A 72,089-nucleotide genomic window follows, 5' to 3' on the forward strand; every position below is an offset into this window, starting at 1 on the left:
GTCCTTTTTGACAACGTGACCAAGCCCATTGACATTCCACAAAACTAGTTTGAGATCTTTGCCCCCGAGCTGAGTTTTACCCTGGGACCCAAGCATATGTAGACAGGAGATAAATAGTTACAAATAAGCACAACCCTGTACAGCGGAGTGGAGCGACTGGTAGCAGTAGAAAGGCACAAAAAAACACCAAAATAAAAACCAAAACAATACAAACCTGGCTGAGCTATGAATAAGAATTATATACAAACCCCTCCACCCCCCTCATGTCCCCCTGAACCTGACATGCAATGTCCCATTCTATCTAAAGAGGAGCTGCCGGGCAGGCAACTAACTAGGTGTTACCACTCACAAACAAACCCCCATCTCTGCGGATACAAGAACACAGGTTGAATGGCACCGTTAAACATGTGTTAATTGGGGCCAGAGGAAGTCAGATAAGTCAGATAGTGCCTGCACCTGAGACTGGGCAATCAGGACAGTGACTTAAATTTAGCCATAATAAGACAAAAAGCAGCAGTTGACAATGGAAGGGCTAATGGCCTTTCTTCAATGAATATTTATGTAGTATGCAGTCCTGCCAGGTAAGTAGGCTTTTTACACCTGGCCTGACCCCTACCTACCTCTAAGACAAAGCCTTTCCGCAAAACAATACTCAGTAAGCCATTTAGAAGACAGAAACAAAGACATTTTTTGATTCAGTAATTTATTGAATGCATTTAATTTTGAACGAGCTGGTAAGACTGTATGGCAATTACAAAATGCCATGTTGTTTACGTCAGCCCTTTAAATTCAGTGAATCAAAAAACTTCTCATTGCAACTGTATGACACTAACTATAGGCAGTAAGAGCAGTCATCTGGGTTGCCGGTTCGATCCCCCGCCCGGGCTGTGTCGAAGTGTCCTTGAGCAAGACACCTAACCCCCAAATGCTCCTGACGAGCTGGTCGGTGCCTTGTATGGCAGCCAATCGCCATCGGTGTGTGAGTGTGTGTATGAATGGGTGCTATATAAATGCCAGCCATTTACCATTTACATAAACATATGGTGAATTGTTTTGTTTAATCATAAAACTGTGTCATGATGCTGCAAGCCGTGTTCGCAAGCCATGTTCGCTATATCCTGAAGAATTTGTGAAGAGGTAGCTTGCTAGCAGATCACTGTAGCTAGCTTGCTAGCTAGCTTACAAGAAAACAACAATTTTAGATTTGCATAACCAAGTAATGTTATATTTACTGGCAATTCGTAAATGCTTGTTGTAGAGTTATGTGACTTAGATATCGAACTACGCCTATTGATGAAACAATATCCCTTTTACATACAATGGAAAGTTAGCCAGCTGAAACACCTTTGCTGTTTTGCAATTGGCAAGTCGCCATCTTGTTTGGCATTTTAAATTCAGCGAATAATGAAATGCTCATTGCAACTGTATGACTGGGGAGAGAGTGTTTATTGTTGCCTCAGTAGTTTGTTGGCATCCATGGTCAGGGTTGGTATAATAGTGTGTATAATATTTTTCTCCTGAGGGCACTTTGGGGTAAATGATTTGTGAATAAATTGACTTTCTCCCTTTTCTTTCCTCAGCAATTGCATGCTTGCAGGCTCTCCTTTGTGCTCTGTCGCCCTTTCCTCTGCCATCCATGAGTGAGGGAATTCCTCCATGCCAGCCCAGTGCTGCAGGTTCTTCTCTGAAGAGGCCGTGCAGACAGGATGGCGGTAAAGGGTCTCTCCCACAGTGATCTGGTGCTCAGGTGGCAGCACAGCGAGGAAGGGGCCATACCAGGCTGTACCAGGGTGCAGAGACGAGGAGACTGGTGCCCCTCCAGCTCGTCATTCAGCTTATCCCCTCCACCCAGAGGTGACACAAGCCCACCTGTGCAACGGGGGAGGTGGATGGATGGCAGGGAGCAGGATCAGCAGCCATTAGTCCACCTGTTCTCTCCGGCCGAGACACCTGGGGCTCAGCTGGACTTTAACCAGGAGTACTCACCCTTGAAGCTATTCCAGTTGACCTTCTCACTGCACATACTTCGCAGTAACGCCAATAAGAAGCTTCAACAGAGAATAGACCAGGGAATGAAAACTCCTTGGATCCCTCTGGAACCAGTTGAGCTGTACCGCTACATTGGGGTGCTGATTAGCATGGGCCTTGTGAGGTGCCCTGAGACTCTATTGATACAAACATTTTACCAGAGGTGGTCTGCATATTCAGGAATAGAATACAATCAACAATGGCTTTTGTATGTCATAAGGGAAAAAAAATAAAATAATCGAATGAAGGTATTAGTTTTTATTATTTTTATTTTTTTTACATTTCCTATATAACTTCATAACTTGCTACAATTAATGGTGCAGGTCTTAGCTTTAATGAAAGTCCTGAACCATCATTATTTGACACTATAAATTGGCCAATTTTGCCCCCGACGGGAAGAGGTTAATATGGCCATGGTTCCTCCTGTTGCACTACTGTATATCCTACCCTCCTCTTTCCTGTGAGGGGATCGATGAAACCATCCACAAAATAATTGTGGTCCGGAGCAATCAGTGGTTCATGTTGTAAATCTTCTCTAGCCCTTCTGCCAGTTTCTCACATTAATGTGGTTGGCCTTCCTTGTCATCAAAAGCTTTACAGTGCACGATGGTCAAACTTGGTTATGTGAGCAAGATTTCATATCCCAATAATCTCCGGTGTGTTAGAGATGATTCCCCTCAATCGAGTAGTGCATGTGATAGATATAGGCGGGTCATTGACGGATAAGACTTTTGAATAGGCCAATTTTAAAATACTAAAAATAAGGATATATTTGGCCATTGTTCAAACATTTGGAATGTAGTGTACACATGCATTTATGCAAAACCCCCAAATTAAGAGATTTTAGTGTTTTTAAAGTTTAATTAATAGGACACGGCCTTAAAAAAAGTCATTTGGGGCGACCGTAATTTCTCTCAAAATTAATATATTTCCTTAACATTATTAATATTTGAACAAGTATCAGTAATTAAATAAACAGTTTAAGAAAGACAGGCTTGTGTGCCCTTTCATTTTTTGTAAACCATGATTTTATAAGTTTATCCTATAATGGCAGTGTCTCCCTCGTAATGCAGTTACAATACCCATTTTTGCTCTAAAACTGATTTAAAATGTGTACAGATAGTATCCACTTAAGCATAGTATACCATTGATTAATAGTTGAGCCAAAACTGATGGATATTCTCTTTTGAATTTAGTACAGTTATTGCCAATCGTTGGTTACCCCACATGACAGATGGTCGCCCCAAATGATAAGAAAACCGCAGGTAGTTAAAAGTCTATTTAAAATGTACACAATACAGTTCAGACGAAAGAAAACTGAACAAAGTTTTTATTACAATCTTTTCAAGTGGTCAAGTCAAAAATATTCTTCAATTCATTCAAATATCACAAAAGTAAAAAATGTTAAAACGTGAAACGCACGGTAGGTTACAAGCTTTGTCAGGAACATTCAAATATCACAAATGTTAGAAACATAAAACATTTAAAAAGTTAAAGTGCAATGCACATTACATGCTTCAGGAACTTGTTCAAGAACAAACATTTCACAAATGTCCATTTTCATGTCCTTGTCATATCATCATTGGTTTTGTCAATGTATGAGAGAGAGAAGGAGGGTTAAGTAGCATCACTTTTGTGGACCCTGGTAGTCACATTGGACAGGGATTAACAATTTCAGTCAATAAAAAGTAAACAGAGTTGTATGTATGGAATAAAAACGAAACACCAACACAGTTCTATAGAGTCAATAAACAATAAACACCAACATAGTTGCATGGATGAAATCAACGCTAAACAACTACAACACAGTCGTATCAGTTCCCTGTATATGAAACTTGCAAACTTAAAACAATGTTTAGGAACATCAGCAATTAACAAACTAGGCTATTTCCATTTCATTGTTACTGTAATTTCATTGTCTTTGCTATTGTCATTTCATTCTCATTTGTCACTTGTTATTTCAGTTCCATTTTCTTTTTGTTCCTTTTCTTCCCCATTTTATTGCCATTTAATTTTCCTTACTCATTGCATTGTGACCAATGACCATCTAATCATTGTGACCAGGCACATGGTAAACTGCAGACATTTTTTTAACCCCAGGTATTTCGGAACTTTACCCAGTCTTGGCAAGTCAGCTTCGAGTAGCGTGAGGTTGCTGGCTCAGGCTCTGAGATGACAGCGTGAACATCTTTCCTGAAGTAGAAAATGATATCTGGAGTTTGTGGCCACATGAACAAGTTCTTGTAACCAGACTGCCGCATACAGCTGACCTGCACTTCCTCTCCCACAGCCTTGAGGACCTGGCCTACATATGGAAGCTCATCGTAGGTTACAATCACAAATTTGCCACACAGATCTAGAACACTTTCTTGTTCCCTAGGTGGCTCAGGAGGAGAGCTTGGGGGATTCTCAGTGTGGCGCATGGTGTTTCTCAGGTCTACTGTTACTGGCTTGTAACAAGGGCATGGACTCATCTCTAAGCGCTTGCAGAAGCATGACACCTCCCTGTGAGTGATCTGTGCAGGCTGTGAAGACAAAACCTGGTGTATCTGGTGTATGTGCCCTTCACAGCCTCCAAGCTGCCAGGAATCAGCTTGTCGCAGTTTTCGATGCTCTCTCTGCTTACCCAATAGTGAGTGATACTTGAGCCTAATCTTTTGTTCAGCATCTCATACAGATCCTGTGGCGTCTGAAGCTCACCTCCTCTGTGAACGTAGAGATCCGCTTCTCTCTTTATTGCCCCACCAATCCCATCTGGGGCCCCTTTTCCATGGGATTTTTCTGAGGAATTCCAGGTCACATTTGTGAATCCAGAGAGGAAAGGCACAGTACTGAGGAGGTAAAAGTTGTTTTTGTTACGGTACTGTGTAACCGGCCCATCACTCAGAATGTGGAGAGTTGTGATCTGTGGGAAGGTTTCCCGAAGCTCTCTCAAGATGGGTTCTAGATGCGCCCACACTGCCCGTTCGTCGTGGCGGAGGCTGTCAGACAGTGTCGCGTAGGATTTGATTCCACGGACAGTGTACAGGACTGCTGTGTGGATAGTAGCCTGCTGTCTACTGCCTCCAAAGTGAAATGCCTGGATCTCTGTGCTCAGCTTGCAGGCATAGTTCTCTGAGAAGTCAATGTGCAGAACAGCTTCGCACTCTGTGATGTTTTGTTTGAGAAGGCGGAACTGCTCTGCCTGGTGCAGCCAGTTGAACTGGTGTATTGCCAAGGCTTCTAGCTTCTGGGAGAAAAGCTCTATCAAGTCCTTGATGGTTCCGGTCTGGGTCTGTTTGATGACGTTAGCAAACCTTTTCTCTCCATTTGTGGATGTGACCCTCTTCCACTGCTCCCAGGTGACTTCTGTGCTGCTCTCTGTCTCAGGGAACTGTACTTCCTCAAAGCAGCACTTGGCACAAACACGATCCATACAGGCTTTATTTTTTGGGTCACACACTATCATGCCCAGCAGCTCAGAGATGCTCTTTGTTTTCAACAGCCCTCGGCTGTAGAGCTTGTTGGCCAGCAAGTGCACATTTTCGTGTTCCATGCATGCACATGTGTCCCGATCCTTGGTCTTTTGCTCAGTGACATAGAAGGGGCGTCTTCTGGCAAACTGCCTGTAAGATAGGCAGAGACTCTTCTTCATCTCACTGTTGTACAGCGCATGGAGCTCTGTGAGCGGCTTTGTTAGAACTTCGTTGTTTTTCTACTTTGTTTTTTGTGATGGTGTCTTTCTTTCCCGGTAAAAGTCGACTGTTCTCGTCTCTAGTCAGAAAACTAACAGCAGCTAGCTTTCTCTCTGTTGCCAGTTTCTTACCCCCTTTTGGCTTGAACTTTTCACTCAGGCCTACCCTTTCTTTTGCCCTCGTCTCACTTTTTCTGGCTCTTTCCTTTTCTTTTCTCATCTCTGCTAGTTTTTTCTTCAGATTTATGTTCTGCTTTCTTAGTTCACGCTTCTCAGCCTGCAGTCTTTTACAACGTTTCTCTGCTGATGTATTCTCTCTCTGTTCTCTCTCTGGTGTGGAGGACACCGGCGGATTAAAATCCTCATTTAGAGGTAGGGGATCCACCACAGCTTGCCCTGGATTCTCCTGCTGCTCTTCGACTACTTCTACACCAGCCAGAACTGGTGGAGTGTTCTCCATGGATGGTGGTGTCAGGTCCAGCATCGCCTTTTCCATCTTTTTCCTTTCCCTGTAACCTCTGGATGCAGCCTTCCACTTGTCTCTCTGTTTTCTTTTCTCCCTCTCTGATAGCTCATCTGACTTCACATATGAAATCTTGCCCTGTTGTTTTCTTCTCTGGTAGCTGAAACAATAGTGTATAATGTGATACTGATTCTGGTGGCCTAAATTACATACAAACTTAAGTTCAAGATATTACAGAAAAGGTCATTCCTAATCCTACTAACATGACAGTTTGAAATACACCAAAGACATATCGTTTTTTACGTTTCTTTTTTCCTGGCAAGAGAGTCGGCTCTTGCTGCAGGGTCTGCGTTGACCCGCTGCCTGTAGCGAGCAGTCTTCTGTTTGCTTGTTTGTGGTGCCATCTAGAAAATAGGTTAAACTAGTTAAACATGACTAATACATGTACAATTACCTAAATGGAATGTCATGCTATACAGTTTTTACATTTCTCTCATAAGATTGTACAATAATCAAAAAGAAACGTTCATTCCTAAATAGGAATGGAAAATGACTGAAATTTCGAAAAATATATGTTAAAGTATACAAAGAGTTATGCTAAAACAAAGAACTTTATGTATATAAATCATGAATAAAATATAAATATACAGAAACTACAAATACAGGACATATATCTATCATGTAAAACACTCAGCAGTGGTCGCCCCACATGATACTCGGTCACCCCAGATGATGTTTTCAAGTTCAGTCAAATATTACAGGCTAACAGTTAGCTACAGAAACCAAACTAGCTACTTCTTACCACATGTCACTATCAAATTTATCATCAAAATATAGATTTGCAGATAAAACTTATTATTCACAGTTTTGGGGCGGTCGTTATTTGCAAATGTGAGAGAGACTTACTAACCTGCTAGTTGTTTCTCTGGGTCCTGGACAAGTGGCTGGCTGATGCAACACCTGTGCTTGAGGTGGTTTCAAAATAAAAGTCCCACAATTGTGTTTTCTTGATGGTCGTCCCTGACAATATTTCATAAAATGAACATATTCGGACAACATTCGTTTGTATATTATGATGGAAATATATGTGCAAATGCTTCATAATTTTGTCAATGAATGCAAAACATGTTTGAAATTATGCCAAATAGGGCAAGGGATATATTTAAATAGATTTAAAGTGATTTTAAACAGGTTGTCCAAATAGAAGTCAAGGCTGGACGGTCGCCCGACATGATGTTTTGACACTTAAGATAGCAGAAAAATGATCAATAACTAAAATGTTTGGAGAAGTTAGAGTGGGCATGTATTAGACATACATGTTATCTTTTTATGTATTTTGATGTTTTTTTGTAAAAAATTCAGTTGGACAGAAAAAGTATGCGTCACGTCATTGACCCAGGCCCACCCAGGGACACCATGACCGTTTTAATTTGCTCTGCTTTTATTTCCTTGCGTGAGGGTGTGGCTCAGGTACTAAACCTGCTCTCGACTGTTACTTGGACTTGTTTACCTTATCACCTTTTAGTGCCATTTCCTGCAGCAGCTGTTTGCCGTCCTCCAAGCAGGCGGTCTTGCTTGGCTGCATAGCATAAGGTCGTCCACATACTAGATGTGGGTACGCCACCCTTTTGGTGCAAAGTCCACTAGGTCATTTCTGACCATTTGGTTTAATAAACTTGGTGACTCCACATACCCCTGAGGCAGTCTTTGATAGGTGTGCTGTTGCCCTCAATATGTGGAAGCAGACAAATACTGTGAATCTAGATGCAGGGGGGTTGAGAAAAATGCTGAGCATGAATATATAACTGTATAGTGAGTTGTGTTACTTTGAATGTTGGTCAAGATGGTCGAGGGGTCGCGTACAACCAGACCGTCTGCAATTACTTGGTCATTGAGTGGTCTAAGATCTTGTACCATCCTCTACTTTCCCTCCGTCTTCTTAACAGGTAGGATTGGTGTATTGCATGGGCTGGTCAGTATATCACCCCAGCTTTTAGAAGATCTTGTATTGTACTGCTGTTCTGGCTCCACGGTGGTGGAACGAACTCCCCGTTGAGGTCAGAACTGTAGAATCTCTCCCCACCTTCAAGCGCAAGCTGAAGACACACCTCTTCAAGCAGCACCTCTCCCCATCCCTCCCTACCTCCCTGTGAACCTGAATTGTTGTCTCTGTGACTTGCTTTGTGTATCGGTATTTTTAGTTGGCTAGGTAAGCAGTGTTTGGATAGTTAATTTTGGTCACTTTTGCTCTGTTTCTTTGTTTCTTTGTTCTCAAAAAAAAAAAAAAAAAAAATCTTTGTTGTACAGGTAGCAGTTGAAATTGTACTTCCCTCGAGGGTCTTTCAGCGAACTTATCCCTGGTTATGGGTATGCACTTTGTTGTACGTTGCTCTGGATAAGAGCGTCTGCCAAATGCCAATAATGTAATGTAATGTACTGCTGATTCCTTCTTCTGTGTCTTTGTTCAGGGTATTGACGGACTCAGGCTCCCATCATTCTTGATGTCAGTTATATCTTCATCTGCCCAGCAGAACGCATGAGGCCTATATCATAGCCCCCTTCCATCCGGAGTTCTTTCGGGACATCTTGCAGTTAACTTTCTTGTTCCTCCATGAGCTTCATCATTGCTCTGTAACTCCCTTCAGGACCAGCAGGTCCACTATTTCTCTGACCTGGGGTCCAACACATCTTCATAGGAGCTGCTTGATATCTCCCATGCATAGGGTGAGAGGTTTTCATCTCCAGCTTTGCTATCCACAGACCTGTGCCCTCTGTTCAAATCCTTTATCATGTTTTCCAGGTCTAATGATGGCCATGGGGTGTATTTGGTGAGTGTTGGCTGTTGTCTCCCTGGTTGGGGTATCACTTGCAGTGGGGCTGGATATCTTTGTTGAGGTCATAGACTAGCCTCAACACTTGTTCTGCTTTCTTCACTTCCCTTCCATCTTCCTCCATCACTCCCCTTGCCAGTCTTCTCCTTCGGCCTGGGCTTTCATAGCTAGAGCATGAATCTTCTTTGGAGTGGGCTCACTTTCCCTTGGATTTCATATTCCCCTTTCCTTGTGCCCTCCTCTGCTCTCCTTGGCTCTTTCTTCCACAGTTCAGCACCTTCCTCTGCTTCTTCCACTGCCCCTTGATATCCAGCAGCACAGTCTTGCTTGAAACCGTCTGAAGCAGAGGATATTCTCCCCATTTTGTTGTTTTCCCCAGTCTTTCCTCGGCTTTGAGGTGATGAGGTGTTGTAGGGTCCTTGCACAGGCCGCCAAATAATGTAGGTCTTTTACACTTTATGAAATAGTGAGGATGATTATTTGAAACATATATGTCTCAGTCCTCACATGGGGCATACAAATTGTAAGGGATATGGCCCTACACGCCATGTGTAGATTGCAAGGATTTATACATACAAGGTTTCGTGCTAATAACATTCATTGACCCCAAACATGAGGATTATGTAGCAGCATAACTGCAAAAAGTAATCAGTCTCATAAAATGACTATAATCTGAAATATCTAAACACAAATTTAGTATTTTAATTAATAATTAAAATAGCCAATATTAATAATTAAACATACAGATAATCTGAAAGTTGGAAGTTCTTCGAAAGACTGATTTGACTCAGCTGTCATGTCTATGTGACACCGAGTTTAATAAAATAAATTTATTAAACAAACGTACAAACACAGAACATAAATGGGGTGATGAGCCAACTGGAAGTTAGTGTAAGGTAGGTGTGTGTGTGCATGTGCGCACAAGCGCACATAAGCACACATGTCCCTTGAACAAGGGAAAGGTAAAAGTAGCTAGCTTGAGTTCTGGGTGGGAGTGTTAAGAGCGTTAGCTGTGAGAAAAGAGAGACTACTTCCATAGTTTAACACTATACATACGTGAAAAATGGCAAATCTATTCAAGTAAACAACTAACAGTCAGAATGCATTATCAGTTAAGACTAAGCTAAACACTGGCTATGCCTGGAATGTTTGTTCCAAAAGGAGGTGCTGTGAATCGATGTGGGGATGGCGCTGTGAATCGATGTCCTGGGGAAATACGCAAAGCTGGGGTATTCCGTGGGCTGCATGATGTTGTCCGGTCCGTTTGGTCACTAAAAGATGTCCGCTGGTCCGTTTTTTGTGTGGGAAAACAGTATATGTTGGCTGCAGTTTCTAGTGGTAAGCTGATGTAGCGAGTTGTGTACATCAGTTTCCACTCACTATAGGCGACTTTAAGTTACTGTGAGGTAAGGTAGGTGTGTCTGTGAGGCCTAGTGACACACTGTGTAGAACTCGGCCTCTATCTGAGTGTCGGCAGCAGGGCAAGGCAGTTGCAGGAGCTGGAAGCAAGAGACGAGAGGGTGAACTGGTAAAAAGGGCAAAGAGAGGTAAAAGAGGGTAAAGAGCAAAGAGAAGGCTGGACAATGCGATTATCCTAGCTCTTAAACTGAAAGTTTATTGTTCCTGGCGTTACAGTATTGGTTTAACAGTAACTGGACATCATGCTGGGGTGTTGTTGCAGAAAGGTCTTGTGGTAATTACGTGGTCCCTACAGCGTGCTGAATGGTGGATATAGTATGTTTGGGGAGCTTACCCCACTTCCTCTGTTCACACTCTGGGCTGGTATGCCTCAGGCTCTTCTTCTTTGGGCTGTGCTGCCAGCTGGGGTCTTATTAGAGTTGTTTCCAACCTGTTCCTAACACTCACCAATTCTGGTTTAGTTCTTATCATCCCTTCTGGGGCCCTTGGCTCTTGACGGAGATCCTCATGTCTCATGAGGTATTCCACTGCAGGATACAGGCAGCATTAATGTTGTTCTCTGCTGGTTGCTGTTCATCTAGGCTTCACTCACTTCCCTATAGTATGAGTATAGTCCATCTGAAACATTTCATTCATGTAGGAAAAGGGAGTCCCATACCTTTGGTGGTCCCATACCTTTTGTTCATTCCTTTTTTCTTACTGCCAATTCCCACTTTGAAGTCTTCCACTTTACCTCTGTCCAACCCTGCTCAGTGACTCATGCAGCTCCTCACGCTGAATATCTCAAAACTGATAATTTCCATTATATCCTCAGTTCTTACTCCCCTCACTGGAATACACTTCAGCTGTCAGCCAAATGGCTTGGCATGCCGACCCTTATCTAGACCCACAGAATCTTTGCCCACATTAAATTTAATACATTTTTTAGAGGGGTACCATACAGGTACAACTATCAAAGACTATCAAAATGAGATGGTAATCTTTACAACATTTCATGCAACATTATCTGCAGCAGCAAAAATGAGTTTACCGCATAAGTTTCCTATTATTTTCCCATCTCCTCAATATCTTTGTCATACCTCCAACGTTTTCCCCAATTTTTTAAAATGCTTTGTCTGTGTGTACATCTCCCAGTTTTCTGCAAATAACCCATATATTTTCTTACACCTTTCCCCTTTTTTCCCCACTTTCTTTTTTCTTTTTTCTAAGAGTAATAATAATCAACAGTTGCATTATGTGACTGAATATATGTGGTTTAATTGCAGAAGGATCTGCCGTAGAAGCTAACCAGCCCAAACTTATTTCCACAAAAAATGCCAACAAACCAAACAACATAAATGGATACAATGAAATGTAAAAAGAAAAATAGTAAGTCAAATTTATCTCGCCCAGAGTGTACAGTAAATGCCAGCAGTGGATACCAAATAAATAAAAAAATTCTCACAACACTGTCCTTGTGTAATATAGCTGTGGCACTATCTTTCTGAAACAGATCATCTTCTCACTAATCATGGCATTGTCTTCCTGCTATAGATCAATAGCTCACTATAGTCATGACGGTATTCCTCTGCTACAGATTAAGTGCTCACTCTATTCCCGACTGTAGAGGTCAGTTTGAAGGGAAAGGTGTCCCTTTGCCCCTTTGCACTACAGCCTGGGTATTGTCATATTTCAGTGATTTTGAATAGCTAACTTGGTGGCTTATTGCCCTGCTACAGTGTTGTTGACCTGGTCCCCAAAAATAGACTTTACAGACGTCACACTTTACTTCACAGTTCTGCAAATTTAACATTCTCTTCATCTCAACAGAGTCTTGAACAACCATTTATTGACCATGAGCTCACGGAAAGTCCGTTCAACTACGCAGAGGATTTAAAAGTTCCCAGCACAAAGACAGACAAACATGTATATAGTTTCTTATCTTCTCCTCCTCCTTACTAAAGAAACAATAAGCCACAGCGACACCATTCTACTTATGCCTACTTATGGTCATTGAACAATTCTGGCAAAATTAAGCTTGCTTCATAGTCCGTTCCTATCAGATATGCTAGGGGGCTTGTTTGTGAACTTTCCCTTCCATATTGTGAACTTGTTTGTGAACTTTCCCTTCCATATTCTGCTAACCTCTGAATGACCATGTCCTGTTGTTAATTTTCCCAGCTTCTCCTGGGTCGTTATGACCGGCTCCCAGCCTATGTGATGGGAACGTCCTTTAACTCGGCCTGGGAAGCTATCCTCCCTTAACTACGCATATATTTGCAGCCTATCAGTATCACACAGCTGCAGTTTTCCCACACATGGGTTTGTCCTGATAACTGTCCTTATTATCTCCTGAGAAACCTGATGGGAAAATAATTGGGGTTAAGTTGGGAGGAAGTGCAACATCTCGATCATCTCTTTGTCTAGCACCAGTATACATAACTCATAACTAACCTGCTTTTACCCTACAAGGTCACTCAGTTCTGAAGACGTAGGTGACCTGGTTGTCCCAAAAATATCTAAAAAATAGAAAAAAAGAAAAAAACGGATGGGTGGTAGAGCTTTCTCCTACAGAACCTCACTACTGTGGAACACCCTTCCAAAATGTAAAGGTGTGTTTTTAATCTAGATTTATACAATCAGACTTATAATCAGTTTTGGGGGCTTGGGCTCTGGGCTGATATTTCCCCCTTTATGCTCTGTAAAGCGACTTTGGGACAGTCTTCTGTGAAAAGCGTTATACAAATAAAATTCAATTGAATGGAATTGAAATCCTGTCCTAGACTTATTTTCTAGTTTGCCTTTTTTTTTCCTTTTTGTGACCTGATTCCCGTGTGTGAGAAGGGAATGTTTTTCGTTTGTCCTGGACACTAAAGAAGTGCCCTGAAGGCACCAGCACTGAAAAAAAATAAAAATAAAAATAAATAAATAAAAATTCTAATAAATTCATTTTTTTCCACCAATTCTACTCTCTCTCTCTCTCTACCAGCGGGTTACCACACTATATATGGTGTGAAGTTTACCAGATACTGCTGTGAAAACAGTTTAATAATATTCTTATATCAGGTACTGTTTACTTAAGTTCACTACAAAGCCAAGGCACTGGACAGTGGAGTGGTGAAACTTTTCAGCTTTACAAACAGATGCTGCAGGACTTGACGGACGTGGCAGACATGTTCTTCGAGGGATGTAGAGAATATGAAGATGTTGTTCAGGTAGATGAAAACAAACCCTGAGATCATGTTACCACGTCGTTAATCAGATTCTGGAAGACTGCCGGAGCGTTAATAATGCCGAAAGGCATGACCAGGTACTGATAGTGGGGGTGTTGAAGGCCATCTTCTACTCGTCGCCCTCGTGAATCAAAACCAGGTGATCTGCATTTTGAAAGTCTAGCTTGGTGAAATACTGGCAATCTTGAAGGGAGGGGAAGGCAGAGGAGATCAGCAGAGTGGGGTAGCGGTTCTTTACTCTGATGTAGCGTTGAGCAGGGTAGACCGGGAGGTAGAGAGGGTTGGGTCAATGGAAGCACCCGTCAGGATCCCCTCATGCACGGAAGGGCGTCTCCCTTTAACCAAGCAGTGAATGACCCGATTACCAGGTTGAGAACAGTAGTGGCAGAGTTGTTCAAGAATATGCCTCTTCCTCTCTCGTGGTGACAGCCTCGTTCGGCCTACTTGCATGGGTTTGGTCTTCTCTCGGGAGCTGACAACTGGAATGGGAAACTGGTGGCACGTTTCATGGCTCGTCCTTCCCGCTACCGCAGGTCCACGGGGATGGCCAAGTCGATAAGTGCATACAGGGACGTAGATAGCATGTCATGAATCTAGTCAGACAGGCCGTTGCAGAAGGCTCAGTGAAGCACAATGTGGCCCCACCCTGCCGAAGCAGCCAGCCTCTGGAGGTGGATGCGGAAGAGTTGACGCGATGTGGCAAGAGAAGACGGTAAAACTGCTGCACTCAGGGGTGCCCAAATCCAAAAAACGCTGTTCCCCACTCTCCCAGCAAGCAGGATGATGATGCAAGTACCCTGGGGTGCTCGGTCGGGAAGGTGGATGGCTGCAGCTTGAAAATCAGTGAACACTGGGACAGGAAGGATCTGCAGGCGTCAGGTTCTCTGGCGTAGCACTCAGGTGGGGGCAGACGAGGTTCCATTACATTACATTACATGGCATTTAGCAGACGCTCTTATCCAGAGCGACGTACAACGAAGTGCCGATCAAACACAAATATAAGTGCGAAGAGGACCTGAGAGGACAGTACAGTTCCGAGTCCTAGTGTAAACACAGATAATCAGAACCCTTGAAGAATACAAGCAACTTCCAAACTAGCATACCACAGTTGGCAGCTAGAATACCGAGTACAATACAATAGCTAATACAAAAAAAAGAAAAAAAGAAACCAATATCTATACATAAGTCATGAGTGCCATTACAGTCTACAGGCTCATCATGGTGGTGAGTTAGGGAGGGAAAGGTGTAGCTTGAAGAGATGAGTCTTCAGTCTGCGCTTGAAGGAGGTCAGAGACTCTGCTGTTCTGACATCCACCGGGAGGTCATTCCACCACCGTGGGACCAGGACAGACAGCAGTCATGAGCGTGAAGTGCAGGTGTGGTGAGTGGGAGGCGCCAGACGGCACGAAGTAGCAGAACGGAGGGGTCTTGTTGGTGTATAGGTCTTGATAAGTGATTGAATATATACAGGGGCTGATCCCTTAACTGCCTGGTATGCGAGCACCAAAGTTTTAAATTTGATGCGAGCCATAACAGGCAGCCAGTGGAGGTTGCTGAGCAGGGGGGTGACATGTGAATGTCTGGGAACATTGAATACCAGACGGGCTGCAGCATTCTGGATCAGTTGTAGGGGGCTGATGGCAGACCCCTGCCCTAGTGAGATGGAAAAATCGGAGAAGGGAGAGGTTAGAGCAGGGATGAAGATTACCTCCGTTTTACCTGGGTTGAGCTTTAGATGGTGGTTGCCCATCCAGCTCTGGATGTCTCTCAGGCAGGTGGAGATACGGGTAGAGACCTGTGTGTCTGATGGGGGAAAGGAGAGAAAGAGTTGGGTGTCATCGGCATAACAATGATATGAGATGCCATGAGCAGAGATAATGGGGCCAAGGGATCTTGTGTAAATGGAGAAGAGGAGGGGTCCGAGGACTGAGCCCTGGGGGACTGAGCCCTGGGGCGAGGGGTTGACACTCTTCCAGCCCCAGGACACCTGGGAGGACCGGCCAGAGAGATAAGATTTAATCCACTCTAAGGCTGTGCCACAGATCCCTGTAGATGCCAGGGAGGCTAAGAGGATGGAGTGGTTGACTGTGTTGAACGCCGCAGAGAGGTCAAGAAGGATCAGGACAGAGGAGAGGGAGATTGCTCGTGCAGCCTGAAGGGACTCATTGACGGAGAGGAGTGTGGTCTCCGTTGAGTGGCCAGGTCTGAAGCGGAACTGGTGGGGGTCCAGCAGGTTATTCTGTGAGAGGAAGGAAGAGAGTTGGTTGGAGGCAGCTCGTTCAATGGATTTGGATAGAAAAGGAAGGAGTAGTTTTGAATGCAGGAGGGGTCTAGAGTGGGTTTCTTTAGGAGTGGGGTGATGTAGGCCCTCTTGAATGATGAGGGAAAGCAGCCAGAGGACAGAGAGGAGTTAACAAGGGAGGTGACAAATGGAAGGATGTCAGGCATGATTGCCTGAAGGAGGTTTGAGGGGATGGGGTCCAGGGCACAAGTAGTAGGGCGGTGGGAGAGCAGGAGGTGAGACACATCAGCATCTGTAAGGAGACAGAAAGAGCAGAAACAGGGGGCAGACACAGAAAGGGAGGCAGGCACAGAGGTGGTGGTGGTCGCGAAGGTGCTGCGGATATCTGTACCTTATCGTCAAAAAATACTGCGAAGTCATCAGCAGTGAGGGAGGACTGAGATGGTGGGGGAGGTGTGCTGAGGAGAGAGGAGAAAATGGAGAACAGTTGACGGGGGTTAGAAATGGAATTCTGGATTTTTGTTTGGAAGTAATTTATTTTGGCAGTGGTGATAGTGGAGGAGAATTCAGCCAGGAGAGACTGGTAGGAAGACAGGTCCGATGGGTCTTTTCATTTCCTCCACTTCCTGTCAGCTGCGTGTAGGCTGGGCCTGGAGGAACATAGAAGGTCAGAAACCCATGGGCTGGGAGGGGAGGATCGAGCAGGCCGGGAGACAAGAGAACAGAGAGAGTCAAGGGCTGAGGAGAGAGGAAAGCAGGGCGGAAGATGCAGAGTCAGTGGGTAGTTCAGGGAAGGGTTCAAGAGGAGGGAGAGAAGCGGTGACTCTGGGGGCAAGGGAGGAGGGTGATAGAGAGCGGAGGTTACATCGGACAGAAACAGTGGGGGTGAGAGAAGGGGAGGGAGGTTGAGGAGCTAGGGCGATGCAGAAGGAAATGAAGTGGTGATCGGACATGTGTAAAGGGGTAACAGTGTGGTTAGAAGAGGAGCAGTTCCTCATAAAGATCAGGTCGAGAAGGTTTCCAGCCTTGTGAGTTGGGGGAGTGTGCTGCAGAGAGAGGTCAAAGGAGTGAAGTAGTGGTAAGAAGGCAGCAGACTGCGAGGCTTCCAGGTGGATGTTGAAATCTCCCAGGAGGATAAGTGGGGTGCCATCCTCGGGGAACGAGCTGAGTAGAGTGTCAAGCTCATCAAGGAAACTTCCCAGGGCACCTGGAGGACGATAAACGATGATAATATAAAGTTTAACAGGGTGAGTAATTGAGACAGTGTGGCATTCAAAGGTGGATAGGGATAGGTCAGTGAGGGAAAACGCAGAGAATTTCCAGGAAGGGGAGATCAGCAAGCTAGTGCCACCTCCACGGCCAGAGGACCGGGGGGTGTGTGAGAAGGAGAAGGAGGATGAGAGGGCAGCGGGGTGGCGGTGTTCTCTGGTGTAATCCAGGTCTCGGTGAGGGCAAGGAACTGTAGGGACAGGAGGGAGGCATAACCAGTAATGAAGTCAGCCTTCCGTGTGGCAGATTGGCAGTTCCATAGCCCCCCTGCAACTGTGAAGTTGTCACAGGGGGGTCAGTGAGGGGTAGCAGAGGTTGGTGGGGTTCCGTCGCCGTGGAGGGCCACGTCGCTAGAAGCGTGTTCTAAAGGGGAGAGAGCAGACTGTAATGGGGTACTGACACACCATACCATTCCAAATGGGAGGGAGTGTCGCTCTGAGCACGCCTATATAAACTGCTAATTACCAATGCAAACTAGCGATCTTATAATTATCCTAACAATTGCAGTGTCCAAAGTATCTAACTGATTCTGGTCACCTAATCAGAATAACAGAAACTAGCGAAACTGCCAGCAGCTGGTGAAAAACACACTAGATTCGCTAACTAATAACAAAATGCGACACACCTGGTCTAACTAACATGGCAATTTGACGAACAAATCTACAACAGCTGATAAACTAACAAGGTTTCTTTAATACCTAATGCTCACAGGCAAAAAACAGACACACTACTTAAGCTCTCTGGAGGTCTTCAACTACACGCGCCTAGTGGAAAAAATGCACTTCTCTACTGAATTACAAACAGTTCCATTGTTATATAGCGTTGCTCTGAGCACGCCTATATAGACTGCTAATTACCAATGCAAACTAGCGATCTAATAATTATCCTAACAATTGCAGCGTCCAAAGTATCTAACTGATTCTGATCACCTAATCAGAATAACAGAAACGAGCAAAACTGCCGGCGCTGGTGAAAAACACACTAGATTTGCTAACTAATGAAAAAAATACACACCTGGTCTAACTAACATGGCAATTTGACGAACAAATCTACAACAGCTGATAAACTAACAAGGTTTCCTTAATACCTAATGCTCACACGCAAAAAACAGAAACAATACTTAAGCTCTCTGGAGGTCTTCAACTATAGTGGAAAAAAATGCACTTCTCATTCCAGGTGGGCATGGACAGGCTCAGGAGCAGGAATAGACGGGGAGAGAATAGATTGGGCATATGCCAGTGAATCAGCCAGGGTAGCCATCTGGTAGTGTAGATTCGCCACATCCTGGTTCAGGGACCAGAGCTGGGTCTCGTGCATGCCCAGCTTATGCCCCAGGAGTTGCAGGGCATCTCGGGTCGGGGTTGGGTTCCATGGTTCCATACTTGGCTAGATTGTTCGGCCAGGTTTTAGAACAATAGTACCAGTAGCATACTCTTAAGTTTTTCCAATAAGAGTCTTTATTGGTAAATGGCAGGATAAACAGGCGAGGATCAGAAGCTGGCAAACGGGGACGTTGAAGAGAACACAGTTCATAATCGAAAGTCCAGGCAAGAATTTGGTAACGATGCAGACGGGTACAACCAAGGAAGTCTGAAATGTAATCGTGGTCACAGGCGGAAGGTCAATAACAATAAGGCAGTCTAAACATGCAGATAAACGGAATTGAAATCCAAAAACACAAACCAGTAAAGCTGTGTTGAAAAGTGTTTTTCAAAACAGTCCAAACACAGCTGGTCAATACCGAAGAGAAAGGTAATCCAGGAAACAGAAGTCTAAAACAAAACGGGTCGACAATCTGGCAACGGACTAACAAAACAAACTTAAATATACAGGTAATGAGGGGAAAATAATAATCAGGTGTGCACAATAACCAGGAAGTTGAAAAAAAAAGGTGAAACAAATGAATGGGGAGACGGAGAGGCTACAGAAAGCACAGAGGGAAATAAAAGGCGAAAACGCTGGGGACTTAAACAGAAAACTACTGTGAAATGATGAAAACTATTTACGTAAGACACTGGGCTGCACATCTCTCCTCTGAAGGTCATTCCACTCTCTGAAGCAGATGCAGTCTGCAACACTGAAGGGAGGGGTATCACAAGAATGACACCATTGCTACCTCCTTTTCTCCCCCCGCTGTGTGCTACCATCCATGCCCACATTAGCTAGCGCAGAGTTTGTGTACGGTTTCTCCAGAGCCAGCTTTTTGCGAATGATGGCACGGTTCACCATTGCGATGACAAATATTATGAAGAAACAAAGTGAAATGTTAGAACAGGAACAAATGACATTGTTCAAAAACCATAACACACCTTGGTACACATACCCAAATATGGAATCTCCAGTACTTCAATAAAACACCACTTTCTGTACTTTACATGATAATATAACTCAAATTCTGTTGCGTGCCCAGGGATAACATTCCTCTGTATGCATTTCACAATTGTTGCCATATATATTCAGCCCAAGGGAAATTTTATATAAGTGTAGCAGCACATATCTGGTACATAGCTGGTAGCTGGTAGTTGACCAATTAAGACCAGCTCTCAGCTCGACATGGTTTCACCAACACAAACTATGTTTTGAAACAGCTGGTTCCGGCTCAGACAAGCGACCAGCACTCAACATTCTAGTCATGGATCTGGTCTGAAGCCATGTTCTGAAATGGCTGGTAGCAGGTAATTTCATCTGTGCAATGTAAGCAAGTTCATCCATCCACTCGGCTGCTCTAAATTATGAAAATATGAACAGGGACATTGTGGCAATGTAGCGCCAGTGAGCAAATGTAGCTAGGTAGCTCAATAAGAGTACGATGTCACTTATTCCCAATGACTTTCATTACATTGCACAGATGAAATTACCAGATACCAGCCATTTCAAAACATAGCTTCCAACAAAACCCATAACCAGCATGGATCTGGTCTGAACTGGTCAACCATCTAGCTACCAGCTATTTCAAAACCAAGGTCAGCTAGATGAATCCTCTAAACAAATACTGTAAATTACATGCACACTAATTTTCGTTAGCAAAGGCTATCGGTTGTTGATCAAAATGTGGCAAAGACAAAGCGGAACAAATAACGTAATGTAGCTATATTGTAAACAATAACGTTAGCTAATTGTGTCGTGTCCAAATGCAGGCTGTTCCAGTTCAGAAGTTTGCTTCTCTTCTCGATTCTCCCTTCTGATTCAATGTCCAAATTCATATTAGCTAGGCAAGGATATGACATTCTCAAAAATCTATATTTTGTTGATATAGAAGACAAGCAATTACAACCACATTACTTTTTCCTTCCAGCCGGGAATAGGTAAAGCACACACATACTAAGGACCAGACCCAGGTGATTTACTCGTTAGGGAAATAACTAGTATCCAACTACAGGAAATATTGTGCGAGTAGGAAGGAAGGAAGAATGGATTCTGCCAAATATTAAGAAATTCTAGAGGTCAGTCCAGAAATTGTGATTGAAGAGGGGATGGGTATTCCATCAAGACAATGATCCCAAGCATACCTCAAAATCAACCAAGAAGTACCTCCAGGAAAGATGGATGACAGTTTTGGAATGGCCACCACAGTACCCAGACTTTAATGTTATTTAAAATCGGTGAAAAGATCTCAAATGTGCTCTACATGCTAGGAGGCCAAAGAATGTTTATAAGCTTGAGGTGTTGGGGGAAAATGCCAAACTAGCTGGCACCAGGAACTGTTTGCAAGTGTTATAGTTGCCCAAGTAGGAGTTACAAAGCACTAACTGAAAGGGTTCCCAAAGGCCACAGGGCCTTTGTTTTATTATTTAGAAACTGTATAATAAAAAGTAATCTTGCTTTAAAATGTGAAGAAATGTGTCATGTTTAACATTGTACCATTTCGAGGTCAGATTGGTTTCTGTTCACCAAGATTTTTTTCATACAACTACATGTCAAGCCAATTGTAAGATTTTATATGTATTCCATATTTAGTTGTAGATAATAGTTGATAATAGAATGATGTGGTATAATTACACAAGAATTAATCTAGTTTATGTAGCTATTCAGTGAGCAGCATTTTTCTCTAATCAGAAAAGAATTCTGGCTTTTTAGTTTTATCTTGTTGCTATGACAGAATACTAATTTTAGGTGGTTAAATATTTGCTTGTAAACCTATGTTCATGCTTCCACATATACTTTATTATTTAGTGGGTCGCTGTTGTTGCATGTGAGAGATATGGGGTGCTGTGTGCCAAACTAGGGGACAGCAGTGGCGCTTAGGAAACCCATATTTTTAACCCTGTCGCTTAATAATGCTTGTCTGAGTCAAGCAGCCTCATATCTTCTGTAACGTGTTTAAAAAAAACACAATAAAACACATTAAAGGGGGGGGTCTGGTGAGGGCTTTTACTCTCTGGGCAAGGGGCACATACAGAAATATAGAGGGATTTTGGGCTACTACTACTACTGTTAAAATATCAGGACAATATCCCGCAATTAATCTGCAACATGTGCTGTACAAGGAAAAGTAGCTTTGAAAAAAGCTTACACACAATATGCAAGCTTAAGGGGCACCCTGTAGCATAGTGGTTGACATGCATCACTGAGACCCCCAAGGGTGGTGTTTCAATCCCTGGTGAAGCCATGTTAAGACAGCTGGAGGGCCCTTGAGCAAGGCCCTTAACCACACATTGCTCAGGGGGGGATTGTCTCCTGCTTAGTCTAATCAACTGTGTCACTTTGGATGAAAGCGCCAGCCAAATAACATGCAAATACTAAAAAATAATAATTGTTATATAACATCCATCCATCCATCATCACCCGTTTATCCGGAGTCGGGTCGCGGTGGCAGTAGGCAAAGCCGGGTATTCCAGGCGTCCCTCTCGCCAGCAACGCATTCTAGCTCCTCCTGGGGGATCCCGAGGCATTCCCAGGCCAGGAGAGATATATAATTTCTCCAGCGAGCTCTGGGTCTCCCTCGGGGTCTCCACCCAGTTGGACGAGCCCGGAAAACCTCCAACCTCGAGAGCTTTGCCTTCCGGCTCAGCTCCCTCTTCACCACGCATTACTGCTGACGCTGCACCGATCCGCCTGTCAATCTCACGCTCCCTTCTACCCTCACTCTTGAACAAGACCCCGAGAGAACTCCTTCACTTGGGGCAAAGACTCGTTCCCAACCCGAAGGGAGCAATCCACTGTTTTCTGGCAGAGAACCATGGCCTCGGACTTGGAGGTGCTGACTCTCATCCTGGCCGCTTCACACTCGGCTGCAAACCGCTCCAGTGCGTGCTGAAGGTCACGGTCCGATGAAGCCAGCAGAACCACATCATCCGCAAAAAGCAGAGATGCGATTCTGAGGTCACTAAATCGGACACTCTCCTCACCTCTGCTGCGCCTTGAGATCCTGTCCATGAATACCACAAACAGGACCGGTGACAAGGGGCAACCTTGGCGGAGTCCAACACCCACAGGAAACGTGCTTGACTTTGTGCCGAGAATGCGGACACAGCTCTCACTTTGGTTATACAGGGACCGGATGGCTCGTAACAACGGCCCCGGTACTCCATACTCCCGCAGTACACCCCACAGGGTTCCCCGGGGGACCTGGTCGAAAGCCTTCTCCAAGTCCACAAAGCACATGTGGACTGGATGGGAACTCCCATGACCCCGCCAGCAACCCTGCCAAGGTAAAGAGCTGGTCCACTGTTCCACGACCAGGACGGAAGCCACATTGCTCCTCCTGAATCCGAGGTTTGACCGTCGGTCGGAGCCTCCTTTCCAGCACCCTAGAGTAAGCTTTCCCAGGGAGGCTGAGGATACCCCGATAATTGGTAATTGATCATTTTTGTTTTTACATGATTTATGTGTGGTTTCCAACTTAGTTTATGATCAATTATCACACCCAAAAATTTATTTTCATACACTTGTTCTTAATCATTGATCATAATTTTTATTTGATAAGGCTTTAAATTCCATTTAAGGCTTTCAATTCCCTTAATAGTTGGTTGGGGAGGTTGTATATTCTTTTTTAAGAAAGCAACTAGATAACAGGCCAGACTTCAGAGTGGAGAAAAAAAAAGACATGAAAGAGAGGCATGATACATTTGTGGCTGTCTACCTGTCACTTCTGGCAGTAGCAGTCCTGAGACAGAGAGTGAAAGAGCATAAAAACAATTCTACTGAAGAGCAGCTTAAACCAAATCACACAATGGCATCTGTTATACGTAAGTCAATTCTCTGTTTGGATTATCTGCATTATTGTCACATTAACATTGTTCTTATTTTAAATGGAGGACCAGCCTAGTAATTGTATACATATACATCTGTTAGTGTGCACTACTCATAGTGCCATATAATTAATTTATGTAGCTTAGTTTAAAAAACAAACAAACCTATTCTTTACTTCTTTCTTCCAATCAAATTCTTGTCAGTACTCTCATTGTATTGGCAAGCTGGTGAATATATACAGTAATTTGCAAGTGTGCACAGATAATGTAATGTCATTTTGAGTGTTTTGACATCACATTCAGTCATAGTACAACCTTTATTCTTATAGTGTTAATATCTTAGACATTCTAATGTACATGCTAACTTAATAACTAATCAAACACTTATTTTATACAATTTGATGGGTGTGAAAATGGTCTCTCTCTCAGCATCAACAAACCATTCTTGTGTGATGGTGATCTTGATTGTTTATCCCATATGTTTAATCTTCATTTGTGTGCTTTGGGAATGCCAAGAATAGAGCCAGCAATGTTTGAGAGGTGGAATGGCTGGGTTAAAATGCAAATCAGTTAGCTTAATTGATAACAAAATTACATGGAAAACAGGTACCCATTAGCACATGCTCCCTACTCAGACACTCATTCACTACTCCTATTTAACTATATTTTACCATTTGAAATGCTGTAGAAAGATAAGTTTGGGTGTGAACAAGGGAGCTATGTAGACCTGCCACAAATGGGCACTTTGCTCTGTGATCCATCTGCATTTTGATATCATCAACCCTTTCAAATAAAGTTAACATAATTTTACAGTTCACATAAAATATATTATTGAGCAATGGCATTTCTGTCAAAAAGAATATAAGAAAAATCTGAATATGAATTTCACAGGCTAGATATCTTGTTTTGGGAAGGGGAATGACAACGTGCATGGGCTCAGTTGAAAGTTAGTCAGTTGCTTCCTCCAAAATTACCTCCTGATAAGCAAAGAAGGATGTATCATATCATATCATTCTGTACGCTAATAATAGGAAACAATATTGTTTTCCAAATTAAAACAATCATTATGATTTTCTTTTTAATTTAACAAGGAATATGTTTAGTAAATAACTACCTCATAGTTAATCTGTACAACTGTTTCATATGTTGATGTATTTGTACATCATGAACTAATGTACAACTACTGTACATTAGTTACTGCCAATTCATAATGGACTGAATAACATGGTCTGTTAAAGGACTAACATGGTGGTTGGTCACACTTTCTATATGCACTTTTTATATGCAGTTTGCACAAGAGGACATTGAAGAAACACAATGAAAGTATTAAATAGGGGTGAGCAAGTAGTGCATTACTTGTATTCGTTTCCAAATACAAGTAAACATTTTTTAATTCTGTTACTTGTACTCAGAAGTGGGCGTGACATAACCCGGAAGTGGTGTTGTTAACAGTCCCCCTTACTACATTGCGATATGCAATACATTGAAACCAAGATTTTCACCTGAAGCACAATTACTACAGTTTTGCACTCTGTTATGCAGGTAAATCTGTATGAAACCATCTATATATATATATATATATATATATATATATATATATATATATATGCGTATGTGCATGAACAATTTTACAAGGAACACTTTTGGCTGAGCCGCCTTCCCATTCGTATCAGAACCGTCACACTTTCCTCTTTAAACACACATCCACGTTCCTAAAGCACTTTACACATCCGTCACAGTTTGTTACATAACTGAAATAATGCAGATAAAAGTCACTCAAATAACACAGTAAATCACAAACATTTGTGTGATCACACATAGAGGCAGTTGAGCGTTTAACGTTATAGTAGACCAACTGATTAATTAACATGAAGAACTAGAAAAGGGGGTGTTGAGTAGTTAAACATAGGTGAAGAATAGCTAGACATAAAGGATTTTCAGCCATCCTCACACATTAAAGTGTGTTCAGACTACTTCAGATCACAGGTAATCTGATCATAAAAATCAGTAGGATATAACAAGCAAGCTCCATTAACATTGCAGCAATCTAGAAAATCCACCGTAAGCAACTTATCACGAACAACTTCAACAAACAAATCAAGCAGATGGCCACCGCCCAAACGCATCACAGCACCTAGCTAGCTGGCAAGTAAACACGTTTAAAAGTGAAAATAAATAAGAAGACCACCACCAGAAAAAAGCTAAATTGACCATGTACTACCTTACCTGTAGATAAACTAATGTCCATGTCAGCAAAATCATGACCGCGTCCTCCATCCTTGCAATTAAGTGTGGCATTTTTAATCCTGGATCATTTATGTCCAAAGTTGGCTCTGTCTCGTAACTTGTTTGAAGCACATGGCTGTGTGTTTACAATGTGTGTCTTCCCCATCAGCAGCCATTTCTGTTAGCAGCGCACTACCTTTTCAAATTGTAACAGAAAAAGTTTGAATGTGTTCTCTAACGTTTGTGATCTTGAACACACCCTTGATTACACAATGACAAGATACTATTTAAGTAGTTATATCCTTAATCTATGATCGGAACAAGTTTCTTATAATGGCAAATTTAGGAAAATACGATTTAAAATACATTTAAATGACTGAATAATAAAACGATTACGCACATTTATTTTGTTGTTGCCCAAGGACAACTGGCAAGTGTCAGAATTCAACCACCATGTTACTCCTTAGAGTTATGATGTGTTGTGTTTTCAGAGATGCTCTTCTCCATACCACTGTTGTAATGTGTGGTTATTTGCATTACTGTCACCTTCCTGTCAGCTTTGACCAGTCTGCCCATTCAGCTGCTGACTGGATTTCTTTGTTTGTTTTTTGCACCATTCTTTGCAAACTCTAGAGACTAGTGTGCATGAAAATCCCAGGAGATCAGCAGTTTCTGAGATACTCAAACCACCATGTCTGCCACAAACAATCACAGTCAAAGTCACATAGATCACATTTTCTCCCCATTTTGATGGTTGATGTGAACATTAACTGAAGCTCCTGACCCGTATCTACACTAAATTACATTACATTAATGGCATTTGGCAGACGCTCTTATCCAGAACAAAGTGCAAAGTGCAAACCCATAACCAGGGATAAGTGCGCTGAAAGACCCTAGAGGGAAGTACATGATTGTATGCATTGCACTGCTGCCACAAAATTGGCTGATTAGATAATTGCATGAATAAGTAGGTATAATAAAGTAAAAATGTTTCTAATAAAGTGCTCAGTGAGTGTATATTCTATTTTCTAACATACAAGGAAACTATTTGCTTTTATTTCAGTACATTCACTGAAATATTTCAATGTTTTTTATTCAGTAATCAAAATTTTTTCTGAAGACCACAGGTGCCAAAACTATTGGCACCCTTGAAAGTGGCAATACAATTTTACTTAATTTAGTTCATCTCAGTCTAAAGGAACTATACTGTGTCATTCCATCACTTCCTGTTTCACAAGAGTATAAATATGTATAACAAGGTAACAAGTATGCAAACCCTCTTTGTCAAACATCAGCATGGGAAAAGCCAAAGAACTGTCAATTCAGAAGACACAGATGGTAACTGACCATCACAAGTCTGGTAATGGGTACAAAATATGTAACATACCACTTAGCACTGTGCCCTGCTACTTAAAACAATTCTCAATGTATTATGTTTTATGCAATAATAAAAAGGCATAAAACATGGAATGGTTGCAAACTTTCCTTTGAAGAGGACGGAAGTGCATATTATCACCATGTATGGGAAGGAAGATGGTGAGGGAGGCCATAAGTAACCCAAGGATTGCAGTTTAAGAATTGCAGAGATTGGTTGTGTCTATACACGCACTGGGCACTTTATTACCAGTGCACCGACGTATTCATGCGATTATCTAATCAGTCAATCCTGTGGTAATAGTGCAATGCATATAATCATGTAGATACAGGTCAGGAGCTTCAGTTAATGTTCACATTAACCATCAGAATGGGGAAACAAATATGATCTCAGCGACTTTGACCTTTTGCAATTTTCATGCACCACAGTCTCTAGAGTTTGCAGAGAATGGTGCCATGAACAGAAAACATCCAGTGAGCAGTAGTTGTGTGGGCAAAAACGTGCTGTAAATGGGAGAGTTCCGAGACGAAGGGCCAGAATGGTCATAGCTGACAGGAAGGTGACAGTAATGCAAATAACCACACATTACAACAGTGGTATGCAGAAGAGCATCTCTGAACATACAACACATCAAACCTGTGGACAGCCTACAGCAGAAAAAGACCAATGAGTCTAAAAACAAAGTAATAAATACCTAATAAAGTGCTCACTGTGTGTACTTGGGGATGAAAAAATTTACAGTTGTAAAAAAGATAACATACATCAGCCACAACATTAAAACCATCTGCTTAAACAAGTTTTTTTGTGATTAAGAATGCTGTATAAACGTGTCTATAAACACTTATTTAATTTTATGATATGTGTACTTACAGTACTGTGCAAAGGTTTAGGCAGGTGTGAAAAAATGCTGTAAAGTAAGAATGCTTTCAAAAATAGTTTAATAGTTTTAAATAGTTTATTTTTTATCAATTAACAAAATGCAAAGTGAGTGAACAGAAGAAAAATCTAAATCAAGCCTTTGCCTTCAAACCAGCATCAATTCTTCTAGATACACTTCCACAAAGTGAGGGATTTTGTAGGCATATAGTCAGGTGTGTGATTAACCAATTATAGCAAACAAAGTTTCTTAATTATTTAATTACCCCAGTCATTTAAAGCCTCGTTCTGTTGTGCATTATATCACGTAATTGTTGAATTGTAGGCTAACTAAATTCGATGTGGCATATTTTACACTGAAGTTTTTGCAGATTAAATTTAAATGCTGTCATAGCCTACTCCTCTGCGTTTTGGCTTCTCTGAAATTATATGAACCAACTTTACTTTAGGCTAAATTAAAACTCTTAAACATTTTTTGAGATTTTGTGTTTTGTTTTGTTTTGCTGAAGTTAAGATAAAAAAAATAACTCTATTATGCAGGATAAAAAGTGTTAGCCAGTTAAGATTTGGTTAACTGTCCATTTCGGTTAACCATTTAATCAATGCTCATTCCTAGTATCTAGCAATCTCAACTGCAGATCTTTTGTGATGAAGTTACTTGCCTTGCTGAAGTATGATTCCATGTGTACATTGGTTAGTTAGAATGGCAGATAAAACCTACTCTATATGAAAATGTATATGGTGAAATCACAATAATTGTCATGTAGCATAATAAAATATGTATTTGTAATTATAAACTACTACCCAATGTCATGTTGTTTAATTATAGGAAAAATTGGTATATGCCAAAACATTGGTATACTGACCTCTGCCGGGGTTAAGGGCCTTCAAAAATATACCACTTGTGCTGCAAAAGGCTAGACCTGACACTGACAGCACTTATCACTTAATCAGTTTGGAGAGTGGAACTGTAAAAAATGACTGGCTTTCTATGAAGTGATCAAATTGATATTCACTAAATGTAATAAAGCAACAAAATGTCCTCTCGCCTTCATATTTAATAAAGGCATACATTTATAGTGTTCTATAATGTCTGAAAAATACTTCTATTTATTCAAGGAAAATATTTTTTATTGACTTTAAAATTAAAACCTTTTTGAAATGACTTTATTTTTATGGAAAATAAAGAACAAGACTATTTTCTACAGAGCTTTATGGTTGTACTAACACAGAGTATAAGTGCCACTGCATGCAAGAGGTTGGTCCCTTAACATATTTTTCCTTCCACTACTGAGAAACCAAATGCACTGAAATTTTGTCTCATTTACAGGCGCTGATCTCACTGGACCAGTCTTGCTTATCTGGATTTGTGTTAAGGCAAGCTAAATGCAATCCTTATTATTAAACAGTGCATAAATGTCATTCATGGTTTGTGAGCTTGATACGCCATTACTGGCAACTTGTTTCCATTTATTGCTTGCATAACCATTTCAGTCCCACGCCCAATATGAAGTGGCTTCACTGAAGTGGTTTTGGCTTTGGTTGAGAAAATTGACAAAATTTAGTAGGGTTCTAATAGAGGCTCAAAACAATAGTATAGGGGCCATTTCGATTGGTTGAAATGGTGTAAGGTCGAGAGTCCCATATGGCATTCTTGGGATTTTATGGCAGTTATGCTTCAGTGCAATGGGACTGAAAGGGTTAACAATCAAGCAAATAATATCATCAGTAATGAACATCAGGTAAAACTGATAATTCCAAACTGTATTCATAATTTAATTGTTTTTCTTTATGTCACAAAATTATACAGCATTTTCTTATATCTACAGATTATTTGCAATGGTGGACCCTTGAGCTTGCAAATGGTTGGACGGAAGTCTGATCCTGACCTTCATAGCAGATCAACCCAACAAATAATCAGTTAGCAAGTGTCCTAAGAACTCTCTTAATTGCGGCATACAGTACCTTCTTTTCATATCATTCATATCTTCTTGTTAGAACTCACTATGTTATTTTGCGTAAAACCACTTTAATCATTCCAAATATTACACTTAATGTGGGAAATCCATCTTTTATAGAGCAGCCTCTAGAATGATTGCCACTTGATAAAGATGAGCAGAAAAGGCTGCATAAAACAAATAGCACAGGCAATGATCAACATGGTACAATCAAAAAGGGCAAATTATAAGCTATACTGTATGCTTTCATACAAATGCAATTCCTCAGAGAAAAAGATTTTTGATTTAATTGTAGACCAAAACATCTGAAGGATCTTGAAAGATACTGGTTTGGACCATTTTCATAGTCTTTAAGGTATAATTGATAACATTTTTGTGTTAAAACATTGTTACAAGACCATTATAGTAAATCCCTTCCAATCGATGAAAAAGGCTCACTGACACGTTGACTTACCCTCTGCCTGTGTTTATAGTCCTTATATTCAGGTTTCAAAGTGTACATTTGTCGGGCCGTCACTGTGTATCAAAGCATTGTACAGCTGTACAACAATTCAAGCTCATTGGTTGAAAATTGGTTCTAACTGCCACATCCAATGGCATGGGGGCTTATTCTTGTGTAGCTGCCCAAATTGCACTCTAGACAAGTGATCACTGAAACTCTGTATACTGTTGCTTATTATCCAATGAAGACTACATATCTCATTCTAAAACCATATCAGTTTGTTATCGTAGCAACAAGTAAATTAGCTGTAGTTAGCTTGACGAATTTACAAATATCCACTTATGATAAAATATAGGCAATACGAACATAGTCGCTCGCGATTGCTCAAGCGTTGTGCTCCAGGTGGATATATGTAATTCGGGAAGCTAACTAGCAATAGCTAATGGCTAGTATTGTTTTTTAACTAGATAAGCAATAGTAGGCGATACACAGTTTCAGTGATCGCTTGTCTGGAGTGCAATTAGGGCAGCTACACATTCCTTTTATCTCTTTACATGTTCAATCATCCATGTTTAGCTAAACCTTTATTTCTCTCAAACTGTAAGTTACAGTTGCATCGTTTCTGATGAACTATCATATCTTTGTTATATAGCCAGCTAGTTACTTAGCCAAATAACTTGCTTGCTCATAATATAGTTGGTTAGCTAAAGTGAAAACTTCGAAAAGACAAAAAATATACACTACGAAAAGACGGCAGTCTCTCTTGCGTTTGTCACTGCCAGCTTTCCAAAACAGTGTACGAGAAAACTGAACTGTTTAATAACGCTTTATATTACGCATTATATTCATAGATTGTGACACAGTTCTTCAAACCTTTTATTAGCCTCTAGAATTTCTTAATATTTGGTGGAATCCATTCTTATACACCAAGCAACATATTTCCTGTGCCCCCAGCTGCCACACAACCCCAAAGTATAATGGATCCACCTCCATGCTTGACAAGGTGTTCTTCTCTACAAAGGCTTCAGCCTTTTTTCTCCAAAAGTTACCTTCTTTGGTGGTGGTCAAAAAATTGTTCCAAAAGGCTTCAGGCGTCTCAATGTTTTTTTTTGTTGCATACTTCTGATGCTTAATTTTGTGTTGAGGTCATTGGAAAGGCTTTTTTCTGGCAACTCTCTTTTTTGCAGCTCCTTTGCAGTGATTGGGTTCTTCAGAACATTTTTCACCAGGTATCTGGCTATTCTTTCTGAAATCTTTCTTGGTCTTCCAGACCTTGCCTTGATTTCAACTGTTCCATTTATCGTCCATTTTCTAATAATGTTTTGGACCGTGGAAATAGGCAGTTTCAAACATTTTTGTAGCCTTCACTTTCTTGGTGGAAATGAACCATCTCCATTCTGACATCCTTGGAGAACTGCTAGAACCTGCATAATCGTGTTATTTTTATGTTAAGTTCAACAAAACAAAACTTTTAAACACAAAATCTCAAAAGGTTTTTAAGAGTTTTAATTTAGCCTAAAATAAAGTTGGTTCATATAATTTCAGAGAAGCCAAAATGCAGTGGAGTAGGCTATGACAGCATTTAAAGTTAATCTGCAAAAACTTCAGTGTAAAATATGTCACATCAAATTAACCTACAATTCAACAATTACATGATATAATGCGCAACAGAACGAGGCTTTAATGAGGGACTCATAGTTGTTATTACGAGACAGAACAGCTACCAACAGCTGTTACATCAGAATGAAAAATAAAAAAATAAATAAAGTTTATACCTGGAATTATATTCACTTGACTCATTGAAGCCCCAATGAGTAAATCACCTGGGTCTGGGCCTTTGTAATCATCTTTTTAAAAAGTAACAAAGAATAATCTAAAAGGGTTGCCAAACTTTTGCACAGGGCGCATTTCCTTTTTTATCATTTATAAACAGTAAAAAGCAATCTTGCTTTAAAATGTGCAGAAAGGTCTCATGTTGAACATTTACAGTTCAGGTTTTGCATCTGTTCACCAAGATATTCATTATAAAATACTTTTTGACCAGGGTTGCCCAAAGTTTTGCATACGACAGTAAGTTTGCTATGCTGTGTGAAAGTGCCTAGAAACAGCTTGCATCACTTCACTCACCCAAATGGTTATTATGTTTACTCAAGTTCCCTTTGTCTAATAGTACATTTTGTCTAAAGATCTGAAACCATTGTCATGAATATGCAATAATAGAGGAAATCTATTTTCTTTTTACCTTTAAAACAAATGGAGTTAGTATATGACCAAAGATTAATCCAGCCTTGTGTACATTTAAACAACATTGTTTTAAATAACACAGTTAAAACACCTGTTAAAAACACCTGAGGTCTGTTTCTCACACTAAGCAGGACAAACACTGTGGTTTTTTGTACTGGAGCCTGCTAACTCAGGAAGTGGTGAAGAGATAAGACATATTTTGAGAAGGTGCTTTGTGGGTGGGGAGGCAAGTTTTCAATCTGCCTGTAAACAGGAAATCTACTTTACCTGAACCTGAATTTGCCAATTATTCCATGCAACCACTCAGTTTTAGAGACCAGTAAAATTGAAATGTGCTCTTTACATAATGTCCAATATATGCTTATATAAAATACAACTTACTAGTCTCACAAAGTCTACTTTGTTCTACTATCGCATATTAACTCAAGATGTTTACTTAGCCCATTTTTTAACCAACCCATACATGTATCATGTTACCTCATCTTTTTTTCTTGTTATTGCACGGTCAGAAGGTAGGCACTTGATTATGTATCTTTAAGACCAAACTACTAGGTCCAAAAAGGTCCATAAAGCATTTGAAAATAGGATTCTCAATCAGTGAGGCGATTTAAATTACAATCTTGATTTAGGCATGACTGACTAACATATAATTTATGAAACAAAAGCATCAGTTGGTTTGATCAGTGTTTTAGGCAGCTGTTTGCTGTGCTTGACTTGCATATCAGAACAGGAAAGTGTACATTAGCCAGCTGTGAACTTTAATTAGCAAAATTGTGGCATGACAATAGAGGAACTCAGACTACAAAGAAGACATGAACACTTTATCCCAGAATACTGGTGTGCTTCAGTGGAAACTTCTGCTTGCAGAGAAACAGTTTTTGAGTACCAGCAATAGAAGAAATAGTTCTGGATTAAAATGTGAATTTTTCTGTTTATATTTGGAAAGAGACGCTGCGGTTGCAGTGTCAAAATTATAACTCAAAGGGAAAAAGTATAATTCAAAGAAAATCTTTTTTGAAATGATTCTTCCATTTTGTTTGAATTATGTTTTTCTTTTTATATTACATTCTGTTTGAATTATTATTATTATTTAAATTATTGTTCACTTTCATCAGAATAATCTTTTTCTTTTGAATTTGACGTTTTGACATCAATTTTATGTGGGGGGAGGGATTAGAGGAGAAAGGCTTGTCTATGCTTGTGTAACATCATTGGCTAGTGCCGGCCTGTGGTGTAGTTTCCATAGGAATTGTAGTGGTCAATTATACGTTTTTATAAAATCTAATCATAGTTTATTAAAATCATAGCAATATTCAAAATGCCAGAAAAAATGCTGTGAGATTTATTGCACAACAAACATATTGCTGATGGATTTACAGTAGTGTGCAAAAATGTGAGCACCCCTGGTCAAAAATTACACATTTCTTCAAATTTTACAGCAATATTATTATTATTTTTTTTTTTTTTTCAGTTTCAAAATAATAATAAAAGGTTTGGGAACCCTGTCAGTTAGTACTTTGTAACTCCTCCTCAGGCAACTATAACAGCTTGTAAACGCTGTTTTCCTTTCCTGCTTTTTTTTATTTTCCCCCATTTCTCCTCAGAAATATCGGCCTCCTTGCATATACAGCATGTCTGAGATATCTCAGCAGATTTTCAACAATATTTCAACAACAATATAAATAAGTCTGGGGACTGTGGTGATCTTTCCTGGAGGTACTGGTTGATTTTGAGGTATGCTTTGGATCATTGTCTTGCTGGAATAACCATCCTCTCTTCAACTTCAATGTCTGGACTGTCCTTTGAACATTAGCCTCTAGATTTTCTTGATATTTTTCTTTCACTTGCACAATATTTCCTCTGCCCCCAGCTACCACACAATCCAAAAGCATAATGGATCCACCTCCATGCTTCACAGTTGGCAAGGTTCTTCTCTACAAAGGCTTCATTTTTTGTTGAGGTCCTTCTTTCTGGCAACTCTGCTATGTCTTTGTTGTTTGAAGTATGTTGTATTGTTGTCCTGTGAACAGCTAGACCTGTGTTAGCTACTCTTTTCTGCAGCTCTTTTGCAGTGATGTGTGAATTCTTCTGAGCATTTCTCACCAGGTCTCTGGCCATTCTTCCTGAAATCATTCTTGGTCTTTCTGACCTTGCCTTGCCTTCAACCAGGCAACCATTCATCTTCCATTTTCTAATAATATTTCTGACAGTGGAAATAGGTCAAAGAGTTTTTGAAGAAATTAACCATCTTCATTCTGAAATCCTTGGACAACTGTTTGGAGGAACAGACAGAACAGCCACTGCAGTTGGGTACTTTAGAAGGCTTGGAGTTACTTCAGAATAAATAGTTCAGCCCTGGAATTATACTGATCTGACTCACTGAAGCCAGGAGGAAATCACCAGGGACTGGGCCTAAGTAACAAAGAATAATCCAAAAGGGTTCCCAAACGTTTGCACAGGGCCCTTTTATAATTTATAAATTTATAAATTGGTAAAAAATGTTAATAAAAAGCAATCTTGCCTTAAAATTTGCAGAAAGGTCTCATGTTTAACTCTGGACCCTTTACAGTTTGGGTTTGCTTTTGATCACAAGAATTCATTGTAACTGACATTTTGAACAGGGGTGCCCAAATTTTTCACCCCACTGTATATAAACATGGTTGCCACTTGCCCATGAATTGAAATCGTTTATACTGCTTCTCAAAATGTTAGCTAAAAGTGATAGGCTACTGATCGATTATGATAAACTAGCTGCCAGTCTAGCTAGACTGTAATATCCTGTATTCTGTCTGTTAGTTTATTCAGTTTTTTTGTAACTTCATTATTTTTCATATTCATACCTGGGTTCCATTTACAGTCATTGTACTAGTCTGCCCCTGTGATGTCTGTGTCTTTATGTACATCTGAGCCCGAGTCACTACCCTGTCTGCATGATTCACTATTCGGGTGTTTTCGGAATTTTCCGGTTTCCCACGATTCCTTCTCTGTCTCACTTTACTTACTTGCTGCTTTCTCTCCATTCATGTTTGTTGATAGCACTAATCTACTTATCCCGACTAACATAGAATTTGCACAGTACTAATTATATTAACACACTAATATGTTCGTCTAACTAACTAACATTCACTAGTTTTTGGTATAGTTTAATCACATAACTAACATATTAACATTCTACCTATTTCTGCACTGCTCTCTAGCTCCACCTCCCTGTTCTATCTCTGATTGCCTGCCTTAATTCTGCGAAGTGTTTGCACCTGTTCTCTAACTACCACTACATTCCTTAAGTCTGTGCAATTGTGCAATAACCTTGCTAAGCTATTTCATTACTTTCATGTGTCTCACCTGATGTTTATTTGTTAGACCACCCATGCCCCGCCTAGGTTGTCTCATTCCTCTGTGTATATGCACTTCACATTTGTCAGAATGTTGATCGAAATTTCAGTGCCAATTTTTTGTAAGCCTGCTATTTTTGAGATTCCTGAGACACCCTGCCTTTGCCTGACTTCGAGTTTGCTTATTCCCTTCTGTTTTGGTTGCCTGTGATTTTTGATCCTCGCTTTGTTCACGACTCTCCCTTTGCCTACTCCTCTGTACCTCTGCCATTCTGATCTCCTGGATTTTGACCTGTGGACAGTTTTTTGTGATTTCCCTTTTGCTTCTCGATTTGGCACTGTGTCTCTCTGATTACCTGGCTTTGACCCTTGGACTGAATAAAGACAACGTTTTTTGGAATACTGTGGTCTGTGTTCGGGTTTCTGGCCGCGAGCATAACATGGACTACTTTTCATGATTATGATAGTTGCTGTGGTTCCTTAAGCAAGTAAGGAAAGATAGAAAATGTCAGACTGAGTTGGATAATTTGTCCACTCTGTAAGGAGAGCACTTGAGTCGTGTTTGGTTCATTTTGCCAAAATACCTCTGCTGGTGTACTATTTGCATATTAAGAGCTTAACAAATCCAGGGTTTCTTTGTACAACCTGGCTTCACAGAACCAAACAGCTGCAATCAGGCTTAACTGATACTAAGATACGACTGCGACCGCAAAGAAAATATTGATAAAATATGACTTGAAGATGATTATAATATCATTACACAGTATAATATATGGAAGGTAATTATAACATGGGCCGACTTACGACCAGTTCCGCTTACGACCGGTCGGTCGGAACCAATTACGGTCGTAAGTCGACGACTACCTGTAGTCTGAAAAAAGCTGAAAGCATTAACTTTCGTACATAATACGGTGGGCTCCAGAATTATGTTAATAAAAATGGAGAAAAAATGCTGCACATTATAAACAACACGGATAATGATCGACTTATACACTCAGTGAGCACTTTATTAGGTATGTACTTCTTTTTTAGACTTTTACTGCTGTAGCCTATCCAGAGTTATGATGCATTGTGTGTTCAGAGATGCTCTTCTGCATATTTCTGTTTACATTTTACATTTTACATTTTAGTCATTTGGCAGACGCTTTTAATCCAAAGCGACTTACAAGTGCATAGGTTCTACCACAAGTCAAAGCATCACATCCAGAACTAGAAAAATACACCTGGACTGCTGTTCTAAACATATAGTCGTCATCATAAGTGCAAAAAATTTTTTTACATTTTTTTTTATTTATTTTTTTGGGGGGGGGGGGGGGGGGTTAGACAGGGATAGGGGTATCAGAAGGGGGGGGCGGGGTAAATCAGGAGGGGGGACTAAGGTAGAGTTTGAAGAGGTGTGTTTTGAGTCTGCGTCGAAATAGGGGGAGGGATTCTGCTGTCCTGACAGCGGTAGGCAAGTCATTCCACCACTGAACCAGAACGGAAAACAGGCGTGAACGTGCAGCTCGACCGCCAGGTGCCCGTAGAGAGGGAATCGTAAGGCGACCAGAGCTGGCAGACCGGAGTGGTCTAGCTGGGGAGTAGGGAGTGATCAGGGATTGTATGTAATGTGGGGCAGTCCCCTTAGCAGCCTGAAATGCCAACACTAGGGCCTTGAATCGGATGCATGCGGCAATAGGAAGCCAGTGGAGGCCAATGAGAAGCGGGGTGACATCAGCCGACCTGGGCTGACTGGTGATCAAGCGGGCTGCAGCATTCTGGACCAGCTGGAGGGGCTTGATGGCGCACGCTGGGAGACCGGCTAGGAGGGAGTTGCAGTAATCCAGGCGGGAAATGACGAGCGCCTGGACTAGGACTGTTGTAATGTGTGGTTATTTGTGTTACTGTCACCTTCCTCTCAGCTTTTGAGAGAGGTCTCCTCTGACCTCACTCATTAACAAGGTGATTCTGTCTGCAGAACTGCTGCTCACTGTTTTTTTTTTTTTTTTTGCACCATTCTTTGCAAAGTCTAGAGACTGGTGTGCGTGAAAATCCCAGGAGATGAGCAGTTTCTGAGATACTCAAACCACCATTGTTGTCTGTCAACAACTATCATTCCACGGTCGCTTAGATCATATTTTTTCTCCATTTTGAATGTTGATGGTTTTGAACATTAATTGAAGCTCCTGACCCGTATCTACATTATTGTATGCATTGCACTGCTGCCACACAATTGGCTGATTGGATAATCGCATAAGTAGGTGTAATGTAGAAATGTTCAGAATAAAGTGCTTGGTGAGTGTATGTTATGTTCAAACATATGGGAAAACTATAATTTCAATTTTATTTCAATAAATTTCTGCTCAAGCAAAAAGGGACTGCCTCAATGCGCTTCAAGCCAGATACCTACCGTAAATCCTCAAATTGTGTTCGGGGTCTTTTATTTACTTAGGCTGCACAAAGCACAGGCCTTTATTTGGGGCAGGCTTGTATTCGAGGCAGGACTTTATTTCTTATTAGGCTTCTGTTGTAGAATTTTATTCTTAGAAATAAAGTAAAAGGCTACACTTAAAGTGGGCCAACACTGTTCAACACTTCCTGTAACTGTTCAGAAATCAATTAGTGTAGGCTAATCAGGAAACACCGTTTGGTAAGTCATAGTGTCAGTCTTAACAGACTTAGTTTATTGCAAATATTCTCAAACACAATAAATCACATGCAAGTCCAGAATCCATAAAATAACAACTTGCCAGACACGCCTTCATGAACAATAACAAATTAGCGTAGATAGCAGCAAGTTAAGGATATTTTTTTCCTAAAGTGTGTTTTATTGTGAGACATGCGTTTCGTTTGGAGCAGCATACCGGTAGGCTATCAAAAGATTTTCGCTTTGGTTTGGGATTTAATTTACTTTTCGACTGTTTCATTCTATTGCTAAATGTTGGGACTGATGGGCACTGAAATCTGGGGGGTATTTGGTGGTTCACTGTTAAGTTTTATGTAGTTGAAAGAGTGTCGGGATTTCCACCTGTCTGTTTATTGCGAGCCAAGGCAGGCGCTTTCATTCATTCATTGAACGTGTGCTGTGCTCTAAATACATGGAAACTTGGCGTAGCCAAGTAGCCTAAATTGAGTTAATTTTTTATTTTGCCTGATTTACTTTTTATTAAATTCGTAGGCTGGAATGCCTCACGGCAACAATTGTGTTTAAATGTATACTGCTTCAGCTGCAAGCTACTTAGAAGGGGCGGCAAGCGACTGGTAGCTTGAGAGCAGTGTGTTGGTGTAGGACAACGACTTTTCATTTGCAACAGTATTAAACCAACCAACAATATAAAATATTAAGATGAGCTTGTTTATTTCATTGACTTAAATCGAAACAATGTCTTCTAGTGCTCATGGACTGATAGCACTACTGGTAGACAATATTACCCCGGCTTGTATTTGGGGGCCGGCCTTTATTTGTCCGAATCGACCACGCCCCTGGCTATTATCCGAGGCCCGGCTTCAAATAGAATCCCGGACACAATTTGAAGAATTTACTGTATGCAAGAACTATATACAGTCCCCTCCAAAAGTATTGGAACAGCAAGGCCAATTCCTTTGTTTTTGCAATAGACTGAATTTGGGGTTGAGATAAAAAGATGAACACAAGACAAGAGTTCAGAATTTCAGCTTTTACTGTTACAAGACCATTGTAAATCCATTCCTCTCATTGAAAAAGGCTCACTGAAATGTTGACTGTATTTATAGTCCTTAAATTCGGATTTCAAAATATATGGTTGACGCACCAACACTGTACGAAAACATTGGAACTGTACAATAATTCAAGCTCATTGGTTGAAAATGGGTTCTAATTGCCACAGCCAATGACATTTCAATGTCAGCGCGTTCACAGAGAGGGGAGGGATAAATGGTTTGAGGGTGTTTGTTGCTGTGATTCCTCTCTTGACCATTAGGAGTCCGAAATTACCAATTGTACCTTTAATTGCAGTCCCCTCCTAATGTATTGGAACAGCAAAGCCAATTCCTTTGTTTTTGTAATACACTGAATACATTTGGGGTTGAGATAAAAATATGAACAAGAGACAAGAGTTCAGAATTTCAATGTAAATACTACCTAGATGTACCTTGATATAGGGCAGCCTGTAGCGTAGTGGTTAAAGTACATAACCCGCAAGGTTGCAGGTTCGATCCCCTGTGTGGCCACAATAAGATCCGCCGTTGGGCCCTTGAGCCCTTAACCCTGAGGAGCATTGTCTCCTGCTTAGTAAAAAATCGACTGTAAGTCGCTCTGGATAAGAGCGTCTACCAAATGTCGTTGATGTAATGTATGTAGATGTGCTGAACTACTTAGAACATAGCACCTTTGGTATCAGACCACCCATATTTTAGATGAGAAAAATTATTGGAACAAAGACTATTTAAGTGAATGAAAGTAAATAATTCTTATTTGGTAGCATATCCATCTTGCTTGCAGTAACTGCATCAAGCCTGCAACCCCTAGATATTACCAAACTGTTGCATTCTTCGTTTGTGATGCTTTTCCCGGCTTTAATTGCAGCCTCTTTCAGTTGTTTAGTGTTTAAGGAGGTGAAATACATGCTCAATTGGGTTAACGTCTGGCGATTGAATTGGCCAGTCTAAAACCTTCCACTTTTTCTCCCTAATGAATCCTATGTCATGTTGGCACTGTGTTTTGGGTCATTGTCTTGCTTCATGATGAAGTTACTCACAACTAGTTTGGATGCATTTCTCCGTAAGTTTGTAGAGGTTAATCATAGTCTCATCAGTCCAAAAAACTTTGTTCCAGAAATTTTGTGGCTCATCTGTGTACCTCAAAATTGTAAAATTGTACCAAATTGTAATCTCGCCTTCCAATTCTTACTACTGATGAGTGGTTTGCATCTTGTGGTATAGCCTCTATGTTGCTGCTTTCAAAGTCTTCTTTGAACGGTTGATTGAGATGCTTTCACCCCTGCCCTGTGGAGATTGTTTGTGATGTCACTGACTGATGTTTTGGGGTTTTTCTTCACAGCTCTCACAATGTTTTTGTCATCAACTGCTGTTGTTTTCCTTGGTCAACCTTTCTTTTTCAGGACATTCCAAGTTGTTGTACAAGCTATCCCCAATGCTTGTGCAATGGCTCTGATCTTCCTCTGTTTTAAGCTTCAAAGTGGCTTGCTTTTCTCCCAAAGACAGCTCTCTGGTTTTCATGTTGGTTTATCTTTTCTAACACAAATGCAGTGTTCACAGGCAAAACCCATGGCTAAAATCAAGAGTAGACATTCAGAACGCTTTATTTTTGAACCAATCAGTCTAACAGGACACATCTGGGCAACAAGAAACACCTGTTAGTCACATGTTCCAATATTTTTGCTCACCTAAAAATTGGGTGGTCTGATACAAAAAGTGATATGTTCTAAGCTGCAAAAATACCAGAAAATAAAAGCTGAAATTCGGATCTGTCATCTTTTGACCTCAAACTCAATCTTTAGTGTGTCACAAAAACAATGGAATTGACCTTGATGTTCCAATACGTTTGATTGTATATTATAAAGCCTGCAGAGACTGGCAGCTGGATTATATATAGTTACTGATAAGAAGGTACTGTATGAAATCACAGTTTAAATAAATTGTAACTTATACTTACATTGTACAAAATTTTGTTGTCTATTTTCAGACTTGCTTATCAGAGGACAATATGACGTGGCCAACAGACACATCCTACGAGAGTGACTACAGCACTGGGACAGAACCAGTGGAAGTTGATTATGACCATTTTGAAATGCAGTGCCTGAAACAGTCCAACCGCTTTTTCCGGTCTTGGTTCATGCCTGCCATCTACTCTGTTATTTGTGCTGTGGGCCTGGTGGGGAACCTGTTGGTCATGCTAACCTATGTCTATTTCAAACAACTGAAAACCATGACTGATGTATACCTCCTCAATTTGGCAGCAGCAGACCTTCTCTTTGTGCTGACATTACCTTTCTGGGCAGCTAACTGCCTTGACAAGTGGGAGTTAGGGTTGTTCCTGTGCAAGGCTATGTACAGCATATACAAGATCAGCTTCTTCAGTGGCATGCTGCTGCTCACCTGCATCAGCGTGGATCGTTATTTTGCCATCACCCGGGCTATCAAGGCCCGCAGCCGCCGCTCACAGACTGTTTACTTTAGCAAGGTATCATCAGTGGCACTTTGGGCTTTGGCACTGCTCTTTTCTGTGCCTGAAATTATCTACACCAATGTAAGTGAGAGCCAGACCTGCACTCCCTTCTCAGGGGAATCCAGTCAACTCCGGGTGGGCATTCAGGTGTGCCAGATGGTAGCTGGATTTTTAATGCCTGCCCTAGTGATGGGCTTCTGTTATTGTGCCATTATGAAGACCCTGATGCAGGCTCGCAACTTTGAGAAGAACAAGGCCATTAAAGTAATATTTGCTGTGGTAGCTGTCTTCCTGTTCTTCCAGGTGCCCTACAACTTTGCCATGCTTGTGACCACACTGAATACAGCCTACGGAGGCAGTAAGGATTGTGCCTTTGAAATAAGTCTTCTGTATGCTGTGGACATCACCCAGAGCCTGGCATTTATGCGCTGCTGCATCAACCCTTTCCTCTATGCTTTCATTGGTGTCAAGTTTCGTCATAATCTGCTTAAACTGCTCAAGGATCTGGGCTGTGTGAGCCAGTCATGCCTTTCCCATTATTCATCTTACTCAAAGAATAGGGCTCCTGTAACAACGGATGTGGAGACCACAACCTCCTTCTCCCCTTAGAGCAACTAGAGCAAGATCATATCATCCATATCAACCTTTTGTTAAGCCTTCTATGCCATTGTCCAGGGAACCTTTCTCCTTTAACATTAATATTCTTTAACATATTCTCCACTGAAATGGACATCTTTCTGTTTTTTTTTCTTATAATGTAATTTATGGAACACTTTGCCACCCCAATCTGTCTACTCCACTAAGGAGACCGGATAAGCATGTTCCAGAATTCCAGAACAGACCAGTAAAATATATACAATAGTCATCTGGTTCTAATACTCTGTGTTCTATGCCATGATTCAGATCATACTGATCTGACAAATCTATTTTCATTCGTATTTATACTGGAATTTGCATTGACACTCTCGTTCGTAATTTCTTTTCATTTCATGTTACAGTGACACAAAGTACAAGTATGTGGAACCTTCTCACCATACTGATACTATGCTATTGTAAGAGTACATTGGGTACCCTGAACCTAGTGATCCTTTTTCTAAAGGCTTTTCTTTTTTTGGGTGGAGACAGCCAATTACCATCTGGCAGAATAGCTGTTTGGTCAGATTGGCAACTGCTCTCCTCCAAACCCTTCATCCTGGGACAGATTCACAACCTTTACCATGCTGCCACTGGAATGAAAAGCCTCATACCTGAGCTCCTCCCTCTGATACTTACTTTTTAAGCAAGGTGGTAAAGCACCTGCTTGTGAGGTGGGCACTTGTTAGGAATTGCTATCTCTTTGTCAATCAATGTTCATTATCTCTGTGATTAATGCATGTGTATATCTGTATGATTAGTGCCACCACTTGTACATGTGTATCTCTCTGTATGCCTCCTGCAGCTACTTATTTGTGTGATTCATCTTATTAGTCATAGCTAAGCGACAATTTGATCACTTTGACTAATGGTAGAGTCCGAACTATGCCTTTCCTGTTTTGTTGTTTATTTCTCTTTTTTTGTGCAAATAAAAGGCTTTGGAACTTCACTTTTGTGCTGTATAATTTATTTGTGGAGACCCAAAGACACATAGGGCTCTATTTTCAGGACACAACTTTGCAGAGTGCACAGGCACAGTCACTGGCGATGTGCGTGGTGCACTGGGCGTACCTACTGAATGTTGGTATTTTATGTTTTTGTGACGAGAAGAGAGGGGCACACAGCTCACTGTACCTGGCGCGGGTAGAAAATGGGCTGAATTATGATGACTATATTATCACTGGGTATGGTGCATCTTGATTCATTAATTGGTGATAAAATGAACGGATTTCATTACATTTAAGATCCATGCATATTGAGCGGGGCATATGTGATGCCACGCCATCAACAGCGTGACGTCGCACAGATCTCATTTTCCTATTTTTAATTTGATGTGAAACTAGAAGATCAGAGCTACAAAATGAGGTATGACGTGTTGGGATTTGCCAATCCGTTTTAGATATATGGCTTATTAAAATATGTGTGTCTGACAGAAGTGGTTTTGAGAAATCAGCCTTCAAAGTTTCATGAGCGGTCGTCACAGTTTCTTATCTAGAAGTAACCTAGGTATAAAAACTGGCCCATCAGCCACTGCTTTGGAGGGTCTGGAGAGATTATGCGCAAGATATAGGTCTGGGGGTGTTGACAAGCTGCACAATATATGCATGATCTTTAGGTGGGAGGCGGAATTTACTGGGTTATTTGTGTAAGCATAACGTAAACTCACCTTGTTCCGAACAGAGCATGGAGAAGCAGCGCTTCCACCTTCCAATCGGTACAATGGTAGTTTTTCTCCTATGGAATGTGGTTTATGATTATGGTTGCTTATTGACTATCCCAGACACTAAAACACTCTGTTTGATTTAGTGTTGTTAGCAGTCCTGTGAAAGCATCCCGTCATTTTAAAGTAAAAGATGCATTCTACATAGTTAGCCGATTAATTCTCATGTTTCCTCTCTTCCGTTTTCATAAAAACTTGGTACGAGTCACATAGGGGGAAGTTTATTTGTTGTTTTCTCTATGTCTTTAAGTATTTAGTATTTAAGACTTTTTAGGTATTTTAGCCTCAATATTTTTGTCATGTAGGCTAGACCTTACTTAGACTCACTGTGTTTCCGAACAGAACACAGGGAAGTGGTTGCTTACAAAATAAGCTTAAATATCATACAGTTGAATGCACGCCACCTTTTATAGCTTAGAATTCTGTAAAAGTGAGAGTTGTGCGATGTTACCCCCTTTCTCATGATGCAACATATATTGCCAATTTGTTAATTCTATGTGACTAGAATGGAAGATGAGAATAAGGCAGATGTTTTTTCCAAGACATTCTTTTGTAGCAGGTGCAGAGTTGGACTCTCACTTAGAACTTTAAAGTTTTTTTCCCAACAAAACTAATTTATAAGAGAAATCTATATGAATCATTCCGTATTTTCTTATGTCAGAACTTCAATAAAATATCCCCTAAACACTTATTATGGGCAAGTAGCTCAGTACCTTAAACACACTATTCTTATTTAGAAATACTGACAACAGTATTTGCTAAAAGAAAACACCGAATATCAATGTCATGATCGTGTCAGCAGCAGTCAATGATTCAGTAAAATGAAAGGAAAATATATAGATATACAAACAATGTTTTGCCATTCACAAACTGGGAGTGATTTCCTTTAGAGGCATAACGCGGGTGGTTGATCTTCACACACACTGCATGTGACTTCAAACGAAACCGAAATGAGTGATTTTCTTTAAAAGGGAAAACAGGTATTTGGTGGTTGCACACGGCTTTGAACGTGACTTTTCAACTTTGCAACGATGTAGCCAGCCCTCCAGACAAAAAACATGTCTTGTCATTTATCGGTATCTTTAATATTGAGCACAACTGGGTGATATTATATTAGCAAGGAAGGAGATAACTAATGCACTTAATGCATGTGGTTTGCATATACAGTACTGGCACAGATTGGAAAGACTGCAGTTTAGTTATTTTAACAGCAAGGTACAATGACTGCTGGTATGAACCTATACACAATGGTAGACGTAATGATTATTGCTTGTATAACTAATTATTATGCCAAGAGAGAAATTATGTTATGATAATTGTGTCAAAGACAGTTTATAAATAGAGTATATCCATATGTGTGTGCCAGAACTGTAGTTATCACTTTTACTACAGTCACGTGATTAAAATACACATTCTTGCTTTGTCCAAAAAGTTGCCTTTATTGTCATTCTGCTCATAGCAGATGGATGGAAGACAAATAAAAAAATACCCCATGGATCACAGTATACAGCCACAAACAAATAAAAATAGAAATAAATACAGGAATTAAAATTATAAGGAAGAAAAAAAACAGTGAACATAAATGAAACTACCCAATAAAAGTGATTGTTAGTTAGTTAGTTAGTTAGACAGTAAGTGTATTAATCGGATTAGTACTGTACAATATCTAGATAAGTAGTAGTTAGTAAGAATAGTGCTTTACAACTTTCAACTATCAAGAAAAGCAGGAAGTAAGAATCGCGAGTTCGGAAGGAATGTTTGAAAACCCGAAACTAAATAGTGGGACAGTAGGATTTTATTCCAACGTGAGTCAATATAATCTGTTTCACAGATTGGCTATCGCCAATAATACCGGACCATGCAATAGTTCCTCCCGGTTTCTCCTTCTAGTAAAGGAGGAGGCGTATGTTTTATGGTCAACGATGCATGGTGTAATTCTGCAAGTGTTTACTTGTCGAACTCCTTCTGCTCACCTGATGTGGAATATCTGCTGCTGCTATGTTGGCAAGTGAATTTACGTCTATCATTATAACAGCTGTGTATATACCTCCACAAATTGACACAGAGCGAGCGCTGAAAGAACTGCCATCAGCAACATGGAAAATAAACATCCAGAGGCAGCTTCCATCGTCCTCGGTGATTTTAACCAGGCGTCACTGAAAAAACTTGTGAAACAGAGAAAAAGCATTTTTTTGTGTCCACATGTGTATGCTGATAAATACCAAGTAACTGTACATCAAAGGAGTATTCACAAAATGTGTGATTAGCATAAATTGATGCCCCAAAAATACCATATATGCTATTTAAAAAGCTTCTCTGAAGTTCTGTTTATGGAAGTCTGAATTGTCAGAGCTGGGGAAGACTAAAGCCGGGAAATGTATAGCCTAGCAGTTGTAAACTCTTTCTCATGTAAAACACACTATGCAGCAGGTAAAAAGAAAATAGTTTGACATTAAACATGAGGCAAAAAGGGTGGTACTTTCCTTCCCACAATGAAACCTGGAAGGCAGCAGTTTTAGCTCCGCCAAACACAGATTATGTGTAGCTACATATTATTACTTTGCAGGCAGCTTTTCCTTCTACAAACTGCTGTCTTCCAGGCTTCACTGAGGGAAGAAAAGTATGGGGCTGGAGGAACACATTGTCATATTATAGGAGAGATATCACTGTCTGGAATCCCACCGGAGGGTGACAGCAATATCTAATATGTTTTCCCTGTCCTTGCAGAAGGCCAGAAAGGGGTGTCACAAGCCTCAAACAAGTGGTTATGTGGCCATGCTTCAAATGTTCTAATAAAGAAGTAAATGTGATGTAAAGAGAGGTCAGCCGTAGCAGTGAAGCCTAGTGCTGCGATCACGTCATATCGGAATGATCGAATTTCCACCTTCCACCTGGGAAAAACTTTGACAAATCTTCCAATAGGCTAAAGCAATAATTTTTTTTAACGTGTTTTATGGAATTTATATTCAACTCCACTTAAGCATGAATTAATCAGGGTTACCGGAATGAAACATCACCCATTTTAATGTTGAATTCTGTTGCGTTTTTATATGATATGAATAATTATAATTATAATCAAAATAATCAAAATAAAATCTAAATTACTGAATACTAAATGCACAAAACACTCTTTACAACAGTGCACTTTCATTTCCATGCAGAATACCAACAGCTGAGACCAGTCGTGAAGTTTGTTTGCCTATGAAAACTTGACATCTGAAAACTTTGATAAATCTCACATTATTTGTGCAAATACATTTCCAAAGGATTTACGGTCAATTTCATTTGGCTTCCGTGTGATAAATGAGGCCCTTCTTAGTTCACTTTTATTTAGCGTCTGCTGACATATTTCCGGTTTGGTAGAAATACAGTTGTGTTCAAATAAATAGCAGTGCGTTAAAAAAAGTTAATAAAGTGCAAATATTTTTTTAAAGCTTTTAGTTCAATATTTCAAATATAGTGGAAACATTACACATCCAATTCCAAATCAAAGCATTTGCAAAAAATGAAGTCTGCGTTATTCTTTTACAGGAAGCAAAGAAAAAGCGTGTCAACATTTTTCTCTTCAAACTCTCTTCAAACTTTATTTTTTTTATTTAGTTGCATTGTTTTTGATAACTGCTGCACATCTGTGTTGTATCGAGTCAACCAACTTCTGGCACATAGAGACAGGTATTTCGGCCCAGGAGGAACAAACTACATTCCACAGTTCCTGTGAATTTCTAGGTTTTGCTTCAGAAACTGCATTTTTAATGTATGGTGTGTGCCACTCTGCAATGGGGGAGATGATCCGGAACATACCATAATCGAAACAGTCACCAATTAGATTTCACATTGTTCAATTTGCCAAGAAAATAATGTGCACAAAGGAATACTCACCCAACCAGGAAGCATGCCCCCTGCCCAAGGCCCATTCACCCATCTAGTGATGGATTACATAGATATGATCACACCTGTGGAGGGGAAAAGGTATTGTTTGGTGATCATTGACAGGTTTTCTTGGTGGGTTGAAGCATTCCCCACAAGACATGCAGACGCAGCCACTGTAGCCAAAGATTTGGTCACATAAATTTTCCCACACTTCGGGGTCTGCCAGACCTTGTCTAGCGACAATGGCATCAGAAATCGTCAAATCAGTTTGCTTAATGACAGGGGTGAAACAAAAATTCTCCAGTTTACCATCCACAGTCTATAGTCGAGAGATGCAAGAACCCTCACCCCCTAGGCCCTGTAAAAGGCAAAGTTTTAAATGGCCTTTTAAAGATAGGACATCTTGGAATACTTACACTAATATTCTTTGCCTTTTTGTCAGAGGAAAAACCTATAGCTCAGAGAAGGGAAAAATGACAACAGAACCCACTTCTAACAAATTTATCATGGCTCCAGGGAGCTGAATATGCCTCCTTCAGCTCAGACATTTGGTGGAGGTACATGAATCACTCCGCACGGGAACAAGCTAAAATAACCACAGACTACTATGTACGTGCTATAATGCCTCGCTCTACTGCTTGCCCCACCTTTCTTTTGGCACAACCATATTCCCCAAGTGAATCATTAGTGCTAGCTTGCGCAGTGGGATATGCTGCACACAGCACTGCCCCACCCAACACCACATTACATTACATTACATTTTTGGCATTTGGCAGACGCTCTTATCCAGAGCGACGTACAACAAAGTGCATACCCATAACCAGGGATAAGTGCGCTGAAAGACCCTAGAGGGAAGTACAATTTCAATTGCTACCCGTACAACAAAGATGAGGACCAGGGCCTTTTTTTTTTTTTTTTTACAAACAAATAAACAAACAAACAACAAAGCAAAAGTAACCAAACTTAACTATCCAAATACTGCTTACCTAGCCAACTAAAAATACCGAAACACAAAGTAAATCACAACCAGGTATGCTGAAAATGGGCCCATTTTTTCAATGCCTTTTGGAATGGCCACTCCAAGCCACCAATCCCCATTGTCATTAAAGTTTTTATTTAGTCAATTATACACAAACAGGCAGTATTATTACTTTTAGTTATACAACATTCAAAGGCCTATACGAAATATATACACAAAAAGCAACCAAAATGAACATTTATCAACAGCAGTACATCCAGATCAACACAGTGTCCCAGCTGTGCTGTGAGCGAAAAATCGATCCCATGACCTCTCAAATTTCCCACCTTCATTATTGACTCTAGCCAACATATGTTCATATGATACTATTTCTAACATAGCTTCCATCCATTTTTTAATGCCTGGAGAGGATGTACTTTTCCATAATCTGAGGATCATTAGGGCAGCCATGACCACCCCTACATTTATCATTACCAGGTCATCCCTTGAAATACTGGACAATTCTGTTTGGTCTCCCAGTAGGCATATTCTTGGTGACACAGGTATCGTCGTACCCAGCCACTCCCCTATGCATTTGAGCACTTTCTTCCAAAATGGGTAAACAAGTTCACACTCCCAAATAGCATGTAAGAATGTTCCTGTTTCTGTCTGACATTTCCAACATAAATTATTGGTCAGCAGGCCCATCCTGTGGAGCCTAGAAGGAGTAAAATAAAACCTATGTATTACCTTGTACTGAGTAAATTTCCCCCTAGCCTCCTTTATATATTTCCTGGTATCTGATAATATTTTTGACCACTCCTCATCACTCAGATCGCATCTTAAGTCCTTCTGCCAAATTATCCTGAGATTTTTACACATATCTTTTTGTAACCTGTTAAAGGTTTTGTAGAACACAGCGGCCCTGTGTGCTATACAGGGTAGTTCCAAAAATTCCATCACTGGATTATTGCCCAGAATTATTTGGTCCTTATTGATACAGTCTCTAATTTCTATGTATTTCCAGAAATTACCTTTGCTTTCCAAATCATATTTTTGCACAAGTTCAGAAAATGATATAAACACTCCATCCACATACAGGTCACTCATCCTGTATATCCCTTTTATAAGCCATTGATTCCAATAAACAGTCTTTTTACCAATACGTATGGCAGGATTGTGCCATATAGAGGCATATGATTGTCTTAAGTGTGACACACCACACATCTTGTACACTTCTCTCCAGACTGCCTTAGAATGAGATAGTACTGGATTTGAAGAGTAATCATATCCATTCGTCTTTGAACCATGTGAAAGAACATCCAAAGGTTTGAAAAGATTTACTAGTTCCTGTTCAATTTTGATTCAGCTCAGCTCTGGATCTGTTCCCTTCCAGTGCTTTATCAATCTAGACATTTCAAACGACATGTTGTATAGCCTCACATTGGGTAATGCCATACCTCCCATGTCCCTTGGTGAGCACATTTTCTTTATGTTGATCCTTGGTCTCTTCTTGTCCCATAAAAAGTCTTTGATAATTGTATCATATCGCTTAAACAACTGTGGTGATGTACTAACAGGCAACATCAGGGAAACATAATTGAATTGTGGGGTAACCACCATTTTAATCACATTAATTTTCCCCCATAGAGTAAGCTTTAATTTCCCCCATTTATCCAGGTTCATTTTAATCTTCTGGAGGAGTGGTTCCATTTTGAAGCTATTATTTGTTTGCCCAAACCCGAATTTTGAAAGAGCAACCATAAGGAATCCCCATTCCACCCGGTCAAACGCCTTCTCGGCATCGAGTGCGAAGGCTGCCACCGGTACCGGACTAGAGTGATTCATATATGTAAGATGCATAAGCCTTCTCAAGCCTATCCACTGAGGACCTGTTCTTAATAAAACCTACTTGATCCCCATTTATGATGTCTGGTAGCACTCTCTCTAACCGTGACGCCGGCGTCTTTGTCAAGATCTTACAATCTACCCCAATAAGACTTACGGGATCTGAAGTATCTCTGTCCTTTTTAGGGATAAGAGAAATTAAAGCATCATTAAATGTGCCAGGCAAGGAGCCTGTCTCAAACGCTTCCAAATACACCTCATGTAAAATGGGAGCCAGGATATCAACATATTTCTTATAATATTCAGCCGGGAAGCCATCCAAGCCTGGTGACTTCCCCGTTTTCATGAATAAAATAGTAGCTCTAATCTCTTCTTCTGTTATAGAAGCATCCAGCTTCCCCTTTTGCTCATTAGAAATAGTGGGCAGTTGAAGACCTGAAAAAAATGCCTCCACTTCCTCTGGGCTAGGCATACAGGCAGATGTGTAAAGATCCTCATAAAACTTTTCAAAAACCCCATTAATTTCTTTTGTTGAAGTTACTACCCCATTACCCCTCTTAATCATTGGGATGTTGTTAGAGTTATCCTGTTGTTTCAACTGTCTAGCTAATAATCTGCCATTTTTTTCACCCCCTTCATAAAACTTGGTTTTAAGTCTAAATAATGCATACTCAGCTTTTTTGTTATATATGTCATGCAACTGATACTTCAGATTACAAATTGTTTGGTATAAATTATCCGAAGTGTCCTGCTAAATCCTTCTCTAAATCTAAATCTCTTTTTCTAATGTTTGTTCTTTCTTTGCATTTTCCTTTTTCACTTTTGAAGAGTGGGCAATAATTTTCCCTCTTATATATGCCTTAGATCAGGGGTCGGCAACCCTGGTCCTGGAGAGCCGCAGGGTGTGCTGGCTTTCGTTGTTGCTTGGTATTAATTGATCAATGAAAGCCGTTGATTACACAGTTAACTCACCTCACCTGGTTTCTTGGGTCTGAGTCGCTTGCTTATTTTAAGGTGGAGACGAAAGGTGTATTCTCTCTCACGTGGATTCACTAATCTCCATATATCCACTAAACTCAAGTCCTCTGCCAACAGTTGGATTGCAGCCCTATCCCTGGGTGAAGATTTACGATTGGGCTTGCTTTTATCAATCATCCCATCCATTACTTGGTTGAAATCACCTGCCAGTATAACTTGACCCTCCATATTTCCTACTATTCTATTAATTTTATGAAAAAAATCAGGATCTCCCTTGTTAGGTGCATATATATTGCATAATACAATCCTAATTCCGTTGATCAAAGCTTCAATACAGATCAGTCGACCTTCCCTGTCCTTGTGTTGTTTCAGCATGACAAAACTTAGATTTTTATTGATGAGAATCATCACCCCATTTCGCTTGCTTGAATAGGAGCTATGAAAATCTTTCCCAACCCAACCTCTTTTAAATTTCACTGCTTCCTCATCCCCCATTATATGAGACTCCTGAATATATCTATATCTGGATTTCTGGATTTCAAATATGCCAAATCCTTCCTCCTTTTAATTTGATTCCCACATCCATTTATGTTCCACGATATTATATTAATGTATCTGTTATCCATCATTTTCAAACCTGTAAACACGCTGTGATTGTAACTGCCATTTTCCCTTCATAAGAACAATCTTAACAAAACACTTATTCAATGAATTATCCAAAACACTGTTAGGCCTATTCCAATATACTGTCTTAGTGCTAAAATCAAACATGAACAAACATAACCCAAAGCAAAGCAACACAGAACATGCTATTGCTAAATAATCCCCACCCCCCTCCCCCCATACTAAATTAACTAAACTAACTTCACTCGGTCTGTGAGGTGCGTTGATAACTAGTGGCAACACAACCCTTTCGACCCCTAACAAACCCATCATAAAAGCTACCTTATTTCCATAGATTCACACACACTTCGTTCTGTTTTCAATATCTAGCCCCCTGATCCTCTATTTAAGATCTTGTACAAACTTCTCCGCCTCCGTACTGACTCGGAATGTCTTCTTTTGTCCTTTCCATGTAAAGAAAAGCGTTGCAGGGTATACCAGCCTGTGCCTTCAACATTAAGCTTGTGTAAACGTCTCTTCACCGGGATGAATGCCTTCCTTTTCTCCACTAGCTCTCTTGATAGATCCTCAAAAAAAGACAGCTTACAGTCCTCCCACTTGATTCCACGCTTCTCCTTAGCCACCTGTAGCACTTTGTCTCGAGCCGATGAACATAGAAAGCGTATCATTACGGTCCTAGGAGGTTCCTTCAGGTCAGGCCTGGTGGCGAAAGAATTCAAATTCATTGCCAGTAAGACCAAGCCCCTGAGAGAGAACCTTCTCCACATATTGAATCACTTTGCCCGTCTCCTCCTTGCCTTCTTTCAGTCCCACCATCCTGACATTATTCCTCCTACTTCGGTTCTCGAGGTCCTCCACCCGTGTCCACAGTGTTTCCAATTTCTTGTCGCATTTCCCCATATTTTTCTCCATCCGAGCGTTTACATCCTCCACCTCCGATATCCGTTGTTCTGCCTCTCCAAGCCGTATCTGTACGTTTTCCACTGAATCTTTGAGTTCTTTCGTTGTCTCCTTAATATAGACAACATCCATCGCCACCACCTGCAGAGTAGCACTCATTTTCCGTATTTCTTCAAACATATCACCATCAATCCTTCCAGTGTGAGATATAGAGTCTTCTATTTTGGATTTGTTAGTTGGAGTATCACTCTTGGGTGTCCCCGGTGACGAATCTCTCTCTGGTGGCTGGCTGTATCTAGTCTCGGTTTCTGCATCCACCATCTTTGTCAGCCGAGTCGTAACTCTCTTCCCTGTAGCCTTGAAAAAGTTTGCTTTATTATTGCTCGTCATTTTACATGAAAGCTGCAAATTATCAGTCAATTACCTACAATAATCCTTTACTTTAGTAGAGGACAACAATATCATGGTCAAATCGAAGTGTACGTTTAAAAATTTATGTAATTAGCTGATGGTCGTCAGGAGTTCTCCTAGTGTGCTGCCATCTTTCTCGGTGATCCCACGTGACTCCACCAATCCCCATTGTATCAAAAACAATGTTTATGCAACTAAATATTAGTTCAGTAATTTAAAGTGAAGTTAAATCTTGAAAAATTTCTTCAGTTATACAGTGTTTGAGTTTGAAGAGAAAAATGTTGACACTGCCATTTTTTTTAACAGATTAATATTCCTTTTCTTTGCTTCCTGTAAACGAATAACGCAGACTAGATAAAATTTGCTAATGCTTTGATTTGGAATTGAATGTGTAATGTTTCCACTACATTTGAAATATTGAACTAAAAACTAGAAAACAATATTAGCACTTTATTAATTTTTTTTAACCCACTGGTATTTATTTGAACACAACTGTACACCCCTGTGGACTCTGCAGAAAGTCCAGGCAGAGGACCTACAAAGGTGCACCAACCACAGGGGTGAACATTCATGGACAACATGACCGTTTCTACTCAATCAATGACAGGAATGGATGCTAGAGAACCTGGACAGAACCATTACCTGAGCAAGAATGACCTGCCAACCCAGCAGGTTAAGGAGGCTGGCACTGAAGAGAGCCAAGGTATGGCAGGTGACAGCACTTGGTTTAAAGTAGCTGGAGTAGATTCCAGCACAACAGAAGCCAGAGGAGGTGGTAAGCTGGCTCACCCTGTGATACGATGAGTGTGAAGAGGTTCACACAAGATGACCAGATGCAGAAGGTGGAGAAGGCTGGTGTCCCTGTGAGACGAGGCCTGGTGCCATAGCACGTGGTCAAACCCATGCTCCTTTAACCCCTACTGGTGTACAAAGCCCTTGCATCAACAGTGGAACCAATGGGCAGGAACATCAGCGGGCACTTTGGGGCGAACAAGGCCTTGGTTTCAGACCACTTCCTTCGAGTGCAAGCCTTCCTTACTGCTGACCCCATGATGTTGTTCCCATCACAAGCATCACAATCCATCTGGTCTTGTTTACCTGTAATATTGGAAATTAACATTTGGTTGGCGCTCTTCTCTTAATAATTAGCACAGGTGTAGTATATATATATATATATATATATATATATATATATATATAGTGGGACACACAAGCAGAGAATATTTTAAGCACAAAAAGGGAGAACCTTTCAATTATGAAATGACAGTTTTGTCTGTTGCATTCACGGGTAAACATCACAAAATCACAATAAACCTTCACATTTGTACCATTTTTAAAGTATAAACTAGACTGTTCATCAACAGTTCTTGGTCACTTTTAGCACAACCATAAAACTGCAAAAAGCAGGTAAATCACTTGTGTCACGAACCAGTTACCTAACCCCAACCATCCTAATTCTCTGAAGGTTACTGAAGGCACTGCATATTCACAATTGCCCATCTAATTATGGCGTAAAGCATCAGTTGTTACCCTTATAAAAGCAATTGGGAAATTGTACCGATGAAGCTCATTAACCATTTCATGTGGCAGGTTACAGAATGGTTCTCACAAGAACGCTTTTGTAACATTACATGTTAACAAAGCTGGAACATTGACTACAACATTTATAAACCATTGCAGGAGATTGTTGATGGCAGAATGGTTCTCAAGAATGTTCCAGTAAAGTTACACATTAAAGACATTCAAGTTTTCGATTCAGTGATGCAATGGTAGAGGGGCCAAGAATTTTCAAGTGGACCTTCTTGTGCAAGTTAATGATCTACAGTACCAGTCAAAAGTTGACACCATTTTCTGGCTTTTGATTGTTTTATTTCCAGTGTTTGTAATCAAATAATTCATACTGTATATGGTCAAAGTGCTGATTCTTAGCTTTTATTAAACCATGTTTAGATAACATAACATAAGGTAATGGCGAGAACATGCCATTCAGTCCAGCAATGCTCACCTTTTCCTACCCCTAAGTGTACCTACTGCTTAGTTTGCCTAAAAGCTAAATTGTATCCAACACCATATCAAGCTTGGTCTTGTAAACCCCCCAGTGTTTCTGCCTCCACTACATGCAAGCTGGCAAGCTATTCCACACAGTGACCACCCCCTGGATACAAATTGCTTCACATTACATTCCTTTTCTGGACTATATTGTTGTGCTGGGTGGGGGGTGGATGCATTTGACCCCTGCACTTCTGAATTAATTCCAGCACCCTATTACAGAGTGTGAGATGATCACATCTACTAGATTATGACTGCAGAATAATTGTATTACAGCTATCCAGCAGTTACTTAATTACACCGAGAGGGCAACTTAAAGTTGGGATGCATATGCCCCACTACCACTAAGCAATACTGTTGCTTAGCAACCAATAAACTACTGTACCATAAATTTAGCATTAAAAATATATTCATTTAAAGTTAGCCTTTTTCTTTGTGATTTTTGTATTTACCATCCGTTTCGTGTCCTGCATAGCTGTGCCAATATCCACGTTATACCACAGGTTCTCATTCCAAAACGCTTAAATATTCTACCAGCTGTCTTTTTCGTTTCTTCCTTTACACATTTTTCAACTAATAAATTCACATGAAACGATTAAATACTTGGTAACTCCAAATAATACCTAGTAATAGGCCTAGAATGAAGACCCTGTCCAATATCCTCTTATATTTAAAGTGTTTGGCCACAAGACAAATATGTATAGGCTAACCTACATATTCTGAATTTATGAACAGGAAAAGTAATTTAAATTGAAGACAGAGGACTGAAAAGGCATAGCTATTCACCCCAAGTCTACTCCCAACTACCAGTGCATTAAGTAGACACTGGTCAAAATGTAAATAAGCTACTTGTAAAACTAATTTAACCTTGACAAGATCAGTATCAAATCTTGCAATGTGCATATATTGTAGCGTTTCAGATTACAATTATTTATAATTAATGAAGGACATCAGCCATTTGGCTGTCTCAGAAGCATAAAATCAACTAATCTGGTTAATATTTGGCTCAACTGAATCATTGTCCCTGGACAGGTAACAATTCACAATACAGCAATTAATTGGCCTGTCAAACACATTTTTAATGTTATATAAAATCTGTTGAAACCGTGCAACCCGTGTGTAATTGCATCAAGCCCTTTTCAAAAAATGCCTTGTAATCTCATTTTTGACCACACAGCATCTTTCTAAAAATTAAGTTCACCTAAGAATGGAAATACATTGGTTTTGGAAACGATTTGTCAAGAGACAGCAATAACCTGCCAATCCCATTCAAGTGAATGAAATTAACGAATTAAAAAAATACTTTCCAAGAATGACAAAAATCTCCAAAATAATGCTCAAAATCAAGAACAAAATCAAACCAGCCTTTTGTGGTGGCATACGTATGCATGCTCCGAAGCGCTCCAGTCAGACCACACCTGCAGAGGGGAAGACTTAAACTGTTAATCATTTGAATTAACCAATTTAAAGGTACAATAGGTCATTTTGGACTCCTAACAGTCAAGAGAGGAACAGCAGCAACAAACACCTTCAGACCACAACACTGTTTATCCCTCCTCCTTCTCTGTCTGGCCGTCAACTGTATATTTTGAAACCGGAATTTAAGGACTATAAACACAGGCAGAGTGTTATGTTCCTGTTATCTGTCTGTTAGTTTTTTATTGTTATTCTTGTAAAAAAATTTTTTTCATATTCATGTCTGGTGTTCTGTTTACATTCATTAGTGTTTGTACTCGTCTTCCCCTGTGATGTCTGAGTCTGAATGTTAACAAGCCCGAGTCACTCCCCTGTCTGCATGCTCCACTATTCGGGTGTTTTACGGTAGTTCCGGGGTTCAAACTTCCTTCCAATCTTGCATTCCTTACTTCCGGCTTCTTTCGCTAGTTAATGTTGTAAAGCACTATTCTTGCTAACAACTACTAATTTAGATATTTGCTTTTGCTGGTGGGGACTAACATATCATTATTTGTCTCTTTGTCTCAGGCTGCGATGTTGGGATGGTTGCTGCTCCCAGGCCTCCTTCGCCATGTCCAGTAATCCCCGGGGTCAAAAGCTCAAAAGGTGCGAAGCCCATCGTGCTCTGGGGTACCTCTTCGATAGAAAAGAGGAGATTTCCTCTTTAGCTGGTCCTAGTCCTTACCATCAGTGTCGATCATCTTCCTCAGCATGGATTTGAGGGTTTTATTGAATCTCTCCACAAGCCCATCAATTTGGGGGTGGTAGATGGAGGTCCATAGCTGGGTCACGTGCAGTAGGCAGCACATCTCCTTTAGGACCCCTGACATGAAGCACGTCACTTGGTCGGTCAGTACTTCATTCGCTATTCCGACACGGCTAAAGAGCAGGAACAACTCCTTGGCGACCGCCTTTCCTGTTGCGATCCTGAGCTGGATGGCTTCTGGGTAACAGGTTACGTAATCCAGGATTACGAGGATATACCGATGTCCCCGGCTGGACTTTGGCAAGGGCCCCAGGATGTCCATCGCAATCCTCCTGAATGGTACATCAATGACAGGCAGGGGGATTAGTGGGTTTCGAAGGGTTACCTTAGGGCTGTGGAGTTGGCACACTGCGCAGTGTCGACAGTTGTCCTCCACGACCTTTTTCACCCTGGGCCAATAGAACCTCCCCAGGATCCTCTCGTAAATCTTTGCCGCTCCCAGCAGGTGAGTATGCCCCAAGTAGAGGACTTGGGACACAAAAGGTTGTGGGACGATCAGCTGTTCGACTTCCTCCCCCTGTCTGTTACAGACGCGGTAAAGCAAGTCAGATTTTACCCGGAAGAAGCTGGTGTACTCACCGCTGTTTGGGGTACCCCGTTGATGTGTCTGGTGTCTCTCCACGCTTGAACGAACTTCGGCTCATTTAGTTGGGCGGCTCCAAAGTGGGTGGCCATCCGAGAAGGCCACCTCTCGGGGGCCATCCGAGAAGGCCACCTCTCGGGGGGGGGGCCTCCCTGAGCTCTCTTTCAGACGTGGTGATAGTTTCACTGGAGGGCAGGGTTCTTGGTCGGGGTTCCCTCTCTTTTGGCGGGGCCTCTATTTCACTGGTGCCTGACGTCACTGCCCAGACTGGTTGGGGGGATATAGCGGGCAGCCCGTTGGGGCTCGTGACCTCATCTACTTCGGAGACCAAGGCCCCTCCTCCCAATAGGTCTGAAATAACGGGCAGTCTCTTCCAATCAGCACTGGCACGGGTAGGTTGGGCACCACCCCCACTCTCACCGAGTACATCCCCCATGGAGTGATTAGCTCCACCCACAATGCGGGGTATTTCCTGGTGTCCCCATGGATGCATGCCACAGCCACCTCTTCACCCCTCTTTTCTCCCGCAAAGTCTGGTCACACCAGTGTGATGGCGCTGCCCGAGTCAAGCACTGCTTCAGTGTCCCGCCCCTCCACTTGTACAGAGAATATGGGGGCCTCCATGATCTGGTGAGCCCAGCAGGTGGTCAGGTACAGGCAGGGGTGAGCAGGGCTGCTCGGACTACTGGCAGTGTGCATGGATACGTCTTTCCCGGGGCAGTTCCTGGTTAGGTGCCCCTCCTCTCCACAGTCGTAGCATCTCCATGCAGGCCGTGGTCTCTGTTCTACCCTGGCGATTTGGGTCTGAGCATGGGGGTGGACGGCTCACGGATTGTAGGCCCGTGGTCATTCGGCTCTGGGTTTTGGCGTGGCCCGGTCTCCTGTGTGACCTGATGGTTTTCGAGGAGGGCCACTAGGAGTTCTACGGAGGCGGGTCCCACCTGGGCGACGTACCTTTTGGCCTCCGTCGCTAGGGAACAACAGGGTTGGCCCCTCTCCCTTGGTCAGCCAGCTCTTGCTCAGGTGGGTCAGTGCGGCGATTTGGGACGGGGTGGGCTGGGCTCTTGCGGATAAGCTGAACCCGTACCGGGCCAGTATGGCTTTCCTTAGCTTGAGGTAATTGGTGGCGTCAGCCATGGCCATATCCCGGTAGGCCTGTTGGGCCTCCCCCATCAGGAAGGGGGCTAGTATGGCTGCCCAGTTCGCCAGTGGCCATTCTTCACATTGAGCCATGTGCTCGAACACATGGAGGTACGCCTCAATGTCATTGTCGCCTATCATCTTCATCAAGACGTCTCTGGGGGTTCGTCTTGGTCCGTCATGTGGGGATAGGCGATAGAGTTCAGCCACAGCTTCCTGTAGGGCCTGCTGGAACTTTGCCAGTTTGGTGATGAACGCTTCCATCATCATGCCATGGGATCCCTTGTCTGCTTCTACACCTTGCATCTCGGCCAGGCTGGGTGTGGTAAGTCGTCTCCTTCTCTTTTCCCCTGGGGGCGTTGCTTCCATTCACTCTTGAACCAGTCAGTTCTTCCGCCTGGGCCCACTTTCACGCTGTGGCATCAGCTGCATGCATCCTCCACCATATGTGGCACCTAGGGGTTGGTTCTGAGGTGCAGCAGGGGGCGGGCACAGCTGGAAACCAGACACAGGAGTCAGCAATGGCAGAAAACATGATTTTTTGTTCTTTATTTTATTTTATTTTTTTACAGGGTATTCGTGATAGTGCCCCCTCAGGGTGAGGGTAGGGTAAAACGGGAGAAAGAAAAAGGGCCATTCAGGCAAAATCAGCAGAAGTTCTTCCCAGACCAGGGTATGCTCCAGGGCTTCCTTTCTCCTTGCCACTTAGGCTGCGTCAGGGCTGGGGGAAGCACAGAGGTACAGAGTTAATACAAAGTCTGCATTACAAAACTCTCGTGTCCGGTGTTAGCTTCCGGGATTTTGGGGTCGCTGGTTTGGACCGGCTCCTTGGATCTGTGGGGCAGGGAGTAGACAGTCCGTTGTCTATTCGGTGTGGGGCTGGTTCTGGTTCTCTGGTTCTCTCTCTCTCTCTCTCTCTCTATAGTGTCTTACATACACCAATCAGCTGCAACATTAAACCCACCAGCTTAAACCAGTTTTTTCATGATTAAAAATGCTTTAAACTGCATAAACTTGTCTATAAACAGTTAATATTTCATTATATGGTATGTGTACTTATTTAAGCAGATAATCATAAGTGAATTGTATTCAAAAGTAAAATTTTTAAATGAAAATGGAAATCTTGTAAGCTCATTGGGCCGGGGGATTGTTGTTCTGTTGTTTAAATATGTTGGTACGTAGTGGTGTTCATGATCACGTCTTAACAGGTGCTCCAGACAGGTAGACTCTTTAAAAAATTAAGACCACCCGCCATATTTAAAAAAGCATCCATCTAATCCTACAACAGTTTTACCCTTCTTCCCTCCATTGGAATTACATGGCACTGCATGTGGTGAAACCTCTGTAGGGTTGCATGAGCATATTAAGTTTTTCTTTTCAGCTTGCTGTAGTAACATTGCCGGAAGTAAAAAATAAAAAAAAAACACAGATAAAAACAAGAAAATGAGACTTCTTTTCATTGTAATTGAAGTCTATTGTTTTTTTTCATTTACTAACAGCAAAGCTCTCAAGTCTCACGCATTGGGCGTGAGACACACACATTCACACGCTCACACGCCACACCTTGTATTTCTCACCCAGAGAAATTACCAGGATAACTCCCATGAAGTTGTGCCGCTATTTTTTATAACAGTGAAACAGGTAGGAATGAAGTGGGTTCCCCGTAGAGTTCAGAAGGCGCCTGCCACGCACCAGCTAATCAAATAATAAGAATATAGCTTATCAAAAAACAGCCAATCAAAAAATAGCATTGCTGTATCCGGGTAAGATTTAGATATTCCCGCTACAGCAACGTTACATTCTGATTCCAACGACGACAATGACACATTGATTCACGCACTCGCTGAAGTAGCTACAGAAGAAAGGACAGCTCACATTGATTCACATCTCGCCGAAGTAGCTACAGACTGATCGACGTGGGAGAAGACCATATCCTATGAGTACAGTAAGTCATCTCATCATTTGATTTCCGTTGCTGGGGAAAATTGTGTCCAGGCAGCTGGTAATCAGTAATGTTAGCTAACAGTTTGACCAGAGTGTGTGAACTAGCCTAGCTAGCCAGTTGAATCCCTGCTCATTTCAGCAGCTATTCTGACACTTGTTTTTTAGTCTTAGTTCAGGACCCATTATTCACAAAGCTTTTCTCTTAGGCTACCACTAAGAGTACTTCTAAATTGCACTAAAAGTTATTAGTTTTTTATTAAAAGTAATTCACAAAGCAGTTGAGACCAACTTCTAGGAAGGACATTACCAACTTGAGATAAAATGAGATAAAAGCTCTGCTTTGCTTGACGGCTCATGCACAAGCTTGCAAGAAAATACAGTCTAGGTTATGTTTGGTCTGCTTGGCTATTATGACCCTGACACACTCGCGATTTTGGCCGTCGTATGTGGTCGGCGGTAGCTTTTGCACCGACTACACATGTTGAATCGGCTGCTCGTCAGGTTTTTTCCTTTTCACGTATCCATTTTTGCAGAGCTAGCCGGCTAGATAGCAGGAGCACTTGGGGTGTCACATTATACCGGGGCTACTCTGACAGTTTTATATTTTTATAAAGATACCCATTTTATAATAGGCCTACCAATAATAATTTTATAACAATACCCATAATAATTCCGAATATTTTTAGTTTTTTCTTTCCTTTTATTTTTCTCTCCAACTTGCTGCACCCCCCCTCCCTACCCCCCCACCCCCGCCCCCGCACCACCTCGCGCCCCCCCAGGGTTCAGCTTACCCGCAAGAGCCCAGCGATACCATGAATGGTCCTATGAAGCCTCCAAGCCCTCCCCATTGTGAAAACCTGTGGCCTAGGCTATTTCATTATATTTTATCCAGACAATGCGGAGTATTAATTATTGCATTTGTCTATTTCTACTTAAGCTGTGACGCACTCTTGCCAATATGGTAGAACTGTCATAAGAAATGTCATACAATAAAGCCATAAGTGCACCACAGCAACACATTTAAAAAACACAGATATTCTGCGATAATTAGTGCTTCAGCATTGAATTTCCTGTGTATTTGCATTTGTACCCCCCAGAAATATAAAATAATTGCTTGCTATAACTAGCTAACCAATTACAAGCCTAGAATGTAAACAGTCCAACAGTCCCCATCCTTTTTATCATTACAACGTTCCGAATGATTAATCTACACTATTTAAATTTTTTACCCATCTGCCTCTCCCTTTCAGGTTTTCAACAGAGGGTTCATTTTTCTAGTGGACTCTACTCTTCAGCAAACATATCAGGCTGTCAAGTTCACATCATCATATTGATCATCATAGTCCGGTTCTCTTTTGGACTGTTTGAGTCTTTAACAGTCTGACAATCATCAGTCACGAGATTGGGTGATCACGGTAATCAGGATGCCGGTCCAGCCAGAGAACCACCTTCCCAGGCCTCCTAGCCAATCAGTGGTCCCTGCTCCTTCCTGCATCTTTTCAGACATCTTCTTCATCTGAGTCAGAACCGCATCCAGTCCCTCTCCATCCCCCGTAGTGCTGGGAATGTAAATACAACACTGCTCCCCCAATATTACACAGACTCCGCCGCTGTACACATTGGGCACGTGCAGTTTAACCTCTCCTGTTGTTTATCCCACGGCTTCATTTCTGGCCCCGTGAGGAAGGCCTCACATTTACTCCACGTATGTGGGTGTGGAACTATAGGCTAAGGTTTTATTGCAAATCGAGGCCCACTACACACCAGACAGTCACCTGTGGGATGGTGCGCCAGTGTTGTTTTGCTAACCCACCGGTACCAATCACTGCTCGCAGCCGCTCTTTTATGATAATCAGTGACCTGTTTTGGAATGTTATTATGCACAGTAAGCCTATTATCAGCACTATCCCCACAGCCAGCCCTGCAGCAACAACTTAAAGGTTGTTAATTTCATTTTAGCTAGTGGGCAGCAACTAATCCCAAGAACTGTTGTTATTTTCTTCACCGGGTTTGAGACGGATGATACCTGTTGTACTCATCCCCCTTTGTAACCGGTCTTCAGTTCTTAGGTGTCTGCTTGTCCCTCTGTTACTGCCGTGTTTACCTTTTTACAGTCAGTGAGGTGCACCCAGGAGGATCTTTCAGCAATTCTTCCTGCTGTGGGCATAGTCAACAGCACCTGATATGGTCCTTTCCACCAGGGCGACGTCCAGATTTTCTTCTTGATGTCTTACCACCACCCAGTCTCCTGCTCTCACCACTGGATCGTCTTCTGGTTCTACTGGCTTCTGTGGGGGCTAAGACAGAACTGATAACAGTTTTTTGTTCCAAAATTGCCCTCATGTGGTCTACCAGGGTCTGGTCATCTGCTGGTTTCATTATCTTTCCAAATATGGGCATAACATATGGTTTCCCATATACTCTCTCGAATGGGGAGAGACCTCTCTGTCTCATGCTTAATACTACCAGAGGGAGACAGTGAGTCCAATTATTTCCCGTCTCTTGTTCCCCAGTCTAGGTTTTTTCAAGAGTAGGCCCTATTGAAACCGCTGATGCAACAACAACCAATAGTCTGAAAAATGAAATTGATGTGGCCAAATCCATGTTGCTCAAGAAGTTGTCAACAGTGTGTCGACATATACAGGGCTATAAGGAAGCCTTTCCAGAGCTACATGCAGTGTATGCAACTGCACTGGTGATTGGAGTATCCTCAGCATGATGTGAGAGTTCTTTCTCCACTCTGTCACGTGTCCTAACACCCTTCCGCCACACAATGCTGCATGACAGAAAAAGGAATTTGGTGATTCTGGCACATGAAAAATTTATCACCAAGAGTATTGATTTGGATGAGTTTGTTTGGGCTTTTATGAAAACAAACAGAAGACTCATGCTTTGAGGCAATTACTTTGTGTTTTGCAGTGGGAATAGCTAGGCCTTTTTTTCTTTTAACCATATTGTTAGAAATCTCGTGGCAGCACGGATGGTGCAGTGGGTAGCACTGCCGCCTCACAGCAAGGAGGTCCTGGGTTCGAATCCCCGTCGGCCGGGGCCTCTCTGTGCGGAGTTTGCATGTTCTCCCCGTGTCTGCGTGGGTTTCCTCCGGGTACTCCGGTTTCCTCCCACAGTCCAAAGACATGCACGTTAGGCTGATTGGAGAGTCTAAATTGCCTGTAGGTATGAGTGTATGAGTGTATGAGTGTATGAGTGTGTGAGTGAATGGTGTGTGTGCCCTGAGATAGACTGGCGACCTGTCCAGGGTGTATTCCTGTCTTTTGCCCAATGTATGCTGGGATAGGCTCCAGCCCCCCTGCGACCCTGATCAGGATAAGCGGGTTCAGATAATGGATGGATGTTAGAAATCTCCAACCGTTTTAACAGAAACCATAGCCCACAAATCTTTTTTATTTGATATTTTTTTACATTACCTTTGTTTGTAAAGTGCTTGCTGCTTTATTTCTTGAAACAGTCCTGAGATTCGGTGTAGTGGTGGTTCAGCGTAATCACTGAATGGGTGATGTAGGCAACCGTAAGCTCCATGTTTGGGACAAATACTTTTTTTTTTTGATTTAGCTAAAGAGCAAACTCAGCTTTTATTTAAAGGGATAACCTTATTTCACTTTGGTACAACATAATTAATTTTGTGGAGCTTACCCCATTTTTTTTGCATAAAGCAGCTGTCATTTGCCAGGGTGGTATACAATAGTTAACTCTGCTGTTAGCCTTCTACTTTTGCATAATATATAAGACTGTTTTAATACTTCAAATGGGTGGGTTTCCTCCGGTTTTCTCCCACAGTCCAAAGACATGCAGGTTAGGCTGATTGGAGAGTCTAAATTGCCCTTGGCTATAAGTGTGTGAGTGAATGGTGTGTGTGTGCCCTGCGATGGAGTGGCGACCTGTCCAGGGTGTATTCCTGCCTTTCACCCAATGTATGCTGGGATAGGCTCCAGCCCCCCTGCGAACCTGTTCAGGATAAGCGGGTTAGGATAATGAATGGATGAAGGTTTCTGCCCACTTCTGGAATTTGTTTAAATCTTCTTGGATTACCTTAGTAGCTTCCAGACAGTTGGCTAAACCCCCCAGTTTTGTATCATCCGCAAATTTAACTTGTACATTCAATATCTGCGTCTAGGTCATTTATGTAAATGAGGAAGAGCAGTGGACCTGGAACCGAACCCTGTGGAACTCCACTTCCCACTTCACCCTGCTCAGATAAGATCCCTCCTACTACTACCCTTTGTGTTCTATCCTGTAACCAGTTCTGAACACACTGTGAAATGCATCCTGTAATTCCTACTGACCTCATTTTGAAAATGAGTTTGTCATGTGGTACCTTGTCAAATGCTTTTATGAAGTATATAATATCATAGGCCTTGCTCCCATCTAGACACATGTGCATGTGGTTGCAAGGATACACACATGCACATGCACACACAAATATAAACAAACGAGGGGAAAAGGCCTGGGAACTGTATGGCACACACAGTGCCCTAAATAAAAAGGTGCCCCCCACCCCACTGAATTTCTGTTGTTAGAACACCTCAGCAGGAACATGATCAGTTCACTATAACTAAGATGTTGAGATCAGATCAGACATATTTCCGAAAATAGAGCGATGCAAGTATTTCATATTCAGACTTCTACTGTTGCCTATTTCTAACAAAGAACTCTATAAACGTATCATAGCCTTTGTATGTAAACGTCACTACAGAAACTTAATTTTATTATGATTATTAGGAAGCAGGTTTTTTGATAATCAAATGTTTTTTTATTCAGCAAAAATACTGAAACATCTTTACCCAACATTCCAACCCTTAACAAATTTTAAGACACGCCTTTCTCGCGTTTGCACAGGTGGACTTTTATTTTGAATCTGATTCTGCCTTATTACTCTTGCTCACCATAACTCATTTAACGGTACTGTCTGTCATGATTACGAATGTATGAGCATCTAGATTAAATGGTTTCAAACTGAAATGAATACTGGTGTCTGGAAACTCAGATTAGATACTCGTTTCACTTTTTGAATTAATGTGGTGTATTGGATTGAAGGCTATAAGAGTCAATCAGACTCCACAGAAGAAGAGATAGCGGCTATTTTTTAAATTGTGAGGGCACACGTTGAAAATGAATGTCTGAAGATGTCAAATTTCATCGCATCAGAATTTGACGTTGTGACAGATTCATTTTCTTCGTCTAAAGAGGTGCATTATTGCCCTTTTAACACGCCATTTTCTGCCGTCTACTTTTACAGTCTATGGCACAAAATGACGTTTTAGCAACGTTGGCGTCCATACGTCAGAAACTTCGCGCCACCGACTTGATGCCGTGCAGCCAATGGCAGGATGTTCATGCAAATACGGTCCGGCTGTCCAAATTTAACCCGCCCTCAATGGCGTATCTGATTGGTAAACGATGGATATACTTCCTGATATCCGCGTCTTCCTTTCGGCACATATACAGAAAAAGTACCGCCTTCCCTGTATAACCAATGAGAGCTTTAAAAAAACAACACGCCAATGTAAAATAGATAGTTTAGAGGCGGGGACTTGCGTAAGGGAGGGATAAGAATTTGGCGGCAGTTTTTAGTGGGTATCTGGAGACCGCGAGAGAGATATAGTTATCGTCGAAAGAAACAACGGGTAAGTAACTTGTTAGTACTTAAACTATGGTTTACCATATAGCTATGAAAGTTTTATATTTGTTCGAATTTAGCTACGGTAGCTAGTCTAACGCGAATTGACTTAGCTAGCTATTGCAGTTTCATGTTCTTTTTATGTTGACACCGATGTTTAGATGTATAGCTAGGTTGTACTTTTATTTGCTTGCTAACCCAGAAGTGGAAAACATTTAAAATTAAAAGTGCATTTCTATTTCGTTCTTTAATCTCTTGTCTTGACTGACTGAGAAGGTAACTTTAGTCGCCTTTGTCGCAATCGCGAGCCATTTTGGTAATTTCGCGGAAAAATCTTTGGCCTTCCTTCAATTCGTATTTCTAACACCTATTTCTATATAAATGTACAGTGCTGCTATTCTGACTTGCTAAAACATTTTACTCGTCTTTTAGGTCGGCACATTTGTGTTTCTTCAGTTCCGGAAGTCAAGCCCAAGCAAGATGCCTAGCACCCGCTCTCAGAGCCAGCCCACTCTGCCGTTCCCGAAGCGGAAATCTGCCTGCTCCAGATCTCAGGAGACGACTCGGCCAAAGCAGGGATCTCTATGTTCACCGGACCCTAAAACTACCAGCAAGATCCAGTTGCAGTGCCTGTCTACCAGATCTGCTGCCCTGAACCCCAAGTGTGCCCCAGAGCCCCATAGGGCAGCCGTTCAACCATTAAGTCCTCGTAAGCGTATAGGTAAGCATTGGTCTAGTCAGAGTTCCTCCCTGTCGAGTCTTTCGAGGTTTGGTTGGCTTGCTCCTTGTTAACATCGTATTTGGCTGTCTGGTGTTCGTCGATCTTGTTTAATCAATCGTCTTTCTTTGCATGGCCTTTGCCCTGCACGCAATTCCTCTGTTAGATTGTACTGTACCTATTGTGCATTTAATGCTGCTGCTGCTGCTACTACATTTTAAATGTATGTACAGATAACAAAGCTGACAAATGGGGAAATATCTTTTGATTATTTTGGACTGGATCATCATAGCTTTTAATGAGATACTACAACTTTTGCCAAAAGATGGCAAAGGATGTAGAAGGCAAAAGATGACAACTTGTATGTATATTTTAGAAATTGGTCATTTCCACTACAATATTTCAATTACATTTCTTTCTCAGTTATATGGTTTCATATATGGTCTGTTCAGTCTTTGGCTATCTACAGTCTTTCAGGATATTGTGATTGGTTTTTGTTCTTACTCTATTGACAGGAGATGAGAATGGATGCAATCTTCCCTCTACCCTCCTGGGCTCACCCCCGAAGCAGAGATTCCCTGAGTTGTCCTCACCCCGTAAGCTGAACTTTGATGAGAACACCCCCATTTTGTCACACATGCACAAGGAGTCGACCTTCCCAAAGCACCCCCTTGTAGATGTGGCCTCTCCGAATGCCCACTCCACCATCCACCAGCCTCAAGATACTTGTTCAAGCTCCTCTGCCCATTCAGAGAAAAAGGCTGTGGTTCAGCTGCACTCTGGGGAAGGCAAGTTTTCCCTCCTTTCTAAGCTGCCAAGGGCAATCCTGTCTGTGTTCACCCATTCCAAGTCTCTTTATTAATGATTCCCTCACTGCCTGTCATACTGTTATTTTACTACTGCTGCCACTAGTGTCACAATATTAGAGTTTTTACTTCAATGCCATGTTTAGAGTCTCTACTCAATACTGAAACGGTGCTAATTTGACACTCCGTGTCTAACACTGAAATCACCTTAATGCTTTAGAAACCGAATGTCCACAAGGGTTGATTGCATTTTCATAGAACTGTACATAAGCGCCTTTCCTAAGCAATATCAATTAATATAAATGGTATTTTTGAATGTTTTGGTGCTTGATTTTCATTTACCCATGTCTATGAACCCTGATAATGCTCCTTAAAAAGCAATGTTTAATTGGCAATGGCATATAATTGTGAATGTTCCCGAGCATTTTTAAACGTGCTACATTACCTGCATATGCAATTTACAAGTACAGTAATGTTAGGCAAGGTAGTCTTATCGTCATTGAACAGCTCCTCATCCTATTAGCTGACTAGCAAGCTAGATTATTCTCACCTGTCTTTGTTTGTACCCCTTGGAATGCCAGGTTGTCTGTCCCTTAGGCAAGGTTAGCAGTGTTTCCTCCCCTTTCATCCTCAATGCAGGAGACTTATTTGACCTAAATTTACCGATTGTTGAGATTCGCAACACTAGCTGACACAGTAACTGTCTATCGAATGCAATGTTCCTTTTCAACAGCTATGCAATTACAAAACCATCCTTCCAGTAGGTTGTCCAGTATATCCCTTGCGATGGTTCTGTCCTGCCTGGACTACTGCAATTCCCTCTTGGCTGGCCTCCCAGCATCCGCCATCAGACCCCTCCAACTTATCCAGAATGCAGCAGCTCGTCTGGTCTTCAACCTTCCCAAATACTCGCACGTCACCCCCCAGCTTACTACCCTCCACTGGCTGCCTGTCATGGCTCGCATCAAATTCAAAACATTGGTGCTAGCCTTCCAAGCAGTTAAGGGGTCTTCCCCAGCTTATCTACAAAAAATCATCAGACCCTACACCCCTGCCAGACCTCTTCGTTCAGCCTCCACAGGCCGCTTGGCACCTCCCCCTCTCCGAACCTCCACCTCACGCTCACGACTACTGTCTGTTCTGGCTCCACGGTGGAGGAACGAACTCCCCGTTGAGGTCAGAACTGTAGAATCTCTCCCCACCTTCAAACGCAAGCTGAAGACACACCTCTTCAAGCAGCACCTCTCCCCATCCCTCCCTACCTCCCTGTGAACCTTAATTGTTGTCTCTGTGACTTGCTTTGTGTATTGGTATTTTTTAGTTGGCTAGGTAAGCAGTGTTTTGATAGTTAACTTTGGTCACTTTTGCTCTGTTTGTTCGTTTCTTGTTTAAAAAAAAATAAAAATAATAATTGGCCCTCGTCCTTATCTTTGTTGTACAGGTAGCAGTTTTGTACTTCCCTCTAGGGTCTTTCAGCGAACTTATCCCTGGTTATGGATATGCACTTTGTTGTACGTCGCTCTCGATAAGAGCGTCTGCCAAATGCCAATAATGTAAAATGAATTGAATTTAGTCAATTTACCCCCCCCCCCCCCCCCCCCATGTTGGTTGCCTGGCTGTTGGTACATTTTTTTAATTGTTGTTGCTGCCTATTCAAATTCACACTCTGCCTGGTTATATTTCTTTTAAGGTTCCCTGAAGTATAACTGTAATTGTAAGACGTAAAATTGAAACAATCTCTCATCCCCCCCCCCCCCCCCCCCCAGAATCTCGTTACCACAGTGTGAAGCAGGCACTCCACACAGCTCTTCCTGAACAGCTGTTGTCCAGGGACAAGGAGCGTGCTTCCATTCGCTCCTTTCTGACTGACAAGGTGAAGCTGGGTCTTCCTGCCAGCCTCTACATATCTGGAGCTCCAGGAACAGGAAAGACCGCCTGCCTTAACTGCATACTGCAGGAGATGGAGGTGAGATGAGGCGCCTTGATTCGGCACTTAATTCAGCAGTCTGACTGAATACTGAAATGAATGTTTTCGAATTAATTTGTATTTCAGAATATTTTTTGACTGATTAAATTATTGAGAGCTAGAAGCAGCTAGGTTACGAGCTTAGCTCAACCAAGCAGGTAAAATATTTGGTGAAATCAGGTGGTCTTGCGCACAGTTGAAGCAAATGCCTGCAGGCCCTGCGGCCCGCAGGACGTGGGGTTCAGTAGCGCTGCTTTAAGGCTAAATGTGCCAAAATCTAATTGGGAAAATATGGAATTGTATGAGTTAAAGAAACTGGTATTTGTAGAAAGAAAAAAAATTGTAAATGGCAAATAATTATTCTTCAGGTTAAATGATTCACATCTCATGACTGTCCTTATCTCACAATAACATGATCATGTATTTAATTTCATGATGTTGTACTCTTGTTCAAAGAGTAGTGCCTTGAGTCTGTGCTTGTGTCAATCAACTTGGTTACTGATAGTTGAAGTTTGCAACCTATGTTGATGTCTGTACAATCAGTCATCTACTTATTGTATGATGCATCATGGTGTGTTTAGGGTTTCAGCCTGTGGCATGCGGTTAAAAACGACAAATTAATTTGAATTTTAAAGCAATGATCATTGATCTGGCAATTGAGTTGTTGAATTTGATTTCTATAGATTAGAATTTGAAGTTGCTGGAGGACCTGCTATTCCCACCCTGTATGGAAATGTATGCACGGAAACCTTTGTGTGACGTACTTTCGGCAGTGACACAGGAGAGTTTGTGTCAAACACAAGAGGAGAAGTTTGAGTACAGTTGTCTGTTTGCAATAACTTTACTTTCATCCATTCTTGTGAAGTGACCAAAAAAAGGAAACTGCCTCAACAATCAGAAGAATGAAAATACGTGAGAAGGCTATGTCACTGGGAACACGATAATAGACCCGTTATGCCTACCAATCACCATGGGTGCCTGCTAAATCCATAAAAACCATGGAAATTGTAGTTTGGTAAAGTGGTAATGAGTACAGGAAGTGGTGCCATTGGTTCCAATTAACTTGTCAGCTAAGAAACAAGTAATGGGCATTTAATCTGAGTTAAAACTAGCTTGATGAAAAGGCTTTTAAAACTAAAATCTGTAGGTGTTTGAGGAC

General features: G+C 41.5%; 2 protein-coding genes across 4 annotated transcripts in view; both read left to right on the top strand.

The window, feature by feature from the left end:
* The first annotated feature begins 23,229 nt into the window (after window positions 1-23,229).
* On the top strand, window positions 23,230-43,508 carry ccr7 (chemokine (C-C motif) receptor 7). Of its 2 annotated transcripts, XM_061232004.1 has the most exons (3): window positions 23,230-23,325; window positions 29,136-29,182; window positions 41,444-43,508. In XM_061232004.1, exons 1-3 carry the CDS (start codon window positions 23,310-23,312, stop codon window positions 42,533-42,535), a joined length of 1,155 nt encoding a protein of 384 aa, XP_061087988.1. In that variant the 5' UTR covers window positions 23,230-23,309; the 3' UTR covers window positions 42,536-43,508. The 2 variants fall into 2 exon arrangements, with proteins under 2 accessions (XP_061087988.1, XP_061087990.1); XM_061232006.1 differs by lacking the exon at window positions 29,136-29,182 and having other exon boundaries at window positions 23,238-23,325.
* Window positions 43,509-61,682: 18,174 nt separating this feature from the next.
* cdc6 (cell division cycle 6 homolog (S. cerevisiae)) overlaps window positions 61,683-72,089 on the top strand; it is a 19,002-nt gene continuing 8,595 nt past the window's right edge. The window contains exons 1-5 of one of the 2 annotated variants that reach the window (XM_061226206.1): window positions 61,683-61,806; window positions 63,056-67,447; window positions 67,873-68,161; window positions 68,674-68,946; window positions 70,731-70,930. In XM_061226206.1, the coding sequence (XP_061082190.1) occupies window positions 67,921-68,161; window positions 68,674-68,946; window positions 70,731-70,930 (714 nt within the window). In that variant the 5' untranslated portion in view covers window positions 61,683-61,806; window positions 63,056-67,447; window positions 67,873-67,920. The other variant, XM_061226214.1, reaches the window with a different exon arrangement.

Source organism: Conger conger, chromosome 2 (genome assembly GCF_963514075.1).
Source record: "Conger conger chromosome 2, fConCon1.1, whole genome shotgun sequence".
Lineage (NCBI taxonomy): Eukaryota > Metazoa > Chordata > Actinopteri > Anguilliformes > Congridae > Conger > Conger conger.

What these genes read in the sequence shown, in the direction of transcription:
- ccr7 (XM_061232004.1), top strand. An exon ending in TTATCTGGATTTGTGTTAAG is followed by an intron (nt 29,183 to 41,443) that starts GCAAGCTAAATG and finishes GTCTATTTTCAG; the next exon opens with ACTTGCTTATCAGAGGACAA.